Genomic DNA, 72089 nt, shown 5'->3' on the forward strand with positions numbered 1-72089 from the left:
GCCTAGTACTGTGGTTTAGTCTGATCAGGCGTATTTATGTATGAGTCACTCGCTTTGAAACATATTTCTACGTAAAATGATGATGTTTATGTATGCTCAAGTATGTATGATGCAAGTACGTTTATGAAAATTTTATAAAACGATGGCATGTCTATGTTTATGTATGTACGTTCAAGTTTAAGTATGTATGGTCTATGCATGTGGTTTTATTATGTATTACTTGGTATTCTCAGTTTATACTTGTAGTATTGATCAATGAAGGTGAGGTCGATTACGAGGAGACGAGAGGTGGGGATCCAGTGAGTTGGCTCGAACTGAGCGGAGGCTAAACCCAAGGACCGCTTACGTTTTAAAAAATTTTTATGCACGTGTCAAACACTCTAATTTTCGCGAGATTGCTTTTCAATGTTTAAACAAGTGGTTTTTCAATTTTGGTTGTAGTATTTCAAAAATTTTAGACAAGCATATTATTATTATTGAAATTTGAAAGTTTATTATTTATTTATGAAAATTTTTATTTTTTCGCGAATTTCAATTAGTTCAAAAATTACGGTACGTGACACAAAAGTTGTCAAATTGATGAGGCTATGTCATGGTAATGAATTGTATGCATTAGCATTAAATACATGTGACGAGTTAAATGATTGCATGGATATTGCATTTAGTGTATCTATTTGCATAATTACTATTTGTTGGATAATGGTGGTTTCCGAAAGAGCTTGAATGAATATAAGAATTTTTATGTTCATGATGAATATATTTTTAAGGAGAATAAATTGTTCATTTTATGTTCATTGTATGAATTACATGCTAGTGAGGCGTATTGTTGTGATCTCGTCATTGATAAAATGCGTGATTATATGTGTTGGTTGCATATGAAGAGGTATGTTAAGTGGTGTAATGAAGGGTGCATTGCATATATGGAGAGGGCACCTGAGCTTGATTTTTGTGTGTTGCATGATGTAATTCTTATTCCTATTGAGCTATGATCGTAAATTTGTATGAATATCATTTTGGTCAGAAAGGGAGGAAATTATTTTTTATGATGCTTAATGAGATTTTATTATTATCAATACAAAGAAAAGACAACCGTGAAGTTAGGATTTCTAGTGCTGATAGAGCGAGCAAATGAGAGCACCTACAAACTTGAGTTTAAAGGTAAGCATGTTGATAATATAATCTTTTTTATTACTAACTTCCTTCATTTTTGTGTAGATAGCCAAGATTTGAGGACAAATCTGTTTGAAGAAGGGGAGTATGATATGAATCTGATCAGACATAGTGTGATAATTGTCGGAAAGAGATTCAAGGAAGCATTTCATGGACTCATAAGCAATCAAGAAGAGATTGCAGAAAAGGTTCCCAGCCTCGAAGGAGTCGTGATGTATGGGAGTGACCTTGGATGCCATAGGAATGTTATTAAGTGTGGAGCAATGTAAATGGAATAGCATCACAGCGCCAAGGAAAAAGCACCGCAGCGCTAGGGAGGAGTGCCTAGCGCTTAGGCGCTACAATCTAGTGCGTAGGCGCTGAAGCTTCGGCAGAGTCAGCGCCTGTCTAGGCGCTACAGCTTTGGCTCATTTAGCGCCACTTGACCAGCGCCGCAGCCCGCCGAGATGTAGATTTTAGTCATGGAAACCCTAGATTTCGATTTTGTTGTATTTTATTATATAAGCACTTTGTATGCAACGTCCCGAAAATTTGAAGGTCCACGTAAACCACATGCATACAAGTTATTAAATTTCTTTTGTATTTTATTAAATTTTTTAATGCACTAAATGCACGTTTATTTCATGAATTTGTATTTTGATTCATGGTTTGTTAAAGTTTAATGCATTAGGCTTTTAAGTTGCATTTCGCATTCGAACGAGTAACAGAGACCGGGGATAATCAGGAAAATTATTTTTATTGAATAATTAATTTTAATTATTTAATATAAGGTTTGTTTAAGTATGATTTTTTGAAATGGGCCTTGGTTGGGTATTTTTACTCTCTGGGTTATATTTTTAACCAATACGCAAATTTTAACGATTCAGAGGACCTTGTAAGAGTTCGGGCAATATTTTTTAAAACGTACTTAAACGATATAATTTTTGGGAGTGTTAGTCGACTTGATAGGTTTATTCTAGTGTCAAATGGGCCCAAAACCATTTTAAATCCTCTAATTATTACTATTGGCCCATTAGTGCATAATTATATTAACCTAAACCCTAATTTGTGAAGCCCTAAACCTCCCCTTCAGTTGCTGCCATCCCTCCCTCACTTCAGCAACATCACATTTCGAAAATAACAGCAGCCGCTCCAAGCTCCTCCCTAGGTTTTCAAGAAAAACTCCTCCCCGTCTCTCCGGTGCACGTTCTACGCGAAGGTCTTCAAGTTTTTTTAGCACAAAAACGTTAAGGCACATCATGTAACTTTTTTTCTCATCATTTACACCATTTATATGCTTATATATATATATTTTCATGAGAACTTCTTTGAGTTATCATGTAGTGCCATTTTTGCAAAGGTTTGACATGAAATATGCATTTTCTTAAATCATATTCACGTTTCCTTTGTGTTTGATGCAAGGGCTGCCGAATCTACGTTTTTTTTAAGAGGTGTGTATGTTGAGAACTAAGGTGTCATGATGCAGGAGTCTCGGGTTGTGCATGGTTTGTGTTAGGTTCGAACGTTCTTTCTTAAGCGGCTAGGGTTTAGGTTGGTTTGGTGAAAGATTATGGCAGGCTCGACCGAGGGAGAGCTGAACCAGGCCATGGTACGGTTAGGAGGGTCCAACCGAGGCCTAGGGGAGATCAGAACATCCATAAACATATCTTGTGTATTAACTGCTTAACTGTGTTTTAAACCGACTTGAGGAGTTCAGCTGATATCAGTTCAGCTATCTCCATAGCTGAACTGATAGAATCCATAACTAATTCCCCGTATTTTAGTCGATCAGTTTACACAATTCATTAGATTTTAAAATCTTTTAGGTTTTCTTAACGAAGGATTAATTTGAGTGTTTTTCTCTTGGTTTGAAACCAAACTCGATGTAATTCAACGGTGTATATATTCTTAGAATACTTGCTATTGCAGCTCATTGAGAATATTGTGTTTGAAACTTTCAAAGTTGCTCGAACTGATCCATCAATTGGTATCAGAGCTAGATGTTCTAAGAAGGACATTTGAAAACTGACTATAATTATTTTACTTTAAAATAGTTTTAAATGCTATTTAAAAGTACTTTATATTATTTTTAAAAATATTTGAAAATGTTTATCTAACGCTCATTGCAAATAGTAGAGAAAATTAACTCTGCAACTAACATTGTAGCCACTTCTCTCAACTCAGAGATTTGGGGCTTTAATCAGCCTGCAAGGGTATGAGTCCTATCTGTTGGCTATTCAGAAAAATTGATCGGAAGACAAGGTTTCAGCTGTCAGCCTACCAGTTGAAGCTGATCAACAGACGAAGCCCAGTTATGTTGAGATGTTGGATGATTAAAGTGAAGCTTAATCATCAGCAGTATATCGCCGCTTAATTGCCATATCAGATAAAGTAGATGATCAATACGGTTCAACAACAGCTGAGTCCAGTTTGAGTCAGCCCGACCTGTTTGGCAACACAGAGATCATGTCCAAGGCAGCTAGCTGTTTGTTTGGCAAAGAGACTCAAGATCGGTGCAGCACTTCAAGAGTTCAAGGCAACCGGTTGTTAGTATATTCAGTTATGTCATGCATAAACTAATTGATAATTGATGCTATTTAAAATATGCTAGTGTAGTTTCAATTTTTCCTTATAAATGATAATGTACTTAAATGTATAATAAAAGGGAGATCTATTTGATTAAATAAATAACATGTTTATCCAATTATGTTTTTATTTGATAGAACTGATATCTCCATATTTCTTATCTAAAATGCTTGAAAGATTAAAGTTACTAAATTTTGATGTAGAAAATCTATATATATATAAAAGTAGAGTTTTTACCAAAAATAGTAATTTTCCGCAAAAATGTCAATTCTAACAAAGGAAAGATATATCATGAATATTGAAATATATGTATTGCAATAAATGATAATTTCATTTATTGTTTGCATTGATTATATAAATTCATTTAGTTCAAATTTGAATTTAATTCATTTTTATATTAATTGAAATATAATTTATGTATTATATGTCTTTTATTATTTTTTATTCAAATTGAAACTAAACTCTATTGAAAACATAAACTACATTAAAATTTTTGCATTGATTGTATCAATTAATTTAATTTGTGATATGATTTGTGTTACTATGATATATTTAATTTTTATTACAAACTGTATAAATATATTTTTTAATCATCTATATATATATGTGTGTGTGTATAAGCAGATTTTTTTCAAAAATAATAATTTCTCATCAAAATGTCATTTCTAAAAAATAAGATATATCATGGATATTGATATATATGTACAGTAATAAATGATTACTTCAATTATTGTTTGCATTGATTATATCAATTCATTTAATTAAAATTTGAATTTAATTAATTTTTAATTTGATTTATATTTTATATGTTTTTTTTTATTTTTTTTACTCAAATTGAAACTAAACTCTATTGAAAACGTAAACTATATTAAAATTTTTGCATTGATTATATCAATCAATTTAATTAAAAGCTGTATAAATAAATTTAAAATATAAATTATTGTAATGTTCAGTATCATTCATGAAGTAAATCATTCAAAAATACATTTTGCTATTTTAAGTAATTTCTACCCAAATTACTTACTAACAAAAAAATACAATATTTAATTTTTCTAAAAATAAAATTGGTTGAGTGTTAAAAGTTATCACTACAACAATGTTTTCCAATGTACATTAAATTACCATTTAATAATCATAAATTTTTTTATCCAAATGCATATTATTTCGAAATTACCTTGAAAGAATTAATGCATTGTAGTTTTCTTCCAAAACCATATGTATATTGTATATCTTGAATTGTCTTCTTAAAAATTCAAATAAGATAGCACAAAAAAGTTAAAAGAGATAGATTCAAAAGAATTTCAAATGGACATTAATTTACTCTCGATACAGAAATGTTTGACACTCAATGCATGCAATTCGATATTTCCATAATTGAAAGAGTTAATGTATGATATAATTCTGTCAAAAACATCCCATGTATAATTTTTGTCTTTTGGGATGTCTTATTTAATTTTAAATTATAAATAACGCAATTTTGCATATTATTTTAGAAAACATTTTTATTCTATTTATCTACTCTAAAATTAAATTCTGAAATGACTCATCTTTTCAGCACCATATATGATTTGAATCCTTCCAAGATGTAATGTTCGTTTAAATTTAGATTTGTTCGTTTTTATGAACTACCTACATATGGAAACAACGAGACATTAAGTTTGAAATATGTCTTTCATGATCGAGAAGTAAAAAATATTATTCTTCTATTTGTACAAAATTATAATTATTACATATTACTAATGTGATAATTTTCTTATATATTCCAAAGTTCACGGATACACAATAGTATAAAATGTCCCGTAATAGAAATGATTAAATCAATTATGAAGAAAGTACGCATCTTATTAGAAGACACCTTATAAAATTTATTGACATTGTTTTGGAATACACATAGTAAACGTTAATAAATTAAACTTTCTGATTTATACATAATTTACTTATGATCACATGTTTATTTTTCTTTTGGAATAATAGGTTGTTGTGTATATTATGAAGAGATTTTGTAGATAAAATCACAACTCATTCGGATAAAGATATTGATGAAACAATTATTGTTATTATTCAAATGTGTCAAACATGTGTCATGTCACAAAATTGTTTGTGAATGTGGATTTAGACGATATTACTGAATTGTTTTAAAAAATATTTCTCATTAATTTTATTGAATGTGATTTAAAAATATTTTAATATCACATGTTAAAAAATAATAATATACAGCTATTCGAAAATTAAAGAATTAAATATGTATCAAGGTTGGTGGTCGACATCAATACATTAAATACGATAAGCATAATGTCATTGCATTAGACTAACACAATCTAAAATTTTGATATATGCTGGTGATTATTAGCCAAAAAATCAATCGACATGTGTTGTATTTAAGAAAGTTTTTTTTAAAATTAGCGAAAAAATAGTTTTTATATTTTATTATTATATTATTATTTTTAATTTATATATCTATTTATTTTTCATTAATTTTTAATAATATCATCCCGTGCATCGCACGGGTTAAATACTAGTTATTTTTAAAAGATGAGTTTTTAATTCAGTTAGTGAAGGGGAGCTTTCTTCCCTCGAACTGAAAAATGTTTTTAACTCGTTTTTTATTCAGTTAGTGAGGGGGAGATTTCTTTCCCTTAAAATAAAAATTTTCCTTTAGTTTTAAAAGTTTCTTATTCTCAAAAAGGGGGAGAATCAGTTTTAAAATTGAAAATTTTAAAATCGCTTTAACTAAAAAAAAGGGGGAGATTGTTGGAACATTTCATGTTCGCAATCTTGATTTTGATGTTAACAAAACTTGTTGAAGGATCGTGTGCTGGGCACCTTGAGGTGCTTCAAACACAATATTCTCCAAGAGCTGCAATAGCTCATGTTCTATAAATGTAAACACTGATAAATTAGATCGAATTTTGTTTTAAAACAAGCGAAAAATACCCGAAATAATCCTTTATTACGAAAGCTAATACATTTTAAAAGCTTTTAGCTTGTGTAAACTGGTTAACTGAAATAATGAGAATCAATTATAGCTTGTATCAGTTCAGTTATAGTGAGACTTGAACTGATCAAATCAGTTAAATACACAAGATAAGTTTATGAATGTTCTTAGACTTCAACTGCTCCTACGTCACCCCTTCTACCTCCTCGGGTAGGATACACTAGAAGACTTTGATTTATACAACACTTTGTACAAACCCACTCAGCTTAGGACTTACTCTACTGCCTAACTGAAATTCTAGTCTAGACTAAAGGTATCACCTTCCAGCCAACACTTGTTTAACGTCTATGTGTCAAAGACTACATACACATTTTTTACGTCTTTGCGCAAGACTATATTTGAATGGTGGTGTGTGTGTGTGTGTGTGTGTGTGAGAACTGATCTCTGAAAACTACCCGAAAGTGTTCTCACACACTGAGAGAAATAAGCTTCTAAACTAAGCTGATATAACTTTGGAGTGTTCCCTCGACTCAGCTGATTGCTTCTTTGTAAGCTGATATGCGATATGTGTGTCCTCTCTTTTATTTATTTTTTTCGCACCACTCTATTGTTGTTGATGGTCTTGGTCTGTATTTATAGCAGCAATGCGACCGTACATCAAGACTCATCACATGTGATCGTTGTAGCCTGAAAGTGTTCATTTAAATTTGTGTCTTGACTTTTCTGACAGCCATTCTGGAAAATTTGGCTTTATACGTTGCTGCAATATCTCTTATTGTACCTTGATAGTACAGTTGCTTTTGTACCTTTGTGCATGGCTGGATTCGATTGAATAAGCTTCCCGAGTTCTGCAACTGATTGAATCCTAACTGATACACGTAACTGGTCATCTAAATTGATATCCAGTTGGGCTGGTGAATCAGTTGACTACTCAGTTGAAATGATTTCACTCTTTCAATTGAACTAGTTAGCTGAGCTCTTTATCAGTTGAGCACTTCATCAGCTGGCCAGGCTTTTGAAGGTCTTTTGCTGAACTGCCTATCAGCTGGACAATCAGTTAACTGTACTTTGAAATATCAGTTGAGATGATTCAGTTTGGGCTATCAGCTGGCACTTTCAGTTCGCATCTGTTAGCTTTAGTTTTGGCTCGTTTAACTGATTAGTTCGAAGTCTGATCAGTTCCAGCTTCTTGAACACTTAAGTAAATCATTTTAAACAAAATAACAAGTTTTGTTAACATCAAAATCAAGTTTGTGAACATGAAATGTTCCAACAATCTCCCCCTGTTTGATAATCATGAAACTTGAACAATTAGAGCGATTTAAAATTTTGAAATTTTAAAATATAAATGATCATTTTCCCATTTTGTGAGAATCAAAAAAATTTAAAACAATTAAAAGAAAAAATTTCAGTTCAAGGGATAAGAAAGCTCCCCCTCAAGAACTGAATTTTAAAACGAGTTTAAATTGAATTTTAAAACATTTTTTAGTTTGATGGATAATTTTAAAGAAAATTCTCCCTCATGAACTGAATTAAAACTCCCCCTAAAAAATATAATCATTTATGAAATTTTAACAATGACTTTTATTATTATTTAACATTCAAGCAGTTTATGCAACACATTAACTTAAAATATCAGTTCTGTTACATTCAAACCAACTGGATAAACATGATATTTATTTAATTAAATTAGAGTCCCTTGTTTTATACATTAAGAACACAATCAAATGTAAGGGAAAATTGCTACTACAATAGCACATTTTAAACAACATCAAATATCAATCAGTTTATGCATAATAGAACTTAATATACCACCAACTGGTTGCCTTAATGCTTTGAATACTCTATCGATCTTGAGTCTCTTTTTGCCAGAAGAGCAGCTAATTTGCCTTGGACTTGATCTCTTTTCTGAGACTTCAACTGCTTCTACGTCACCTCTTCTACCTCCTCGGGTAGGATACACTAGAAGACTTTGATTTATACAACTCTTGTACAAACCCACTCAGCTTAGGACTTACTCTACTGCCTAACCGAACTCCTAGTCTAGACTGAAGACAACACCTTCCAGCCAACACTTGTATAACGTCTATGAGTCAAAGACTACATACACATGTTTTACGTCTTTGCGCAAGATGATATTTGAATGGTGGTGTGTATGTGCGCGTGTGAGAACTGATCTCTGAAAACTAACCGAAAGTGTTCTCACACACTGAGGGAAATAAGCTTCTAAACTAAACTGATATAACTTTGGAGTGTTCCCTCGACTGAGCTGATTGTTTTGTAAGCTGATATGCGATATGTGTGCCCTCTCTTTTATTTATTGTTTCTGCACCACTTTATTGTTGTTGATGGTCTTAATCTGTATTTATAGCAGCAATGCGACTGTACATCAAGACTCATCACATGTGATCGTTGCAGCTTGAATGTGCTCCTTGAAATTTGTGTCGAATTTTCCGACAGCCATTCTGGAACATTTGGCTTTAAGCGTTGCTGCAACGTCTCTTATTGTACCTTGATAGTACAGTTGCTTTTATACATTTATGCACAGCTGGATTCCATTGAATAAGCTTGCCGAGTTTTGCAACTGATTGAATCCTTACTGATACACCTAACTGGTCATCTAAATTGATATCCAGTTGGGCTGGTGAAATCAGTTGACTACTCAGTTAAAATGATTTCACTCTTTCAGTTGAACTAGTTAGCTGAGCTCTTTATCAGTTGAACACTTCATCAGCTGGTCGGGCTTTTGAAGGTTTTCTGCTGAACTGCCTATCAGCTGGACAATAGTTGAACTGTACTTTGAAATATTAGTTGAGATGATTCAGTTTCTGCAATCAGCTTGCACTTTCAGTTCGCATCTTTTGCTTCAGTTATAACTGGATAAACATATAACTGATGATTTTCCCCTTTTGCGAGAATCAAAAAAATTTAAAACAATTAAAAGAAAAAAAATTTTTGTTCGAGGATAAGAAAGCTCCCCCTCAAGAACTGAATTTAAAAACGAGTTTTAAAACATTTTTCAGTTTGATGGATAGTTTTAAAGAAAACTCTCCCTCATGAACTGAATTAAAACTCCCCCTAAAAAATATAATCATTTATGCGATTTTAACAATGACTTTTAGTATTATTTAACATTCAAGCAGTTTATGCAACACATTAACTTAAAATATCAGTTCAGTTACATTCAAACCAACTGGATAAACATGATGTTTATTTAATCAAATAAGCGTCCCTTGTGTTATACATTAAGAACACAATCAAATGTAAGGGAAAATTGCTACTACAATAGTACATTTTAAACAACATCAAATATCCATCAGTTTATGCATAATAGAACATGATATACCACCAACTAGTTGCCTTAATTGTTTGAATATTGTATCGATCTTGAGTCTCTTTTTGCCAGAAGAGCAGCTAATTTGCCTTGGACTTGATCTATTTGCTGGCTAACTGGTCGAGCTGACTCAAATTGGGCTCAACTGATGCTGAACTGTATTGATCATCTACCCTGATCAGATAAGGCAATGAAGCGGCGACACTTCTGATGATTAAGCTCCACTTTAATAATCATTTTCAGCTGGTAGTTGGGTTTTGTCTGTTGATAAGCGGAACTGGTAGGCATGCAACTGAAATCTTGTCAACTGATTAGTTTAGCTGTTCTGCTGTTAGTTGAACTCAGAACCCTACAAGATGCTAAAACAGCAAAGTTACTGAGTCGAGAGAAGTGGCTACAATGTTAGTTGCAGAGTCAAGAACCTTATCTCTTCCCATGGCAAACTCATATAAAATTTTTAAGATGATTTTGAAATCCATTTTTAATAACATTTTTTAAATATTAGCTTTCCATTGTCCTTCTTAGAATAGCTAGCTGTGATACAAATTGAAGGATCTTGTGCTGACCACCTTGAGGTGCTTCAAACACAATATTGTCCAAGATCTGCAATAGCTCGTGTTCTAAGAAAGTAAACACCGATGAATTAGATCGAATTTTGTTCTAAACAAAGTGAAAAATACCCGAAATAATCCTTTATTAAGAAATCTTATACATTTTAAAAGCTTTTAGCTTGTGTAAACTGGTTAACTGAAATAAGGGGAATCAGTTGTAGCTTGTATCAGTTCAGTTATAGTTAAAATTGAACTAATATCAGCTGAACTGATCAAATCAGTTAAATACAAAAGTTAAGCAGTAAAATACACAAGATATGTTTATGTATGTTCGGAGATTTCAATTGCTCCTATGTCACCCCTTCTACCTCCTCGGGTAGGATATACTGGAATACTTTGATTTATACAAAACCTTGTACAAACCCAATCAGCTTAGGACTTACTCTACTGCCTAACTGAACTCCTAGTATAGACTGAAGATAGCACCTTCCAGCCAACACTTGTTTAACGTCTATGTGTCAAAGACTACATACACATGTTTCACATCTTTGTGAAAGACGACATTTAAGTGGTGGTGGTGTGTGTGTGAGAGAAAAATGATATCTGAAAACTACACGAAAATGTTCTTACACATGGAGGGAAATAAGCTTCTTAACTAAGCTGATATAACTTCGGAGTTTTCCCTCGACTAAGCTGATTGCTTCTTTGTAAGCTGATATGCGACATGTGTGCCCTCTCTTTTCTTTCTTATTTTTGCACCACTCTATTGTTATTGATGGTCTTGATCTGTATTCACAGCAGCAATGCGACCGTACATCAATACTCATCCCATGTGATCGTTGAAGCTTGAATGTGTTCCTTGAAATTTGTGTCTCGACTTTCCCGACATTCATTCTGGAACATTTGGCTTTAAACGCTGCTACAACGTCTCTTAATGTACCTTGATAATACAATTGATTTTGTACCATTGTGCACAACTGGATTCCATTGAATAAGCTTGCCTAGTTTCCTAAATTGTAACGTCCCGAAAATTCGAAGGTTTACGTGAACCTCATGCATGCAAGTTATTAGATTCTTTATATATTTTAGTTAAATGTTTTAATTTCATAATTTATTATGGTAGACATGTTTACACATTTAAAATGTACACTTCTACATGGATGCATAAAACTATATTTTTAAAGGTTATTCGAGATGCGATCGAGAAACGGAGACCGATGGCTGAAAAATGAAAAATGTTTTTTTTTAAATAGTTGTTTTTAATTATTTAAAATAAGGTTGATGCTTTTTATTATTTTTGAAAATAAGGAGTTTTGAGGTGATCTTATACGCCGGGACGTAAATTTTATCGTTATACGATTTTCAAAAAAAATACGAACGTTTTGACAACTCGGCTAGTAATTTCACAAAATTTCCTAAAAAAATAGTTTTTAAATGTACTAATGGGATTATTTGGCCTAACTAACAATGTTAATGGGCCTAAACTATTATTAGTGTTGATTAATTATTTAAAGTACAACCCACCCCAAATCATACCATAAAACACGCCCTTTCCCCTAAACAAATTACTAGGACTCTTTTCTCTCAACACAGTCAGATGACACACACACAAAATCAAGCAAGGAAAGCTTTGAAAATTTCAAGGAAATTCACCGAAGGTTTCTCGTCGCCGTTCTTTGCTTCGTCAACGGATTTACGTGAGTTAAACAAGCAAAGGCATGCCTTAATCTCATTTTTCTCATCTTTCACACCATATTATGTGTTTGATACATTATTGCATGAAAAACATGATATATTTATATATTTTCTTTTTTATGGCTATACATGCACAAATCTAGAGTTTTAGTCTTTTAAAACTCCTCTTAATGATGCACAAAGGGGCTTCCATGGTAGGAGAACTTGAAGAGATGTTTTTTCACATGTTTAAGGGTCCACAGATGCATGTTAAAGGGGCTGGAAAGTAGGGGTGCAAGGATGAACGAAAATAAGAGTCCTAGGGGCTAAGGAGTCTTCGGCTAGGAGTCCTTGTTGGTTATGCTTTCTAGCTACTGTTAGAGCATGACTAGGAAACCTACGAGGGCTGCATGATGTTCCTAATATGGTGGCATGAGGGTGGCTCGAAGGGCAAGGTTGATGTGCATGTCCTTGGACGGGTTTGGGGGGAAAAGGGTGCTTGCATTTGAAAGAGATTGAGAGGATGTGGGTTTAGGCTTCTCAGGCTCAGTCTAGTAGAGTCCATAGGGGTCCTGTATAGTCCTAGGGTGGTCAACGAGGGTTTGGTCGAGTTGCTTTAGGCCTAGGAGCGAAGGGATTCATGGCAAGTTAGACTACGGTTTTCGAAAATAAAGGGCAGAAATTCAGTAGGCTTGCAGCGCAATTCCGAGGGTGTTAGGTGGATTGATTTTTGTTGAATATGGTTTATTTAGGTGTTATTAAGCTTTGGTTCAAGTTTGGTAAAGTTTGGTTAAGTTTCAAGTTAATACGAGTCAAAACCGGGATGTACGTCTAAGCTTTAAAAACGTTTTGGGGAATTAGTTGAGAGGCATAATTTTACGTCTATGGAATATTTCTGAGATTGTTTCAAGGTTATATGTTAAGTTTGGAATGATTTGGGACGTCGTTTCATGGTCTAAGGATAAATATGAAAAATTTTACGTCTAAGGGTAAATAGTCATTTTACACCTGAAAAATAGTAAACGTCATGGCAGTGACCTGAATGCTATAATATATGTTAATATGATTATTTTAAATATTTATGGAATTTTATGATATAACGTTAACGCTAAAAGATATGTTGCATGCTTGGTTTAAAAGAAAAATTATTATTATATGCATGAATTTTATAAAGTGATGGAAATATAAAATGTTGAAGGAGATGAAATAATTGAGACTAATACGATGTGTGACGCCCCGAAAATTTAGAAGTCCACGCAAACCACATGCATGCAATTCTTAAATTCCTTGTGTATTTTAATTAATTGAATTTAATTACATTAATTAATTATGTTGTGCATATTTACATTTTTAAAATATATTTTTCTTCATGGTTGCGTTAAAATGTATTTTTAAAAGGATATTCGAGTTGCGATCGAGGAACGGAGACCGATGACTGAAAAATAGAAAATGTTTTTATTAAATAATTTTTTTAATTATTTAAATTACGGGTGATGCTTTTTTATTATTTTTTTGAAAATAAGGGGTTTTGAGGTGGTTTTATACGTCGGGACGTAATTTTTATCGGTGTCGGTTTTTTTTCAACAAAAATACGAACGTTTTAGCAACCCGGCTAATAAATTCACAAACTTTATTAGGCAAATTTATTTTAAATATTTTAGTTAAATACTAATGGGCTAAGTGGGCTTAATTAAATTTATTAATGGGCCTAAGCCTTGTTAGTGGAATAATTAGGTATATAATTTATTAAACAACCCTCCCCCACTCTCATGACTCACGCCCCACACCCCAATAATTGATAAACTCTCCCCCTCAAACACAAATACACGACACACACCTTCAGCAATTGAAAGAAAATTCGTTAGTTTCAAGGGAGTTTCAAGCCTTGGTCGTTCGTCGCCGTTCTTCGCAATCGTCAACGTTTATTCGTGCGTTTAAAACGCAAAGGCACGTCATATTTCTTTCCTTCAAATATCAATCACATCATAATATTTATTGGAATATGTTTTGAAAGAAAACAAGGCACACAACTTGATATTTTCGTAACTATGCATATATGTATTCTAAACTCTTGATTTTTCATCCAAAAACATGTTTGTTATGTTGTCAAAGGGGCTGCCATGATTAGGAATTGTTAGGGGATGTTTTTACACGTTTTAAAGGGTCCTAGACACACAAAATGCTGCAAACGAAATAGAACACAAGCTGGAACCACCTTACTGTCATGGTTTTTGAGGGGCACGGTTTAAGGGCTAGGGTGGCTGGCCTTGGCTGCGGCTGGGACTAGGGACTAGCTAGGGGCGTTGATGAGTAGAGGTAAGAGTCCTAGCCATGCTAGGACTCGAGGAAAGAGGCTAGGGAGGAGTCCTAGCAAGCTAGGACTCCACCCGAGAGAGAACAAGTCACGCGCAGGTTTCAGAAGCTGGTGCAAGGAGAAAGGGCTCGGCTAGGGGGCTTGGGCTGGGCTAGGTTAGGTCCTTAGGGTCCTAGTAGAGTGCTTGGGGGGCTGGTTCAAGGGGCAGCTCGGTGGTTGGGTGGCTAGCAACAGAAAACATGGGGGGGATTGCATCATAGAGTCACGTACAGGTGTGCCTTCTTCAGGTGGCTTGTGCGCTTGTCTAGGAGCTTGAGTTGGTCTGGGCATGGTCTGGGCATGGTTCAGGGAAGGTTAGGGTCAGGTGGGCTCGGTGGTGGCTCGGCTGGGAGAGTCCTAGTTGGGTTAGGAGTCCTAAACATGCAAGGAAGCACACACACTCAAACGTGCAGAAATATGGGTCGAGTTCCAGGAGCTTTTTGAGCGGGCCAGGGCTGGTTTTATGGGCTGGGCTTGGTCAGTAGGGTCCCTAGGTGGGTTTTCTAGGTTTTGGCTCAAGGTGGCTCGGGCGTGGCTCGAGTAAATTAGGAGATGGCTCGGTGTGTTCGGTTAAGGGTCAAAAACGAGATTTAAGAACTAAAAATTAAATCCATGGGTCCACGGGTGTGGCTCATGACTTGGAAGGGTAGAATAAATCATAAAAATGTTATGTTTAAATTTTGTGATCAAAATAACGAGTTTTGGATTTAATCGGGATTTAATCGCCGCACGAAACGCTAATTAACGAGTTAATTGGAAAGCCTAGTTTTAAGTTTTATAAAAATATGGAAAATTATATTTAAGCTTAAATAATTATTTTAAGTCTACTTTTTAATTTGGGAATTTTATATTAAGGTTTGGTTTAATTCGAGATTAAAACGCATTAATATGTTATATTTAAAGATTAATTTAAAAACCCTCGATTTAAGCTAAATAAAAATATGAGAAAATTCATGTAGGCTTAAATAATTATTTGGGACCTGTTAGAGTCAAAGAAATTAAGAAAAAATCGAAAACGGGAAATTAGTAAACGTCATGGCAGTGTCCCGAATACTGTTTTATATGCTAATATGATTATTTTAAATGTTTATGGATGCTTTTATGATTTCATATGCCAAAATGATATTTTAAAATGTTTATGGAATTTTATACGTTTATGGATTTTTATGTCAAAATGTTTATTTTAAATGTTTAAGATTTAATATGTTAAAATGTTAATTTTAAACGTTTATGGATTTTTATGATTTAAAATGTTAAAATATTCATTTTAAATGTCTATGGATTTTTATGATGAAACGATAACATTAAAAGACATGTTGTATGCTTGGTTTAAAATGAAAATTGTTATATGCATGATTTTTATTAAGTGATGATAACATGTTGAAGGATGTAAAAGGATTGTGACTAACACGATGATATGTTGGAGATATTGTGAGGGTTATGGTCCCAGTGGGAGCCCGACGATCGTATTTTCTCGGATACGGATATGTATATGTATATGATGATATGTTAATACGTAAGGCCAAGGCCCAGTTGACGGGTGAGAGTGTTGCTGGTGTCCCCGCCGCCCAGTACTGTGGTTACATGTAGATGGATCCATCGCCCAACACGTATATGAAAGTCACAATCAACGATCTGAATTCAACAAACACGAACACGAACATGAATATGGATACGAATATAGATACGAATATGAATATGAATATGTTTATGTTTATATGAAAATGTTTATGCGAATGTTTATGAAAATGTTTATGTTTATGCATATTCATGAAAACGATATTTTAAGTACAAGTATTTTTCACTGTTATATGTTGACTGTATTACGTATTACTTGTTACCAAGATTATGACGTGTTGAGTCTTTAGACTCGCTAGGTGTGATGGATGCAGGTGATTATGATAATAATGTTTAGGAAGATCTTGATGGTTGATCTAACTGGACTGAAGGTGCACATAACCCGAGGACCGACGCTAGTTTTCCGCATTAGTTTACGATTAATGATTTTAAGTTTTGTTAAAGATATTTTTACGACTTTTATTTATGTTATGAGTGGTTTTTGAAAGGTTATAGTATGGGCTATACTTTTCAAATGTTAGTTGATTGATTTATTTTAAAATGATGTCAAAAATATTTTATGCTTGTGTATGCAATTCGGCCGATGCTAAGTGAGGTTTAAAAAAAAAATTCTGGTACTTTTTAAGAAAACGAATAAGCAGACGTTTCACGATGATACTATGATATGTAAGGTCAAGGCTCAGTTGACGGGTGAGAGTGTCGCTGATGTACCCGCCGTCCATTACTGTGGTTACATGTAGATGGATCCATCGCCCCAATACGAATACGAAAGTCAAAATTAACGATATAAATTCAACGAAGAATGAATACATATATGTATATGATGAATATGAATATGTTGATGACGATATGAATATGAATATGCTTATGTTGATATGGAAAATGTTTATGTTTATGCATGATTATGAAAATGTTATTTTACGTAAAAGTATTTTCACTGTTGCATGTGATCTGTATAAATATTATTTGTTATCAAGAATATAGTGTGTTGAGTCTTTAGATTCACTAAGTGTGATCGATGCAGGTGAGTGTGATATTAATGTTGAAAGAGGTCTTGATGGATGTCTTTGCTGGACTGAAGGTGCACATATCCCGAGGAACAGCGCCTGTTCTTCCGCACTTATGACTAATCTTTATGATTTAGGATTTTAAGTTTAGGTTAAAGTTATTTTTACGAATTTGATTATGCTTTTGAGTGATTTTAAGAGGTTGTTAGTTTTAGCAATATTGCTAAGTAAGGAGTTGAAAACGGTTGACGATTTTATATTCTTAAATTATTTCTTTTGATTTTCAAATATAGTTGGTAGTTTTGTTTTTAAAATGGCGCAACTTATATTTTAAAGTATATATATATATGTATATTTCAATTCGGCTGAAACTATTAGGGTAAAAAAAATTATAGTACTTTTTAAGCAAAACGAGTAGTAGACGTTTTTAGTTGGTATCAGACAAATGTTCCTGTAAAGGGTTGTGCCACCATCAATGCCGGGAAGCTCAGTCATCAAGCATCAAATTTGTAAGTTTATATTCTTTATAAGATTTTTATGATGATACCAGCATGATTACATGAATTATATGTTTATATCACATTTTTAATAGCTTTATAAGAATATATGTTTTATATGCTTAAAATTGTTAAAAATGGATTAATTATATGCTGCATGATTTAAAAACATAGATTTAAATGGAATTTATGTTTAAGTTTATGTGATAAATTATTTTTATGATTTAACCTGAATTTCTGCATATTTTTTTATGCTAAAAGATTATATGCTTTAGAATTTTTACAAATGTTACTGTATGAAATAAAAAATTATTATGATTTTCATGCATGGTGGCCTTGCAGCGGATTTGGACATGTATAAGAATTGGGTTAATGGGCCTTAAGAAAGGTTGAAAATGATTTGAGCATATTGATTTTTGGGTTTTAGTATTGATGTTCTACTTCTTGGGTCATAAGTTAATCGTGAAGATTATGAATGCTTTATGGGACAAGTAGATTTTCTAAGAAAATACTGATGATTTGGTGGGTACCAGTTGAGTTAATTTTTTGGAGTTACACATAAGGAATAATGATTTCGAAGACTGCGATAATTATTAGAAGTAAGCAAATGTATAATTTGAGATGTTAGGTTTCGATTGAAAGGTAATATCATATATGTGAATTGATTTTGGGTTAATAAGCTTAAAATTATTGAAAATTATGTCATGGGAAACCTGTAGAAGGGAATAAAGAATAAAAACTTATTGGTTAATTGTAGGATTTTCGAAATTTAGGATTAATTGGATAATTTTTGTGGAAATTAGGAATTAATTTTGCAATTGTTAAGGAATTTGGGACTAGTTTAGCAATAAGTGAGAATTGAATTATTTGAATGATAGAAATTTTCGATGATTTAGGCTTGAAAGAATATTTAGAACTTTGGAATATCTTGGTTATAACGTTATAAGGAAGGTTAATCAAGTGTATTGTAGGATGAATCTATACTAGGCTTGAAAATCTAAACATTAGTAGGTGTGTGTGGGATTATAATGTGGAAATATGATAGGTTGTTGAACATTTTGGGGTATAATATAAGGAAAGTAATATACGATAAGCGTGGTCATCCATTTTGAATATTAGGAATTTTAAGAAAAGTTGAAATTCGAGGATATAGAAAAATGGAATTAGGTCAGTATGGGTCGTTGTAAGTTGAGATTCGTAAATGAAGATTTAGAAGGTAGATTAATTGGGACTGAGGAGATATAAGGACATCCTAAAACTTACTTTTTTATCAGAGTAGCGCAGTGGAAGCATAGATTGGTGGGATATTAAAATTAAGAGTATAAACTTTTGATTATTGAGGATAAGAGAATTTTGAGAATGAAATTCAATTTAAGGGGGTAGATTGTAACGTCTCAAAAATTCGAAGGTTTACGTGAACCTCATACATTCAAGTTATTAAATTCCTTATATATTTTAATTAAATGTTTTAATTTCATAACTTTTTATGGCAGACATGTTTAAACATTAAAAATGTACTCTTATACATGGATGCATAAAACTGTATTTTTAAAGGTTATTTGAGATTCGATCAAGGAACGGAGACCGATGGCTGAAAAATGGAAAATGTTTTTATAAATAATTATTTTTAATTATTTAAAATAAAGTTGTTGCTTTTTATTATTTTTGAAAATAAGGAGTTTTGAGGTGATTTTATACGTCGGGACATAAATTTTATCGGTATATGATTTTCAACAAAAATACGAACGTTTTGACAACTCGGCTAATAATTTCACAAACTTTCCTAAAAAAAATATTTTTTAAATACACTAATGGACTTATTAGACCTAAATAACCATGTTAACGGGCCTAAACTATTATTAGTGTTGATTAATTATTTAAAGTACAAACCCACCCCAAATCATACCATAACACACGCCCCTTCCCCTAAACAAATTACTAGGATTCTTTTCTCTCAACACAATCACACGTCACACACACAAAATCAAGCAAGGAAAGCGCCGAAAATTTCAAGGAAATTCACCCAAGGTTTTTCGTCGTCGTTCTTCGCTTCGTCAACGGATTTTCGTGAGTTAAACACGTAAAGTCACACCTTAATCTCTTTTTTCTCATCTTTCATACCTATATTATGTGTTTGATACATGATTGCATGAAAAACATGACACACTTTATATATTTTCGTTTTTATGGCTATACATTCACAAAATTATTGTTTTCATCTTTAAAAACTCCTCTTAATGATGCACAAAGGGGCTGCCATGGTAAGGGAACTTGAAGAGATGTTTTTTCACATGTTTAAGGGTTCTTAGATGCATGTTAAAGGGTCTTGAATGTAGGGGTGAAAGGATGAACGAAAATAAGAGTCCTAGGGACTAAGGAGTCTTCGGCTAGGAGGCTAAGGAGTCTTCGGCTAGGAGTCGTTGTTGGTTATGGTTTCTAGCTACTGTTAGAGCATGAATAGGAAAACTAAGAGGTCTGCATGTTGTTCCTAATATGGTGGCATAAGGGTGGCTCGAAGGGCAAGGTCGATGTGCATGCCCTTGGACGGGTTTGGGGGGAAACGGGTGCATGCGTTTGGACGAGATTGAGGGGCTGTGGGTTTAGGATTCTCAAGCTCGGTCTAGGAGAGTCTATAGGGGTCTAGTAGAGTCCTATGGTGGTCAACGAGGGGCTGGTCGAGTTGCTTTAGGCTTAGGAGCGAAGGGATGCATTGCAAGTTAGACTACGAATTTTGAAAATAAAGGGCATAAATTCAGTAGGCTTGCAGGGCAATTCTGAGGATGTTAGGTGGATTGATTTGGGTTGAATATGGTTTATTTTGGTGTTATTAAGCTTTGGTTCAAGTTTGGTAAAGTTTGGTTAAGTTTCGAGTCAATACGAGTCAAACCAGGATTTACGTCTAAGCTTTAAAAACGTTTTGAGAAATTAGTCGAGGCGTATACGTTTACGTCTAAAGAATATTTATGGAAGTGTTTCAAGGTTATTTGTTAAGTTTGGAATGATTTGGGACGTCGTTTCGAGGTATAAGGATAAATACGAAAAATTTTACGTCTAAGAGTAAAACAATCATTTTACACCTGAAAAATAGTAAACGTCATTGCAGTACCCTGAATTCTGTAAAATTTGTTAATATGATTATTTTAATATGTTTATATAATTTTATGATAAAACGTTAACGCTAAAAGATTTGTTGCATTCTTGGTTTTAAAAAAAATTATTATTATATGCATGAATTTTATAAAGTAATGGAAATATAAAATGTTGAAGGAGTTGAAGTAATTGTGACTAATACGATGATACAATGATATGATGATATGTAAGGCCAAGGCTCTGTTGACTGGTGAGAGTGTCGCTGATGTACCCGCCGCCTAGTACTGTGGTTACATGTAGATGGATCCATCGCCCCAATACGAACAGAAAGTCATAATTAACGATCTGAATTCAAAGAAGAATGAATACATATATGTATATGATGAATATAAATATGTTGATGATGATATGAATATGAATATGAATATTATTATGTTGATATGGAAAATTTTTATATTTATGCATGATTATGAAAATGTTATTTTACGTAAAAGTATTATCACTGTTGCATGTGATATGTATACATATTATTTGTTATCAAGAATATGGTTTATTGAGTCTTTAGACTCACTAGGTGTGATCGATGTTGGTTAGTGTGATATTCATGTTGATAGAGGTCTTGATGGATGACTTTCCTGGACTGAAGGTGCACATAACCCGAGGACCAACGCTTGTTTTTCCGCACTTATGACTTATGTTTATGATTTAGGATTTAACTTTAGTTTAAAGATATTTTTATGACTTTGATTTTGCTTTTGAGTGGTTTTTGAGAGGTTGTTAGTATTAGCAATATTGCTAAGTTAGGAGTTGAAAACGGCTGACGATTTTATGTTCTTAAACTATTTCCTTTGATTTCCAAATATAGCTGATTGTTTTATTTTTAAATAGTTCAACTTATATTTTAAAGTGTATATATATATATATATATATATATATATATATATATATATTTCAATTCGGCCGAAACTATTAGGGTAAAAAAAATTCTAGTATTTTTGAAGCAAAACGAGTAGTGGACATTTCATAACTGATACACCTAACTAGTAATCTGGACTGAAATTCAGTTGGGCTGGTGAAATCAGTTGATTATTCAGTTGAACCGATTTCATTCTTTCAATTGAATTGGTCAGCTGGGCTCATCATCAGTTGAGCACTTCATCAACTGGCTGTGCTTTTGAAGGTCTTCTGCTGAACTGCCTATCAGCTGGATAATCAGTTGAACTGTACTTTGAAATATCAGTTGAGCTGATTCAATTTGGGCAATCAGCTGGAACTTTCAGTTCGCATCTGTTAGCTTCAGTTTTGGCTTGTTTAACTGATCAGTTCATAGCCTGATCAGTTTCAGCTGTCTGCGCACTTAGGTAATCATTAGAAACAAAATAACAAGTTTTGTTAACATCAAAATCAAGATTGCGAACATGAAATGTTTCAACACTTGTTAATTTGTTACTAATTATTTATCTAAGTGCGCAGGAAGCTGAAAAACTGACCAGGCCTCGAACTGATCAGTTACTAAGGCCTAAACCGAAATTATCAAAGACGTAAACTGTAAAGCCAACTGATTGTGCGAGATTGAATCAATTCAACTGATATAACGTGAACCAGTTCAATTGATTGTCCAGCTGATAGGTGGTTCAAAAGAAGACCTTCAGAAGCCCGACCAGCTAATGAAGAGTTCAACTGATGAAGAGCCCAACTTACTAGTTCAATTGAAAGAGTGAAATCAGTTCAACTAACGAGTCAACTGATTTCACCAGATCAACTGTAAACCAGTTCAACTGACCAGTCAGAGCATCAGTTTGGAATCAATCAGTTTGCAGAACACGACAAGCTTATCAAAGGTGGAATCCAGCTGTGCACATTAAGGAAAAGCAAATGTACTATCAATAGTACAATCATGGACGTTGCAGCAAAGCTTTAAGTCAAAATATTCCAGAATGGCTGTCGGAAAAGTCGAGACACAAACTTCAAGGAACTGCAACGATCACATGTGATGAGTCTTGATGTACGGTCGCATTGCTGCTATAAGTACAAATTAAGACCATCAACACTAAGTGTGGAAAAACAAGAGAGAAAATAAAGGGCATGTTTACTGCATACTATCTTACAAAGAAGAAATAAGCCCAGTCGAGGGAACACTTCAAGTTATATCAACTTAGTGTAGAAGCTTATTTCCCTCAGTGTTTGAGAACACCTTTCGGGTTGTTTTCTGATATCAGTTCTCACACACACACACACACAACCACTCAAATATAGTCTTGCACAAAGACGTAAAACTGGTTTATGTAGTCTTTGACACACAAAAGTTAAACAAATGTTGGCTGGAAGGTGATGCCTTCAATCTAGACTTGGTGTTCAGTAAGGCAGTGGGTATGTCCTAAGCTGGGTGAGTTTGTACAAGGTGTTGTATAAATAAAATTCTTCTAGTGGATCCTACCTGAGGTGGTAGAAGGGGTTACGTAGGAGCAGTTGAAGTCTCCTAACACATATCTTGTGTATTAACTGCTTAACTATGTTTTAAACTGACTTGATCAGTTCAGCTGATATTAGTTCTGTTATGTCCATAGCTGAACTGATAGAATCCAGAACTGATTCCCCGTATTTCAGTTGATCAGTTTACACAAGTCGTTAGATTTTTAAATCGTTCAGTTTTTCTTAACGAATGAGTACTTGGAGTGTTTTTCGCTTGGTTTGAAACCAAACTCGATCTAAATCATCGGTGTATACATTCTTAGAACACGAGCTATTGCAGCTCATTGAGAATATTGTGTTTGAATCACCCTCAAAGGTGCCTGAACCGATCCATCAGAAATGCCAAGAACTTGTGTTAATTGTGGAATTTGTGAAATTTAGGAGCAATTGGATAATTCTCGAGGAAATTATGAATTTACTTTGCAATTGTTAAGAAATTTGGAGGCTAATTTAGCAATAAGTTAGAATTTAGTAGTCTAAATGATAGGATTTTTCGATTATTCAGGCTTGAAGGGATATTTAGAAGATTGAAATATCTTGGTTATAATGTTATACGGAATGTTAATCAAGGGCATTGTATGATGAATCAATATTGGGCTTGAAAATCTAAGCGTTAGTGAACTAATGTTGTGGAAAATTAAGAATTTAAATTGATAACAATGTGAGGCAAAGTTGATCAATTAGTTAAGTTATATGATTAGACATTAAGTTAACGAATTTTTGCGACTTAAGATTCGATGTAACATAAGTTTTAATCATGATCTTAAGAGTTAAAATTATACATTTGTCAGAGTTAATTTTTTTTTTAAGAAATTTGAGTATGATTAGTGGTTAGGTTACTCGAAAGACGTATGTAAGAAAGGAAATAGATACCTTGTCTTGAGAAACTTTTGGAAAGTAATTAAGAAACTTTGGAATAAGTGAATATGAGTATTGGAATTAAGTTATCTAATACAATTTGGGTTGTGTAAGCTTGAATTTCAAGTTTATGAAATAGGTGTTCATACGGAAATTTTTGGGTGAAATAAAAACAAACGGGTGTTAGTTGTGTTCAAAATAGGTTAGCAATGAACGAATATTAAGATTTTTATCGAGTAAGAAAATCTAAAACCTTGATATGGAGATTCTATAACTCTATGATTATAAGTGAAGTTGATTTATTAGTGTCAGTCCATCATTATCAAATGATAACTTATTAAGTTTTATACGCTGGTATTAATAAGGCATTAATGATACGTAAGAATCCGACATTTGTTGCAATGAGGAAGGTCCAAAGGTCTTAGGCCTCAACAATATTGTAACTGAGAAGGAAATAGTTTAAGCATATAATTGAGGCTCTAAGGGTTTCATTATATAGATAGAAGATCGATATTTTATATTTGAGTTTTATGGATTAACGTTACTCGAGTTTTAAGATTTGAAACGATTTAATATTTGGGATGTACTTGTAAATATTTATGTTACGTAAGTTTCGTGCCTTAAGATAAAAATTAGATTTAAGGATCTTAGGCTGATATTACTATGGGGTTGAGATAAGGTTAGCTTTTAAATGTTTTACCGAGGATAGAAGTAGATTAGAAAATTTAGGTGCTAAGATCTCCTAAGTCGAACTGCATGAATGCCAATATTTGGATTTGAAGATTTAGCATACCTTGAGTTCAATAAATTTAAGAAAAGAGTGCTGTTGGGATTTTAATATTGAAATATAATAGGTCGATGAACATTATGGATATTTCATAAGCAATGTAAAGTGCGATAAGTTTGGACATCTATTTCTAGTATGAGGAATTGCGAGAAAGGTCAAATTCGAAGTCATAGTAGAATAGAACTAGTCGTCATAGGCCATTTTAAGTTGGGAATTCGCAAATGAAAAATTTGGTAGGCAGTTTAATTAGGATTGAGGAGACATAAGGACAACTTAAAACTTATTTTATTAGAGTAAGCGCAGCGGAATCGTGGATTATTGAGATACTATATTAAGCGTCTATATTTTTTATTATCTAGGATAACTGAATTTTGGGGACGAAATTCAATTTAAGGCGGATATATTGTAACGTCTCAAAAATTTGAAGGTTCACGTAAACCACATGCATACAATTTATTAAAATTTTTTTGTATTTTATTAAATTTTTTTAATGCATTAAATGCATGTTTATTTCATGAATTTGTGTTTTAATTCATGATTTTTTAAAGTTTCATGCATTAGGCTTTTAAATTGCATTTCACGCTCAAACGAGTAATGGAAACCGTGGATAATCAGGAAAAATATTTTTTTTAAATAATTAATTTTAAATATTTAATATAAGGTGTATTTAAGTATGATATTTTGAAATGGGCATTGGTTGGGGTATATTTTTAGCCGATACACAAATTTTAACAATCCAGAGGATTTTTTAGGGTTCAGACAATATTTTATAAAACATACATAAAAGATATATTTTTCGGGAGTGTTAGTGGACTTGATGGATTTATTCTAGAGCTTAATGGGCCCAAAACTATTTTAACTCCTATAATTATTACTATTGGGCCATTAGTGCATAATTATATTAATCGAAACCCTACTTTGTGAAGCCCTAAACCTCCCCTTCAGCAGCAGCCATCCCTCCCTCAATTCAAGCATCATATTTCGAAAATAACAGCAGCCCCTCCAAGCTCCTCCCTAGGTTTTCAAGAAAAATTCCTCCCCGCCTCTCCGGTGCACGTTCTACGCGAAAGTCTTCAAGTTTTTTATCACAAACACATTAAGACACGCAATGTATATTTTTTTCTCATCACTTACACCATTATATGATGATATATTCATTAGAACTTCTTTGAGTTATCATGTAGTGCCATTTTTGCAAAGGTTTGACATGAAATATGCATTTTCTTGACTCATATTCACGTTTCCTTTGTGTTTGATGCAATCACTACCGAATCTAGGCTTTTTTAAGGGGCGTGTATGATGAGAACTAAGGTGATACTGGAGTCTCGGATTGTGCACGGTTTGTGTGAGGGCCGAACGTTCTTCCTTAAGCGGCTAGGTTTTTGGTTGGTTTGGTGAAAGATTGTGGTAGGCTCGACCGAAGGAGGGCCGAACCAGGCCTTGGTGCGGTCCAGGAGGTCCTACCGAGTCCTAGAGGATGTCCATACATGGCTGGTCTTGGGTATAAGGGAGAGCTATAGGCTAGGAGCCGATATGGTCGAAGGTGGCTAGATCGAGGTTTGTTTTTGGTGGATCGAGGGGTGCGCGTCCATGGGGCTGAGGGCTATGCTTAGGACAGTCCATGATGGTCCAGAGATGAGCTAGGAGTGATTGGTCTAAGGCTGGTTTGAATTGGTTAGCTCTAGGATTGAGATATTGAAGTCTTGGTGCATTAGGGTTGTGGATTATCAAAGGGACGAAAAATCAAGCAACTTGCAGGGATGTTCGAGGGGCATAAGTGGAATGGTCTAGGTGGTATAGGGGCTTGTAGTATGTGTATAAGGTGGGGTAAAAAGTTGGGAGAAATTTGGTTAAGTTTCGGGTTAAAACAGGACCCTGGTACAAGTTTTAAAACGAATAATATAAGTCTAGTAACGAGCTCAATTTTATTTCAAAGAAATGCTTATTAATATTTTTTGAGCTTTTTAAGAAGTTTGGTAGGCTATACGATGAGCTGTAAGGCCAAGGCTTAGTGGATGTGTAATATTGTCGCTGATGTCCCCGCCGCCGGGTACCACAGTTATATGTAGATGAATCAATCAAATAGAGCTGATACGATAGTCACAACTAACAAACTGAATTCGATTGAAGAAAATGAACAAGTATATGATGATATGACACAATGTTTTGACACATTATGTGACGTCTACTGATTTAAAATGTTGCAAAAAATTTTTTTTCAGCAAAGCTCACATTTTCGAAATTAATCATTTAAATATTTTGAATGTATGCAACCGTACTGAAAATATTTCATTTAAATATAATCGTAAACAATCAATCAATGAAAATGTTGTATTTTAAAATATTGCCAAACTGGCCAACAATCATGCACAAATAAAATAAAATGAGTAAAATCCAAGGAATCAACAGCATATCATAAAAACGTATAAAACTGATCATGTCTACTCAAAGCTCGTAAAATCGTGATGTGCGGAAAAGTGTGGTCCTCGGATCGTGTGCGCATATCCAGCCCTACCTACTCATAGTTCGACACCCCAGTCTCCTCATCCAAATGCTCAGCTGCATCACGCACACTTAGTGAGTCTAAAGACTCAACACACCTATATCGAATAATAGCAAATACATATATATAACACACATCAGTGAAAAATACTGTAATCAACATACATAACATGAACTTAAAAGTATAAACATAAACATGTCGTATGAAATCATAACGTGTCAAATAGCTCACGTTAACATCATATACTTATAAATTTACTTTAATTGAATTCAGTTCATTAGTTGTGACTTCCGTAACATGAACTGTGCCTAGGTCTCATCATTATCATTTACATATACATCATTAGTCAAAACAAATTCTCACCCTTCGAAGCATCGTCATTTTCATCACTTAAAAAATCATGCATATACATAAATTTTCTTAAATTGAAGCACACAACGTAATTTTCATAATTTCATAAAAATCATATTCATGAGACATAAACATTTAAAAGCATGTTAAATTTGTGCTCGGGGTGCTGCCAGGACTAAAAACTCACCCTGGGGTGCAAAATGACCATTTTGCCCTTAGAAATCCAAAATGACCGTTTCACCCCTAGACCTTTAATTTGACCCGAAGTTTACCAAACTCCTTAAAACATCGCAAATATTATTTATAAGCATTCCCTAGAAATAACTCGAGCCTGTTACAAAACTTAACTGATTTGTTTTATAACTTGGATCGGGGTCTCGGCTTTAACCCGAATCGGCCCGAAATTTAACCAAATTTTTCCCAATTCAACCAATGACTTAACTCTACTAGACCAGCCCATAAATTATTAATTCCAAGCCACCTAAGACCCTCTATCCGACCAGAGAAGTTGCTGGAATTATTTTGCGCATTACAACCTACAAGCCCTAATACACTAATCCCTTAAAACTTTCAACTCTAGGCCCTACCAACTCGAACCAGACTTGAACCAATGTTACCTAGGACCAAGATCAGGACGTGGAATCCCTCTTGGACCAGCCCTACTCATGCCTACTACCCATGCATTCAACGATACATGAATCACCCAAAAACAAGCCACAAACTCGACCCTACTCGACTCTAGCACCTCGGTAGACTCCTAGAATGAAACCATCCGAGTTTGAGCCATTCTGGACCACGTCTCATACCCCTTAGGATCAGCACCATGGCTTGGTGTCACTCCCCTACAGTCGGTTCCTTTCCTGAAGCCCGATCTAGCCATACCGAAACCACATACAAGAAATCCGATCAGCCCCTACCATGACACGATTCACACCCAAATCCAGCACCTAGACATCTTATATATCAACATGTCCAGCCCTGAACAATACGTAATACATCAGCCCCCTTGCAGCAAATCATAAAAACGTGAGATGTCAAGAAGATGCATGCGTGAACCAAGACAAACGAAGCCATAAACACTTGTCATGAAAATACCAAAAAATACCTATACATATCACACATGACAACATATAAATGACATGTAAGATGCGTAAAAGAAGGTACATGGCATGCCTTGATGATTTATGATCGAAAGCTTGAAGGATTATATGTCGAGGAGGCACCAGAGGAGCGGGGAAAGACCTTGCTTGAGAGGTAAAGGGAGGACCCAACTTTTGCAGCAATGAAGCTACTGGTTTACACGAGATAAGTTTTTGGTTGAGAGGGGTGGGCGGCCAAGCATGTAGGTTTAGGTTTAGGGTTTGAGGGTAGGGTTTTAAATAGAAAATATGTGCACTAATGGGCCTTAATTATTAATTAAAAGGGATTTGAGCCAATTTAGCATAAAAACAAACTCATCAAGCCCAAAAACATTTCCGAAAAATAATTCGTTTAGGTATGTTTTTTAAAATATTTCCAAAGTCCTCAAAACGTCCCTCGATTCGATACAATTTGCGTACCGGTTAAAAAATACGACCCGACGAATAAAAATACCCACCAAGGCCCAATTTTCGAAAAAAATCATAAAAACCCCTCCTAACAATTAACTAAAATTAAAAATGTAATAAAAATACTTTTTCTGATAATTCTTCGATCTCCGTTCCTCTATCGAACGCGAAATATCTCTAGAAACCCTAATGCGTGAACTTTTAAAAATTTTGTGAAGTAACTCCTAGCCATACAATAATTATGCAGCAAATGAATAAAAATAAATAAATGCATAAATTAAATAAAACCCAGGTTGCATGCGTACGAAAATTTAAATTTCCTGGAACTTACATGTTATGCTTTTACGATAAGTTTCCATTTACACCTTTACGATCATGAAACGTATTTTTGTTACAATACTTTTCACTATTGATTTTTATGTATATGTTATCGACCCAGTGAAGGATGTTGTACAAAAAGTATCTATATAAGCACTAACATTACAGGTGTGTTGAATATTTAGAATCACTAGGTGTGAATGATGTAGGTGAGCAAATTGATCAAGAGATTGGAGGTGCCGAAGACTGAGTAGGCGGAGTTGGATGTGTGCATGCCAACCCGAGGACCTTACTTCTTCCGCACATCACGTTTATGAGATAGGATTGGACATGAATATTTTTACTCATTCATTTTATTATTTTATTGTTTATCAGGATTTTTATTCGTTCATATTTGTTTTATTTTTAAACTGCAATATTTTCATCCGGTAGATGATTACTATTATTTTTGAAAGGTGGAATTTTCATAGTGTTGCATGCATGCATGCATAATTTATGAATTTTCGAGAGCAAGCTTGTAGCAAAGGAAAAAAAATAGTATTATTTTAAGTAGTAGACGTTTCATTGTATACATGAATTAAAAAAAATAGATTGAGTTTTAATACAATTGATTGAGTTTTTCTCTCAAATTCAAAGCTTGACTTTGTATAAACCTTTGTGTGTTTCTGATATCAAACTTATCATGGTTTAACGCTTTGTGGAGTTTGTTGATTGTTATCACTCGGGTTGTCAAAGATACGTTATTTGAAGGTTCGTTTGAGATAAATTGTTATCTTCGTGAATATTTGTTGCTAGGATTTTCGTAGTTTAGAAGTGAATATCACAAATCGTTACTTGTTTCAAAATGTTTAACGAATCGAGAGCACGACTCCGTCTTTGAGCGTTTTTTTATTTGTGATTGAAAAATCACATCAGATGGTATCCTGGTCAAAGATCTATCTTTGAGAACATTGAAGCTACATTCAATTGATCTAATAGACCTTCAATTCTTGATAAGGGATACTTGTTCTTCACCGTCACCCTGTTTAGCTCTCGATAGTCGATGCAGAGTCTCATACTTCAATCCTTCTTCTTCACAAACAATACTGGTGCACCGCATGGGGAGAAACTAGGGAGAATAAATCCCTTGTTAGCAGCTCCTAATTTATTCCTTCAGCTCCTTCATATCAACATGTGCTAACCGATATGGTGCCTTAGAGATTGGCACTGTATCTGGCAACAACTCGATGGAGAACTCCATTTCTCTCTAAGGTGCGATGCCAGCAACATCATTAGGGGATAAGTCCGCAAATTCCCTAACAACCTCTATATCTTCAATCGACTGTCTGGCAGTATCTAGCAAGGAGATGAGACTGGCAAGAAAACCCTGGTAGCCTCTTCGCACAAGCTTCCTTGCACAAAAACAAAAAATGATGCGTGGTATTTGTCTGCTCTTTAATGCCTCGAAGATAAATGATTTTCTGTTGGGTGGTCTAATAGAAACAGACCTTTGCTAGAAATAAATAGAGGCTCCATTCAGTGTTAGCCAATCTATTCTCAAGATAATATCGAATTCTGGCATCAGCAACACAATAAGATCTGCTCGAACGACATTCTTCTGCAATTTAAGCTCCACTTCCTTCACCACGCTGGTAGATTTCATCTGTTCGACTGAAGGCATTGTAACTCTGAATCCAGATTTCACGTCCTCCGGTAAGATTCCCAACCGTTTCACAAAAGATTCAGATATGAATGAATGCGTAGCTTCAAAATATAGCAAAGCATAGGTGGCAACACCAACTATAAATATCATGCATGCGTGAACAATCGTATCATATCCAATTAAGGCCAAAATTCGAAAAATTCCTATCATTTAAGACCTCCGATTGAGGTAACACCCTTCAATTTTCTGAAATTCACAATTTAAGCCCTATAGTTCCCGGACTTTTAATATTAAGCCCACAATGTCAAATATAATGCCCTTGAGTTCTTAAAGTTTCCAAATTATGTGACTGAATCCTTAAAGTTTTCTAATTAATTAGAATTCAGGTCCTAAGCTCTCGATTTCCTATAATTCAAGCCCATACTTAAATACGAAGCATGCAACATCAAGTTCAATATACATCCTCCTGTCTTCCCCGAATAGTATTGACAGCATGTTGCTCCAATTATTGAGTCATCCCCTCTAGAACCTAAGTAGCAACATATGGGGGTGGTTGAGGTATTTCCTTACGTCTCTCCTCCTCCACAATAATGGAAACAACATGTCTCAGAGGCATAACTGTGCACACCGTCCAAGTCACGTAACCAACATGATTTAAATTTGAAAACATTTAATCTCTCAATTTCTATATCATATAAAAGCATCTAAATTTTGCATGAAAAATTTAAAATGGTAAAAAACTCACATACTTGAGTCTTGACTTCTTGAGCTTCTCAGAGTGACAGTAGACACAACCCTTACAAAATCATTAGCTGTGATACTAACTGAAATATCCTTACCTCTTAATATAAATAAATAATACTAGATTTTTTTTATAAAGACTGAACCATACAAAAACATAAATCCATTTTTATGAAAAATCAAAATTTGCGACAAAAATCCATAAATCGTCACTCATAAAAGCATACGTCAATCATACAAAATACAGCGTCTGATGTTTTAAAAACGAAACATAAATATCTTTTTTAAATAATCCTGAAAATATTAATCAACACTCTGGTTATCTTTATATTGCGGAAAACGTGAGGTCTTCGGGAGTGTACTGTCATGCCCGATCCACTCAAGCGTCCGAGCCTCTCTCAACATCATCCTCACCTGTGACCATTCAAACCTAGTGAGTCTAACGATTCAGCACGTCCAAACCATACGTAACGAGTAATACATATACAAGCACATGCATCTTTACAAGAATAATTTTAATAAAATAAGCTGACATAAAAACTCGTAAACATATAAATATTTTCATAAATCTTTAAGCAAATAATATCATAAATCATTTCCCTCATCATAAATCATTTTAGTTAAGTTTGATCCTTGAAAGTTACTATCCCTTATCACTTATAATTTATCATTTATTCGATTGATCAACTTATACCCCAAGTACCTGGGGGTGGAGCGTCAGCAACTCTCGTCATTGGGCTGTGGCCAAAAAGTAAGTTCACCGCCCCTTCTTAAGATGGATCCCCCACAAATCTTTTCTATCAAAGTCAATTCACATCCTTCAAAATATTTTTTTTTCCTTTTATTTATAAAATATTATATCATCTAAAATCGTAAAATAAGCATTTTTGGGAAAATCACTCAACTGTAGCATTTATCGAAAAATATCGTAAATTCACCATAATCATTTTAAAAATCATTTAACATGTATTATGACCCCTCGGGACACTGCCAGGACGTTCGAAGTACCCGGGATTTAAAATAACAATTTTACCCCTGGACCCTGAAATTCTCATTTTTAACTTTTTCCTACGTTTCTTGACTGGAGCCTATCCCAAAAATTAGATAACCTTATTTTTGACTTCTACTAATTTTCTTAAATGTAAACTCGCATCCTTCGTTTTATTCAATTTAATCGCTAAATTGTAATTCTGATTTGTAACTCGATTTAACTCAAAAATTAACAACATTTACCAAACTCGAAGCACAACTTACTAGACCCTATTCCACCCTCATGAGCCACGGTCCACCCCACACAAGACCACGTCCAATCTCTTCCTTCAGTCCTAGCAAAACTGCACAGTTTCCCCATAATTGCGCGTCGCGGCCCCCTTTTCCCATTAGAGACCTTCGACCAGCCACTAGTTAGACCAACTCCAGCCTCTTATCTACCCTACTAGGACCCTACAAGACTGCTCATGCACCAAATCCCATGCACAACCCACCATGCGCCGTCTTTGCCCCTTTGTTTCACCAAAAGCGTGCGCACTAGGCCCCAACCAAGCCCTCAACGCTTCCCTATCGTTCTACCGTTGTTTCCAACCACACTAGGGCTCTCTAGGACTATTAATAGACCTAAAACAGGGCCTTTATCACTGTTGGACAGCCCGCACGCAGTCTCCCCATGCAAGTGCCAAAATCAAACCCTTACATGCAATAAATCTTAATCGAGGCACGACACTTTCCCCTCTCATTACAGTCCTTTTCTAACCTACATGGGACTCTGTTTAGGACTTCTGAACATCATCTCCTTTACCCTTAATGGCCGCGAGTCTCTTGAAGTCATACGCGACTCAAATGTGCATTAAAAACTTCGAAACTTTAAAATAAATTATTCAAAGCATTAATAAAACTTGATAATCATGTTTTTCATTCAAAATATCATAAACATGCATAATATGGTTTGAATGATGCAAAAAGAAAGGTTTATAACGTGTATTTGCGTTTAAAACGCTCGAAATACGAATATCGAAGCGGTGGAAGGTCGGTAACGAATGGATGACGATTTTTACATTTTTTTCTCGAAAAATACCCACTGAAAACACAGTTTGGGATGCAAGGTAGTCGGGTGATTGTTTTTGGAAGAAGAACGTGGAAGAATATCGAATAACGATGGAGAAAAAAAGTTCGAAACTTCCCCCTTCCAAGTCCCTTGAAGGTTCAGCCGTTGCTCTTCACTCTGAATTCACTTGAATTGTGTTTGTGTTTTGGTGTGTTCGTGTAGGTGTGTTTAGGGGTGTTTGTGTTTAGGGTTTAAGGTTAGTTATTTAAAAAAACCAAAAGGATTAATTACATAATTAATGAGCTTAATCAACCTTAGTTTTAAATTAATAAATTAGGCCCATTAAGATTTATAAAATTATCAAGCCTCAAATTAAAAGATTTAAAAACAAATATTTCTAAAAAAATCCTTTATGAAATTTATAAATTCCTTGCTCCCATTATTTAATTTAAATTTGACCTTGAAAATGCAAAAATTCTTAAATTATTTAGAATAAATATTTTTTTAACTAAAAATAAAAATTTAACTTTTAAATCTTTAATGCTTTAATCATATCCGGTCCTCCATCCCCGGCCAATCATCGATATTCGTCTGAAAATCTTTAAATTATGAAATCAAGCAAAAATACATAATTAATCATTTAGACACTCAAAATATATCATTCATGCATCTAAAATCATTTAATAAATTAATTTACCAATTTAAAATTTTTCATGCATGCGGTTTACGTAACCGGAATTTTGGACGTTACAGTTAAGCATTTTAATTAGCAAATTTCCTAAAATAAGATTTTTAAATACTCCCACTCAAAATATAATATTTTAATATTTAGTTTTATGACTTAATTAATTAAATTAGGTATTATTTAATTATGGGTATAATTTAAAATTTATAGTAATCTTAATTTCAAAACTTGGAGGGCTTAAGTTGTAATTTTAAATTGTAGTTTAATTAAATTAAACACCTAGTTATTATCTTATTTAAATACAAGAAAGGGTCCACCATATATCACTACACAACTCACGCACACACAACAAACACAAAACACCAAGAACACACACACCCACACCTACGTCTCAGCCGAAACCCTTCACCAAGGGGTGGAGTTTTTCAATTCTTCTTCCACCAGCAACTATAGCTGAACACTCACACTACTATACTCGATAAATATATCCAATTTGCAAGCCATAAAATGCAGCAAAGCTTCTCCGTTCGGCCTCCGTTCTACCCTGCATTCGTTTTTTAATATATCGTGCGTTTTAATGCAAAGGCATGTCTAAACCTTTCTTCTATGCATTGATCTTGTTACATATTGTATTTTGATATAAAATATGCATGAAAATACATTGGGTAGATTATATGTATGCTAGAACGTTATTAAAACCCGTTTCGATACGAAATACGCATGAACTTTTACGATTTCTTCGAGTTTTGATCGTCGCCTTCGTTGGGCAATACCTATGCCTTGTTGTTACTTATGGTTATGTTTTAGGATTCATTTAGATGTCGTTCCATGGTCCGAGAGGGGTCGAAAAGCTGCTGGAAAGTAGGAAACGAAACAGCACAGCCGCGCGCGCATATGGATAAGCTCGCGGGTTTCACGTCCGGTTGTTTTCATGGTAGGACCAGGGCTCGTGGCTAGGGTATAGGCGTGGTTTCAAGGTCCCGGGTTAGGCTTGGTATGGGTTAGTTAGGGTCTGGTTGGGTGGAAATAGATGCCAGAGTCGTGAAGATCAGTTTGCGTGCGTAGGGCTTATGCGCGATTAGGGCTCCTTGTTTTATGTTGTTTAAGGGGCCGTGGTTTGTGTATGGTTTGTAAAGGGATGGACCAGAGTCTTAATTTATGTCTAAAGTTCGAGTCTAGTGCTTGGTTTGTGCTTGGTTCGAGTTGGATTCAATAGGAAGTCATACGAGACACATAGGTGCCGTAGCATCACTTGTTGGGCAGCTTGTGTTATTATTGTTCATTGTGCATGGTACGGGGTTTGAGCATGGTTTAGGGTTAGTTTAGGGCTAGTTTAGGGCCTTGGGAAGTAGGTTAGAATGTGTTTTACATATGGGTTGAGTCCCGAGTTGAATGGTACGTCGTAAACGGTTCTATTTTATTTGGGAGTTGCATGTGTACAAATGCACCTTAGGAGCTGTTTTGGGTATAAATTTTAGTACGTTAGGGCAGCATATCCAAGGACGATCCCATGAGGTTCACGATGTTCATAAGTATGTATGATGTGCAAAATAATTATTTTTAAATTATGCAATTTGTCTTGTGGCCAAATTATGTTACGGGTATGGAAGCCTGTGAATATGTGCGGGGACCTCTCCAACCTTTTCAGAGGAATTATGTTATGTAAAGGAGCAGAAATCCAGTCGAAGGGCTGTTTGATCTCTGCTGGCCCAGTATTGTGGTTAAGTTTGATCAAACAATTTATGTTATGGGCCACTTGCATTGAACAATGTTCTACGCAAAATGATTTACTATTATGATTATTATGACGAGTATGAAAATATGATTTTAAGAAAATGTTTATTCTGAAAAGTCGTGTTATTCGTATTTATATTTATGTTATGCTATGTACGAGCTATGTTAAAATTGCATGAATTTGTTTACGTATTACTTCTTATTAACGGTTTATGCATCCAGAGTCATTAGGCTCACTAGACTTGATCGATGCAGATGATGTAGTTGAGGAGATGGGAGACGCTGACCAGTGACCAGGTTCGGGCCAATGGCAGTGCAAACTCGAGGACCTTGTAGTTCACGAGTTTTTATTATGAAAAATTTTAGACTATTTACTCTGACTTTATTACATTGGTTTTGCTGACTAGTAAGTTGAAACTTTTTATATTACGTGCGATTTTTCAAATTATTATGGATGTTTTAACTTTGGATTTTTATGGTTGGGGAATTTAAGGTGGTGCAGTTTTTATATTAAATTTATTTTTATTTTGAGTGGTGATCATTATTTTATTTAATGAGTTATATTTTTAAATATACTATTTAATATGAAAATTTTAAATTTTTTCGCAAATATTAAAGTTGTAGTATTTTAAGACACGGTTCGTCACAGTTGGTATCAGAGCACAAGGTTTCCTGGTATAGGGTTTTGCCTAACGCTGGTTGCGAGAAGATCAGGAAGTTACGCCTCAAGTCTGTAAGTTTTTTCGGTTTTAAATTAATTAAGTGTTAAGTACAAGTTTATTTAAACTACATGTTTAAGTTTTAATCATTTTAGCATGTTATATGTGAGTAGTTCGGTTATGCATGCTGGTTACGTGTTGGATTAAATTGTGGTACAATATGCCTCCTAGACTGGTGATTGACCGTGAGGGCCGTGAGGCTTGTGATGAACAGAGAGCTTCCCCTCCACGTCCACCACATGACCTTCAAGCTCAGATGCTTGTGGGTAGAGTTGCAGGATGATGATAGAGTTAGGTGTGCCACTTATTTGCTGAAGAATGATGCTCGGTTATGGTGGGAAGGAGTATCAGTGTCAGTGAACCTGCAGACTCTTCCTTGGGAAGGCTTTAAGGAGGTATTCTACTCCAAGTACTTCATTGATGAGGTATGCTCCCGATTGACTAGGGAGTTCATGACGTTGAGGCAGTGAGATGGCAATGTTTCAGAGTTCGTGAGGAAGTTTGAGCAGGGGTGTCACTTTATGTCCCTGATAGATAATGATGTCAGGGAGAAACTGGGCATTTCATTGATAGTTTACAGCCGATCTTGCGTCGTGATGTTCACATAGATGGTCCTACGACTTATGCAGTTGCGGTTTCTAGAACTTTTGCGGCTAAACAGGATCAGAAGGACATCGAGAATGAAAGGTAGGGCAAGAGGCTCTTTCAGGAGCCTCGGCGATAGTTTCAACAGCCAGCTAATAAGCCGTTTCAAGGACCTAAAAAGGGCCAGGGACATCAACAACTGAAGATGGATTCTCAGAAGCATACTGACGATCCGGTGTGCCCAAAGTGCAATCGCAAGCACGGAGAAGAGTGCTTATGGGGTTCATGCAAGTGCTTTAAGTGTGGATCCACTGACCACATGCTCTAGAATTTCACAGCGGAAGCAACTGACTAAGGGCGGAGTCTTTGTGATGCATGCTGAGGAGGTGATATGTGTTGTTTTTACGCGTTTTATTTCATTAGTCTGTGTGTGTTTGCATTGTGTGTGTGCATTTCATCTACATTTTGTTCGTTTTAAACTTAACATATGTAATGCCCGAGATTTTATTATTGTAATCTGAAATGATTTATTGATAATTGATGTGATTATAGACAGAAAGGATCAGACCGGGAAAGACAAAAGAAGACTGGAATTATGTGCGAGGACTGAACCCCTCGCGCATATGCGCGACCCAGCAGGGTGCATATGCGCGAGGTAGGCAGAGAGCCTCGCGCATATGCGCGACCAGGACCCGCGCATATGCGCGAGTATGGCAGAGAACCTCGCGCATATGCGCCAGAAGGGGACGCGCATATGCGCGAGCTGAGGAATTAAGAATATGTCGAGACAGAGTGTCTCGCGCATATGCGCAAGAGGAGGTCGCGCATATGCGCGAGACGTGCTGCACCAAGTTGAAGCCACATGTACTTTACCATGCGAATATATATACAAATGCATCCTTATCCTTCAGAATTTCAGAGAGAAGGCCGAGGAACGCTTTCGAGAATCTTCAAGCTTTCATATTTTGGAATAGGGTTTGTGCAAAATCCAACCGTCTGATTTTCAATCCAACTTCAGTATTGTGTTTCTATCGACAAAGACTTCAACTGGACGAAAGTTTTATTATGTTTTGATATGATTTGAAAATCTGATATGAGAGGAATCATGATATGACTGTTATTATCTGTTCCTGAGATTGTTGTCATTGTATAATTGAAATCAGATCGAAGAAAGAATACCGTATGAAATTGTTATCATTTTCAGAATTGATTTGATTGAGATTATAAAGATTTGATATCAGATTGAGTTTGTTATCGATTATGAGTTGTTGAGTTTGATATCTGTTGATTTGTATTGCTGAGTATATCGAGATTGTGCCTGTATGCCGTTGAAACAGAATGAGATTGAGTTCTGATTATGTCCAGTATTGATTGAGTTGTATATTGATATTGTACTGCTCAGTATTGTCATTGCCAGATTGAGTATTGACAAATTCAAATTAAAAACTTCGACTTCGTCAGATCGACAAGAGAAAGGTATAAATCAATGTTGAACCGGGAAGATACGACTCGAGTTTGATTTGACTTGAGTTTCCCAAAAACCACATACTTTATGTTATTTCATTGATGTTTGCAATTCATGAGGTTGATATGCTTAGTCTATTGATTTATAGCAAATCATGTATTGAATCATGGGCGGATGTGCCTAGTCATTGGGGGAGGTACCAAGTCTTTGGCGGATGTGCCAAGACACTAGACTTTTGGTGTATCGATGTTGCTTAGGAGTAGATCGACTTCTATTGCGGAGATTCAATACAGAATGCCAAAGTCTGAGTTAGACCGGGATCCCTAGATTAGAGATGAGTCGAGTCTGAGATGAAAAGTTCAGAGTTTATTTAAAGTTTTATATCGATTCATGTCTTTCAGATTATGATACATGTTATTGATATCTGTTTCATGCTTTTATATCTGCTTATATGATTGCATGTATACATGGTTTATACTGGGAATATAGTTCTCACCGGAGTTATCCGGCTGTTGTTGTGTTTGTATGTGTGCATGACAACAGGTGGGACAGGATCGGGGTCACGAAGAGGATGAGAGATCAAAATTAGCGTGGAGATCCGGACTTAGAAGTAGATTGGTTTCAGCACTGGATATGTAGTTGTTGAACCTTAGTTGAGATAAATGTACTTTGTACAAAACTTGTACTTTACTGTTGATATGTATATCAGATTGATTATCATATGTTCCGCACTTATGTATTTTAAAGAGAAAAAAAATTTAGACCCAGATTAATTAATTGATCCTAATGATGATTAAGAAAACGAATTAGGTTCAGGTCTCCACAACATATGCATATGATCATGGATTACTCGTACTTTTCGTATTTTTAGGTGAAATGACTGGAGAACTAAAATCGGTAGACAAAGATACAAGCCACAAGGAAAGGGATGAATTGGCATAAAAATGGCGCCCAGGCGGTAGGATCTTACTGCTCGGGCAAGAGAAAGAGAGAAGATGGCAGATGAGTTGGAGCTCGGGGGGTAGAATCTTACTGCTCGGGCGCGAGGTGTGACTTTTGAAGAGTAAAATCCGAGGACTTGGTGCTCGGGCGGAAGAATGTTACCGCTCGAGCGTGAGTACCGCACATTGGAAGAAAATTTACAAAGGACTCGGTGCTCGGGTAGTAGAATGTTACCCCCCGAGCGGGAATCAATTTGGAAAAAAATTGTGAAGATGATTTTTTACCTTCGGCGGGATGCTTACCAATTGAGGCTGCACAAAACACCCTCGGGGACTAAAAAATGAAAGAGGATTCAGCAGCCAAAAAGTGGGGAGAGGAGAAAAAGGCTTGGAGCAAAGCTTGGAGCGAAGAATTCAAGATTTCCGAGCACCGTTCTTCGTTATTTCGTCAAGTCTAATATTTCTAGCTTAAAACTTCTTGTTTAAATATTGTTTTGCTTATTTTCATCATGAATTCTAGTAGCTAATTTTCATTATTTGTTGGGATTTGAGGGGATCCTATCTTGAAACCATGTTTAGTTAATTTATATCTCGACTTTTGTTTTATTATTGATTGTGCTATTATTTTCATTGTGTTGTTGAAGCGTAGATAACTTTAATAATGATTTCATATTGCGAGTGAGTTCGAGAGAATACCACATGATAGGAACGAGTAGCATAGCCCATTGATTTACAATTTACATAGAAATATGAAGTCGGATACACATTGATAGTCAGTGTCCGGTAGGCCGAAAACTAAGGAATTTCATGGAATGACATGAAATTCACATTTTATAAATAATTAAAGAGATTTATTTACTTCAATGTGTTGAGTTAGTTTGGCATAGCTTGAGAGGAAGTGTTCAATTGGTTAGGAAATCCTGGCGAAAGTGTGGATCATTGTCGAATTGAATTAATTGAATTAGCAGGGGTAGGTGAACCGAGATTCCCAAAAAATTCATTTCTCATTGAATCTTTACTCAATCATTTTAGATTATTTAATTCAGCATTTAATCCGTGAATCATTCGTTGAATTTTTATTTAAATCATTGTAGTAGTAAACAATCATCTTAATTATCGTTGCTGAAGATTTAATAATTGGGAATAACAATTGCGAAATACAGTCTGGAGGAACGATACTTGTACTCTTGTGCACTAAATTATTATTTGACATCGTGCACTTGCGATTATTTCGGGCTTGAAAATTATTAATTTTTACCAACGATTTTACAGTGCAAGTTTTACTCGATCAAGTTTTTTGCGCCGTTGTCGGGGATTGTTAATCCACAATTTTATTCTCAGTTATTTACTTTAGCATTCTCTATTTTGTTTTATTTGAGTTGAAACCTTCAATTTCTTTGCTGATATATCTTTCAGTGCATGCCAAAGTTTCTTGAATCTGTACTTGAGCTATTTGATCCCGAGATTGAAAGAACCCTCCGCAAGCGAAGACAACAACAGAGGATTAAAGACAAGATGAACAGGAACGAGCGTGAGGAAGAGCATCATGAAGACCTGCTTGTCGAGGAGCCAAGGCGTATACCCATGCTGGAGTACGCACAACCTTCGCTTGATGACGAGCATAGTGCGACCAACCATCAGGGCAAACCAGTTTGAGATCAAGCCAGCCATTATTCAGATGATTCATAATACTGTCAAGTTTGGGGAAACTGCGCTAGATGACCAAACACTCACATCGCAGACTTTCTTGAAATTTGAGATAATTTTAAATTCAATGGAGCTTCTGATGATGCTGTTAGATTGAGTTTGTTTCCTTTCTCTTTACGTGGCAAAGCTTAAGCCTGGTTAAACTGTTTGCCTGTAGGTTCTATCACTACTTGGGAGGACAAGACAAGAACATTTCTCATCAAATACTTTCCTCCCTCTAAGACCATGAAGTTGCAGGTAGACATCACAACCTTCGCCCAATTCGAGCAAGAGTCCTTATATGAGGCATGGGAGCGCTACAAAGATTTATTGCGGAGATGCCCACATCACGAACTGCTTCTTGGGTTAGAAGTTCAACTTTTTATTATGGCTTGCTCACTGCCAATCGTACTATGATAGATGCCGCTGATTGTGGGAATTTGTTGAGAAAAACTGCCGAAGAAGGATAAGAATTGTTGGAGGAGATGACTACCAGCAGTTATCATCCTCAATTTGAGAGGAACAATCAGAGAAAGAGTGAAGAAGTTCACCATGTAACCAATTTTTCTGTTGTTACTGTGCAACTAGAAGCACTGAATAAGTAAATAAACAGCTTGAATGTGAATGGGACAGCGATGCGGCTTCAAGAGATGTTCTGTGATAAATGAGCAGGGGAACATTTTGCTAAGGATTTTCAAGACATTGGTCCTTTCTATGTGCAAGAGGAGGCACCAGTAAATCAAGTGGGGATTCAAAACCGTCTTAGGAATGATCCATATTCGAACATATACGATCCTGGATGGAGACAATAACCCAACTTCTCATGGGGTGGTCAAAACAGTCAGGGTCGCCCACAAATAGGGCAACAATATGGAAAGCAACCGATGTATAGATCTGAGCCTCAAGATGAGAAATCTAATTTAGAGCAGATGATTACTCAATTTATGTCCGCAACAAAAACTAGGCTACAGAATCAAGATGCAGCTCTTAAAGGCTTGGAAACTCATATAGGATAGCTGGTTAAGATAATTTCAAGATGATATCTGGGCACCTTGCTAAGAAACACTGATATTAATCCTTAATAGCAAGTGAATGCCATTGAGTTAAGGAGTGGGAAGACTTTAGAGTTAGAGGAGGACGCAAAAAGCCACTCACAAGAGGAATAGGTAGAAACACCGAAGGATAAGTCTTCTAACTCTACACCAGCAGTCAATACACAATCTAGAATTGTTATTCCTCCGTCTTTTCCGGCAGCATTGAAAAAAGCTAAAATTGATGCACAATTCGGTAAGTTCCTTGAAGTATTTAAGAAATTTCACATTAATATTCCTTTGGATGATGCTTTGATGTAAATGCCTAGTTATGCTAAATAACTTAAGGACATCTTAGAAAATACGAGGAAGTTGAAAGACCATATGACGGTAAACTTAACTGAAAACTGCTCTGCAATGGTGCAAAACAAGATCCCACCAAAACTCAAGGATCCAAAGAGTTTTTCTGTTCCTTGCATGATTGGTGATGTTATTTTTCATAAAGCTTTGTGTGATCTTGGTGCAAGTATTAACCTTATGCCTTTGTCTATATTTAGGAAACTTGGATTGGGAGAGCCTAAGACAATGAAAACTAGCAAACAGATCTTTCAAATATCCACGAGGAGTCATAGAGGATGTATTGGTGAAAGTGGAAAAGTTTATATTTCCTACAGATTTTGTGGTGCTTGACATGGAGGAGGATAGAGAGATGCCTTTGATTTTAGGGAGACCGTTCCTTGCAACTGGCAAGGCCGTGATTGATGTCAAAGAAAGGAAGTTGGGATTATGACTGGGAGATGAGGAAATCACTTTTAATGTCTTTAACACTCTTAAGCACACACTGTACATTAATGATTTTTTTAAAGTTGATTATTTGGATTTACTTGTGTGTAATTTTGTGCAGAATGATATGAAGGATCCATTATAAGCCACTCTAACCATTGAATTTAAGGAGGATGAAATGAATGAAGAAAAATCTGACATAGTGGCATATTTCAATGCCAACCATCCATGGAAGAAGCCAGTAAAGATGAAATTTGAAGATTCGGGGGATCGAAGAGACTTGACTTCTCAGATGTCAAGATTTGAGGAACTACCGACACTTGAGCTCAAATCACTGCCTCCACACCGAAGGTATGTGTACACTCAGGTGAACACAGGTTGCTGCAATTGGACAAATTGGATGAATTTAGAGGTCAAGCATGTGACCTGGCGCTGACCTAAAAGGAGCATACAAAGAAAGAACACGACAAACGCATTATGCCGAGGGAATTCGAAAAATGTGAACCGGTGCTATTGTACAACTCCAAGTTGCGGTTATTTCCTGGCAAGCTAAAGTCTAGGTGAATGGGCCCAAACATGATCACAGAGGTGTTACCCTCGGGAGCTATAACTTTGACAGATGGGAAAATGAGCCGTTCCCAGTCAATGCTCAACGACTGAAGCAATAATGGGTGGCACAGTGGAGCCGCAAATTAGAGTCGCGCGATTCCAAAACAAACAGAGCTTAGGTCTATACTATAAATTGAGAAATAAATTCTTTCCCTTCCTACTTGTTTTTTTTTCTTTTATTTAAGTTGAATTTTTAAAATAGAATTTTGTTTGTTTTAATTTTATTTTGAAACTTCTACTGCTTAAAATGCTATTAAAGATTTTTTTTTACAAGCTCATTCTCAAAAATTCATAAATTATGCATGCATGAAACGCTGCTGAAAATCTCACCTTTCAAAAATAATATTAATCAACTACCAGACAAAAATACTGCAGTTTGAAATAATGACAAATCGTCAAACCTAGACTTAAGTTTTAAAATAATGCAAATACGAAGCAAGTAAAAATACAGGTAAACAATAACATAATAAAATGAATGAGTAAAAATATTCATGTCCACTCCTATCTCAAATCATGATGTGCGGAAAATATATGGTCCTCGGGTTCACGTGCGCACATCTAGCCCGGCCTACTCAGTTTTCGGCACCTCAAGCCTCCTCATCAACGTGCTTACATGCATCATTCAAACCTAGTGAGTCTAAAAACTCAACACACATGTAATGTTAATAGCATACATAACATGCAACAGTGAAAAGTACCGTACTAAAAATACATTTCATAAACTTGAAAAGAAATATGAACGTAAACATTTCATATCATGGCATAGCAAATAAAAAACATCTCATCATATAATCATATACTTATTCGTTTTCCTTAATCTAATTCAGTTTGTTAGTTGAGACTTTCGTATCAACTCTATTCGATGGATCCATCTACATATAATTGTGGTACCCGGTTGAGAGGACATTAGCGACAGTATTACCCATCCACTGAGCTTTAGTCATACAGCACATCGTATACATATATCGTCAGTCACACAAACTCTCATCCTTCAAAACATCATTATTTTCATTACTTATAAAAATATGCATATATACGTAATTTCCTTAAAACCAAGCATGCAACATATTTTTCATAATTTCGTAAAAGTCATACATGTGATAATATAAACATTTAAAAGGTTAAAATAGTTGTGCTTAGGGCCCTGGCAGGATAAAACTGAACCCAGGTGCAAAATGACTATTTTGCCCACTGGAAACCCTAAATGACCATTTTACCCTGGACCACAAAATTTCGACCCGAAGCTCACGAAACTCCTTAAAACATCCCAAAACTTAATAATATGCATTTCTTAGACATAAACTTGAGCTCTTTTCCAACTTAATTGATTTGTTTTAAAACTTGGACTGGGGTCCCCGTTTTAACCCGAATCAACCCTAAACTTAACCAAAATTTCCCCAAATTTTACCATGACTTAATAACTCAATACCAAACATACAACCACCCAATTCGAGCCACTTATGACCTTAAAACCTAGCTGGAACTTGCTGTAATTTTTCTGCACCAAGGTACCCGAAAACCCTATCCTAACTCAACTTACGTCCTAGTTCGATCCTATTCCAACACCAGCCTGGACCAGCCCCACCAGCCACCCTAGGACCTCGACCAAACCCTCTTGGACCCAATCAATTACGGTCAGAAGTTCCACGAACTCAGCCGTGAACCTACACACATTACCCGAACCATAACGTGCTCAAGAACAATTCACTCGCTCGGTTTCTTCACAACCCCGTCCAGACCTGGTTCCAACACATCAAAACACTCCCAACCTGCTGTAAAACATGACTCGTACACTAAGCCTGGCAGCCACCTCAAAACCGAGGAGAAAAACGTGAACATCAACCCACGGGGTTCGGTTTTCTTCATGATCATGCATTCAAAGTCCATAAAATGTTTGCTTACAAGAGAACACGCATAAAAAATCAAAAACATGCATAATGGTGTGAAAGATGAGAAAAGAGAGGTTTTGGTCGTGCCTTTGCGTATTAACGCTCGAAAGCTCAACCACAAACACGTAGAACTCGTACTTGAGAGAAGGGGGAAAACTTTTCTTGAAAGATAGAGATAAAAGTCGAGACTTGTCGCTGAATGACTTTGAGAATGAGGCTGCTGCTATGGGGTGTGCGGCCAAGGAAATTAGGGTTCGGTTAGGCTTTGAGGGTGTAAGGTTTTAAATAGATAATACATGCATAAATGGGCCCTAGTAAAATTAAATGAATTTAAAAAGGGTTTTGAGCCCACTAAGAACTAAAATAAACCCATCAATCCCAAACACAATCATGGAAAATATTTCGATTATGTACGTTTTTTAAAACATTGCCGGAACTCTTAAAAAATCATCTGAATTGATAAAATTTATGTCACGGTAAAAATAAAACTCGGCGAGTGAAAATACCCAACCAAGGCGTAGTTTAAAATATTATACATAAAAACACCTCATATTAGATAATTAAAATTAATTATTCAATAAAAAATATTTTCCTGATTACCCTCTCGGTCTCTGTTACTCGTTCTAGCGCGAAATGCATCTGAACACCCTAATGCGTGAAACTTAACAAAAATCATGAAATAAACTCAAACCATGCACTTAATTGTTTTCAATTTAACTGTTAAAAAATGTCGGATGTCACCGACGCGTCGGTCTCGGGGCGTGACAATTTATATGTACATGCTATTAAAGTTATAGGTATTTTGAATCTTTAGACTCATTAGGTGTGAATGATGCAGGTGACCATGTTGATGAGGAGGCTAGAGGTGCCGAAGTCTGAGTAGAAGGGTTGGATATGCCCACGTGAACCGGAGAACCATATATTTTCCGCACATCACGATTTGAGATAGGAATGGACATGAATATTTTTTTACGCTTTTGTTCATTATGTTGATTTTATGAGGGTTTTTGCACATTGCATATTTGCATTATTTAAAACGTAAGTCCAGATTTGGCGACATGTCTTTTATTTAACCTAGAATATTTTTATCGGTTAACTGATTGCTATTTTTTAAAATGTGAAATTTTCAATGGTATTGCATGCATGCATAGGATGTTATTTTTCGAAAATGAGTTTACAAAAAAAAAAAATTCCTAGTAGTACGTTTAATTAGTAGACATTTCACTAGGGGCAGAGCTCCTAGATTATCAACATTGAATGTGCAGTCCACTTTGATAGACCATATTCGTAGTAGAAAATCATCTGATAGGCAATTTCAAAAATGGCGATCAAAATACGAGTCTAAGGGCCATAAGATTTATACAGTGAGCGATTGCATTGTAAGGTATAGAGGGAGGATTTGGGCACATAGAGATTATTCGAATTGAGGAGATATCTTGTCAGAAGCGCACAAAGCACCATATTCCATTAATCCAAGAAGATCAAAGATGTATAAAGATTTTCTGATGTTATATTTTTGGCCAGGAATGAAACTAGACATTTGACACTTTGTATTTGAATGTCTAACTTCACAGCAGGTGAAAGCAGAGAGAGCATCAGAGACCAGCAGGAATGCTCAAGTCTCTTCCTATTCCCAAGTGGAAATGAGAGAACATTACCATGTATTTCGTAGTCGATTTGCCGAGTTCAATTAGAGGATCTAACATCATTTGTGTAATTGTTGATCGTCTTACAAAATCGACGCACTTCTTTCCGATAAAGACGACCTTTCCGATGATGCAGTATGCGGGGATTTCTGGGAGATAGTCAAATTAAACGGTATCCCAGTTACCATCTTATCTGAAAGAGACCAAAGGTTCACATCGTCTTTTTGGAAGAGTTTGCATTCTGTAATAGGGACGAAGTTGCTATTCAGCACAACATTCCTTTTTAAGACAGATGGTCAGTCCGAGAAGGTGATACAGATTTTAGAAGACCTACTGCGTGCATGTGTGATCGATTTTCATGGGAATTGGGAATCGAAGTTACCTCTAGTGGAGTTCACCTCTAACAAAAGTTTTCAGTCATCGATAGGTATGGCTCTCTATGAGGCATTAAATGGAATGAAGTGCAAATCGCCTATTCACTGGGATGAAGTCGGAGAGAGATCATAATTTGGTCCAGAGTCGTCAAAAGAGATAGCTCACAAGAGAATGAGGGACCTTGAATTTACCATGGGAGATCATGTTTTTGTAAAGATACACACTTATGAAGGGTCTTATGAAATTTGGGAAGAAAGGCACATTAATTTCGAGATTCATAGGACCATTCGAGATCCTCGAGAAAGTGCGAACATTAGCTTATCGCGTAGCCCTGCCGCCGAATCTGACAGGAGCACACAATGTGTTCCACATTTCTATACTAAGGAAGTACATGGCGAATCCTTCAAATATACTAAGCTTTGAGCCGTTACAGCTATCACTGAACCTGTCATAAGAGGAAAGGCCTATTTTCAGATTTTAGACCGACTAGAGAGGAGACTACGAAACAAAGTTACAAGTTGGTCAAAGTCAATTGGCTGAAACATTCCGTTGAGGAAGATACTTGGAAGACCAAAGCCGATACCAGGATTCGCTACCCAGAACTGTTTGTTAAGCCTTATGAAATGTCTACTACTCGTTTTTTTATAAAATATACTAGAATTTTTTTCTATATACCATTCAGCCAAAATATATCGAATAAACCAATATATTGCACCATTTAAAATAAACCAACCAACCTTACTATTTAAAAATCCAAAAGAACGCAGTGCAAAACGTAAACTCATAAAACGTAAAACAAGACCTAAAACTAGTATTTTAAAAAATGCATAAACTTTAAAATCCTCTCAAAAATCATTCAAAAGTATTAAAGTCATAAAATCTTTAAAATCATACTAATGAGGAAAACTAGCAAAGGTCCTCGGGTTAGGTACACCATCAGTTCGGCTAGTTCAACCATCAAGTCCTCCATCATCATCAAAAGTATTCTCACCTGCATCATTCACTCCTAGTGAGTCTAATGATTCAGCAAGCCTTAACCCTTATAACGAGTAATACAAATACATCCACAAGCAACAGTTAAAATACTTTTTAATAAAATAGATTTTCATGAACATGCATAACTTTAAACCTTTTTGCTTTCACCATATCCTTTTTACTTTCATCATATGCGTATACGTTTTCGTTTTATCGAATTCAGATCATTAATTGTAACTTTCGTTTTGCTTTTGCTTCAGCTTTTGGTCGATGGATCCATCTACGTATAACCATGGTACCAAGCGGCAAGGACATCAGCGACACCCTCACATTTCAACTGATCATTGGCCTTACATATCATCATATCCTTTCGTATTAGTCACAATCAAGTCACCTCCTTCAACCTTTCATAATATTCATCACTTATAAAAATTCATGAATATATATCAATTTTTCTTTAACCAAGCATCCAACACATCTTTTAATATTATTGTTTTTCATCATAAAATCCCATAATACTTTAAAATATACATTTTAATATTCATTACAGCATTCAAGGCACTGCCAGGACGTTTAACATTTTTCAGCTGTAAAATTACCGTTTTCCCCTGAAATCCTTGCTTTCCCAAATTACCCTTGGACCTTAAAACGACGACACGAATCCATCCAAACTTAACATAACACCTTAACATACACCCATAAATATTTCTTAGACGTAAACTTAAGCTCCTCAGCTAATTTCTCAAATTCGTTTTAAAACTTAAATCTTTTAACCCGAATTAACTCGAAACTTAACCAAACTTCACCTAACTTGAACCATAACTTATTAACACCTAACCATACCCTATACAACAAAAATAAAGATGTTTAGAACCCTCGAACAAACCTAGAACTCTGCTGGAGATTCCTGCACTAATTCGAACCAAGCCCTAAGACAACCAAGCCATAAATTCCTTCGACCTAAACCATAACCGAGCGGACCAGACCCTGGCCAACCCACCTAAGACCTATATCAAACTCCTTAGGACCTCCACAGACTATCTTATAAGAACCATGCATGTTGGTCCCCTCCTTACGCTCGCCCCACGATCGCGCGGCCAAGGGGTTTGGGTTTGACCTTTGACCATGGACCAGGTGCGAATCCTCCCTTCTATGACAACATCATGCGCCTCCTGGATCATCCGGATGAAGCCCAAGCCTTCCACACAGCCTACACCCTTCACGACCCAAAACCGAATCCCTAGCTATCCATAATCCCAATTTTTGTTCAGCATAATTTCCCTTCTTTTCCAGCCCTTAACCATGCCTCTATGGACCCTTAAGCATGCTGAAAAATGTCCCTTCCCATAGCCTTATCATGGAATCCCATTTGTACAACAAAATCATGAATTTAAAGGCATGAAAATTCAAGTTTAAACATGTATATGTCATAGAAGGAAAATAATTGGAAGGGTATTATATTTTCATGCAAACATTTATAAACTCACACAATATGGTATGAACGATGAGTGAAGGAAGATTAAGACGAGCCTTTGCGTATTTCACGCACGAAAAACAATCATTGATGCGAGGGACATTGACAGAGAGGGATGAGAACATGCTGTGTTTTAAATCCTCAAAACTGGCGTGGAAGCCTTTTAAAATTAATGTGTGTGTGCGTGTGATAGATGCTAGGGAGAGACCTAGTGTTTCTAGGGGTGAGGCGTGTGTTTGTGTTTGTAGATAAGGGTGTAAAACACAATCCTTGGTATTAAATAATAAGGTGGAAAGCTTGGCCGAAAAACCATAGTATAATATTCAAATTATATAGTAGGAAAATTATTTTGTTTAGGATGTTTTCGAAAATATTAGACGAATCCCCAAAAAGTCCTTATTTTCTTCAAAAATCGATTACCGGTTTAAAATATGTCTCGGCGCGTAAAAACACCTCAAAATATACTATTTTCAAAAATAACATATTAAATATACGATATATTAAATAATTAAAAATAATCATTTAATAAAAGTATTTTTCCTTTATGATCCCCGGTCTCCGTTCCTCGATCGCGTCTTGAATAACCCTTAAAAACACAGTTTTATGCATTCTAATAGAAACCATATTTAAACACGCCTACCACATTTAATTCACTCAATTAAAACAATTAAATTAGGCATTTCCATTTTTTCCTAGATTTGCATGCAGTTAGATTACATTATCGCATTTTGGACCTTACATTTCCTCCTTCCCTTAAATGAAAATTTTCCCTTGAAATTAAAACTTAAATAACTTCAGGTAGCGACTTCTCTTGTCTATTTCGATCTCCCAAGTAACTTCCTCCTCCGAATGGTTTAGCCACTTGACTTTGACCATTTGAATAACTTTATTACGTGGCCTTCTTTCTTGCCTATCCAGGATTTGTATAGGTGTTTCCACGTATGACATATTTGGAGTCAACTGAAGAGGCTCATGATTCAGTATATGTGATGGATTAGACATGTACTTTCGCAGCATTGAGATATAGAACACATTATGCACTTGATCTAGAATCGGTGGCAACCCACTCTATAGGCCAATATTCCAATCTTCTCCAAAATCTCAAACGGTCCTATGAACCTCAGTCTGAGTTTGCAGTTCTTGCCAAATCTCATAACACCCTTCGTAGGTTCTACTTTCCCGAATATGTGGTCACCCACTGTAAACTATATCTCTCTTCATCCCTTATCAGCGTAGATTTTCTGGCGGTTTTGAACAGTCTTCATCCTATCTCGGATTTTAACTACTAGCTCTACTGTATCCTTGATCAAGTCTGGACCAATTTCTCCTCTTTCACCAACCTCGTCCCAATATATCAGTGATCTACCCTTCCTTCCATAAATTGCCTCGTAAGGAGCCATTCCCGTAGATGATTGGTAACTATTTTTATAGGTGAACTCCACTAGAGGTAACTTTAGTTCCCAACTTCCTTTGAAATTGATCACACAAGCTCGGAGTAGATCTTCCAAAATTTGAATAACCCTTTCAGACTGACCATCGGTTTGAGGATGAAACTCTGTACTGAACAACAAATTTGTCCCCATCGCTGAATGCAGACTCTTCCAAAAGGATGATGTGATCCTCGGGTCTCGGTCAGAAACAATAGAAGCTGAAATTCCATGCAGTCGGACTATCTCTCGAATATATAGCTCTGCATATTATGTCATGATGAATGTCATATTAATAGGTAGAAAGTGCGCTGCTTTCGTAAGACGGTCAACTATCACCCAAATGGCATTGAATCCCATGTTAGTCCTTGTCAATTCCACTACAAAGTCCATTAGTATATTTTCCCATTTCCACTCAGAAATAGGAAGTGGCTTAAGCTTCCCTGCTGGCCTTTGATGTTTTGCCTTAACTTGCTGGCATGTCAAACACTTGGACACAAAACACAAGATGTCTCATTTTATGTCTGGCCACAAATTCAGCGTCTGCAAATCCTTATACGTCTTTGTACTTTCAGGATGAATGGAGTATGGGGTATTGTGAGCTTCCTTCTTAACAACATCTCTCAGCGAATCGCCACTAGGAACCCAAAGTCGATCTCGATATCGAACTATTCCATCCTCCTCAGAATACAGCTTCCGGCCTTTAGATTCATCTCTCAGTCTCCATTTTTGCAATTTCTCATCAGAAGACTGACCTTCTCGAATTCTATCCCTCAAAGTCGACTATATTGGCATATGAGCAAGATTAGGAGCCTTGCCCCTAGCTTACACTGCAAGCTCGAATCGCTGAATCTCAGATTGCAATGGTCTTTGAAGTGATAATTGAGTAATGACTGTTTTGTTTTAACTCAAAGCATCCGCAACTACAATATCTTTTCTCGGATGGTAGCTAATATCACAGTCATAATCCTTTACCAACTCTAACCATCTTTGTTACCTTATTTTCAACTCTTTTTTGGTGAAGAAGTACTTCAAGCTTTTATGATCAATGATAATCTTGCACTTCTCCACATATAAGTAATGTCTCCATATCTTCAATGCAAATACTACCACTGCAAGCTCGAGGTCATGAGTTGGGTAATTCTTCTCATCAAATTTTAATTGTCTATACGTGTAAGCTATCACTCGATCATTCTGCATCAGGACTGCGCCGAAACCAAGATTCGAAGCGTCCGTATAGAGAACACACTCTCCTTGCCCTGATGGCATCAATAAAACTGGCGCTGAAGTCAAATCTTGCTTTAGCTTCTCGAAACTCTCTTTGCATTCCGATCCCCAAATAAACTTGACATTCTTCTCCGTCAAGGCGGTCAAGGGTACCGCAGTAGAAGAGGAACATTGAATAAACTTTCGGTAGTAGCCAGCATGTGAGGGCCCGTATTCGTATTCAAAATTTTTCGGAATTATTAAAAATTTTCTCTTTAAATAAATAAACTTGCAACGTATAAAATCTTTCGTAAAATAACCCAACGGTTTAACATAAACATAGCAGCGGAAACTGAATAATGTTTTAAACAATAACTTAAAATGAATAAAAGTTATAACAAGAGTTTGAACATAAAACTGAATAACTAAACGTGAGGTCCTCGGGTTCGTACTACCGTCGATCCGAGCTAACTCACTGGTCCCCGCCCTCTGCCTCTGCATCGTCAGTACCTACATTAATCAAGTCTAGTGAGTCTAAAGATCCAGCATGCATATATCGTGAATAACAAATAAATACGTAATAAGATCGAATGCAACGTAAAAATATAGTAAACTGAATCGTAACGTGATAACATAAATATGAGTAATTATAGATACGTGCATATCATAAAAATCGTACGTAAAAGCTTTGCTCAATACGAGCCATATCATATCATACCGTAATTTTCTGTAGAAATAATGTGTCAAAGCAAGTGGCCCATAACATAATCACCTGATTAGACTAAACCACAGTATACTGGGCGGTAGAGATCACCACAGCCCTTGGACTGGATGTCTGTTCCCGTACATCATCCTAAACCAGTCGTAAGTTACCGGGTGGAGAGATCCCCGGTCACGCATCCCGGTTTCCAAACCCATACTACTTGGAGAGGTCCCCGACTACGTGCGTCGGCTTCCAAACCCATAACCTAAATGGCCACAAGACAGATCGCATATCTTAAAATAGAAGCATTTTCATATTTTGCACGAAAATATACTTACAACCCTTATGCTTGGCTTAGTTTGACCGTTTCCCAGGCTCGCTGTGACGTAAATTATCGTGGGAGTCATGGAACCCTAATTTGACCTAAAATGCACCCGAATGAAGTACGGTGACTTAGGGACTTCCGAACGACTTGATACTCGAACCGTACTTAACCAACTTAATAAGTTATCGAATGTAATGCACAACAATGAAATATCATGTTCGAACCACAATCAGTGAAATTGATGAGATACGGTCATGCATGCACCAAAACCGAGCCAAACTAGACCATGAACTCTAATTTCAACCATGTCTCCGAACCAACCCGAACCAACGTTGAACCAACATATAGCCATGATCAAAATATGCTTAAACTTACTGTAATTACACAAAAATTTACTGGAAATATGAATTAAGGTGCAAAGGACCAAAATCGTGAGGCGCTCTTACGAGAGTCACTTTGGCACTTCGCACCGTAATTTCTCGTATGACTTCTAAACTTAACCAAATCACAAACGGCTAAAAACACGACCTCCATAACACATTTGGGCATGTATTAGTCCAGGGCTAATGGCTATAGGCCAACCAAGAACAAGACTTAAGAGCCGAAGCTCACTGCTACCGAGAACACATACTGGAGCAGCTTGTCACTTGCTGTCAAAATGGCTATTAAAACCTGACCATGGCTCGAACCAGTGGTCTCAACACCTTCTTTACATGTTGAGGCATTGGTTAGTCCATGGCTAAGGGCCCTAGGCCAACCAAGAACCAACCAACCACCTTAGAACAAAACAAGAACCACCCGAGAGCTTACTGTCATGGGACCGTGACCTTCCTAGTTTGATTGCTGTCAAATAATGGATCCAATGGCTATGAGGCTAACCATGGTCCATGCTAGACATGTTAAGGTGTTGTATGAGTCATGGCTAAGGGCCCTTGGCTAGGGGTGGGTACGGTACGGTATATAGTACCGAACTACGATACCGTATACCGTACAGCAAATATCGGTATGGAATTTTTCATACCGATACCGATACCGGAAATTCGGTATACTGCACATTCAGTATACCAAATTTTTGATATGAAAAAGTTCATACCGGATATCGTACCGACACCGAAAATTTTGTCAGTCAACCGGAAAAATGTCGGTATACCGAAAATATTTTCGGTATACCAACATTTTTTCGGTATATCGAACTTAAATTTTAAAAAAATAATAATAATAAATTATTTTCGGTATTTCGGTATATACCGAAATACCGAAAAAAAATAATTCGTACCGATACCGATACCGAAAATTTCGGTACGGTATTTCGGTATATCGATTTTTTGGTAATTTCGGTATTTCGGTATTTTCCCACCCCTAACCTTGGCCAACCATGAGCCATACAAACCCATAGACCAACAACAAACCACCCACGCAACTGCTACTGTCAAACGCGACCAACCTGAGTTGTTTCTGTCCAAACGATTTGCGACATGGCTCAAGCCACTTAGGGCCGACTTGACCACGTCCTAGGCTTGCTAGAGAAGGGTCCTACCCATGGCTACAGGCCCTAGGCCAGCCATGGCTCGAACACTATTCTACATAACCCATTGACAGCAAAAGAACCCCAAATGTGACACTTGTTTCTTACCTACTGTTTTGAGCACATAACTTATGGTTTTGTGGCTTGAACCCTTGATCAAACTTGACCCTAACACACCCTAGGACAAGACCATAAGCAGCCTTGGGAGCCTAAGAACCGAGCCAACCTGCAAATCAACAAAACAAGCAAGGAATGTGACCTGCACAGGATGGCCGAGAATGGCCTATGGTTCTCAAAAATATTTTCTTGTGGTTTCTTGCTATAAAATCGAAACCATGCACATATATCATACTAAAAATATGTAATACACTTGATTGATAAAAAAGGGAGAAAATACACATGCCTTAAGTTGTTTTTACAATAAACAACACGATACGTCAGACCGGGTGACACGGCAACGGAAATGAAGAAACCTTGTTATTGTTGCTGTCTTGGCCGAGAATGGGAGCTGCTAAACCTCTGATATTTTCGTGCTAGGTGGAGTGGAGAAGGTGGTCAAGGCTGGTGGTTAATAAAGTGGTGTATGGGTGAGTAAATGATGTCAAGTTGGGGGGGGGGGGGGGTAGGGGGGGGGACATGCATGTTGAGTGGGTGTCATTTGTGTTGTTGGGGGAGTTAAATGGTTTGGGATTGTGTGGAGTAGAAATGACCGAGAGTTGGTTGCCCAATTAGTGTATGATTTTGTTCAAGTTTTGCTAAGTAGAATCCTAGGCTAGATAAGCTTGATTATAAGGCTAATTAAGCATAAACTTGATAAATTAAGAAGCCTACAATTAAATTGGTGATTAATTAATTAAAGTAGACTTAAATCCACTTGATTTCATTAAATTAAATTATTTTTGAGCTCGGAATAAATTTAGGAATATTTTTGGATCATAAAATTCATCTCCGATTTCCTATCTTCGGTCCAGTCTCGCGTATATATCTTAAAAAACTAAAATTTGAAATACGCGATTGAAAATCCTTAAAAATAACGTAAATGATTTAAATGCAATTAAATCAACAAATTCTTAAAATAATAATCATTTAAAATTAAATAATAGAAATTATGCACATATCTACGAATATTGATTTTTCGGGTACTACACAGCTAGACCCAAGAAGCTATGGACCTCAGTTACACTCTTCGGTACTGGCTATTCTTTCACTGCCTCGGCCTTGATTGAATCGACCTCAACTCCATCTCTAGAAATAATGTGGCCTAAGAACGTCACTCTCTCGAACCAAAACTTGCACTTGCTGAATTTGGCGAATAACTTTCTATATGGCAATATTTGCAGTGTCGTTCTTAAGTGCTGACTATGATCCTCATTGTTCCTCGAGTAAATCAAATATCATCTATGAAGACTATGATAAACTCATTTAGATACGGCTGAAATACGCGATCATGAGATCCATGAAGATCGTTGGCGCATCAGTCAACCTGAATGGCATCACCATAAACTCGTAGTGTCCATATCGAGTTCTAAAAGTCATCTTATGAACATCGGATTCCTTCACCTTTAGCTGATGATATCTTGAACGAAGATCTATTTTCGGGAAAATCGATGCTCCTTGCAATTGATCAAATAAATTCTCGATTCTAGACAAGAGATACTTATTCTTGATGGTGAATTTGTTTAGATCTCTATAATCAATGCATAGTCGCATACTACCATCCTTTTTCTTCAAAAATAATACCGGTGCGCCTCACGAAAAACAACTCGGGCGAATAGATCCTTTGTCTAGCATCTTGAATTTGATCCTTCAACTCTTTCATTTCGATGGGTGCTAGATGATAGGGTGCCTTATAAATTGGCACTGCTCCCGGCATCAACTCAATAGAAATTTCATCTCTCGGTCTAGTGAAATTCCAAAAAACGTCCTCAGGAAAGACGCTCTGAAAACCTCAAAATCCTCTAGCTTCTAACTGACAGGAACATGTGCTGAAGTAATACATGCTAGAAAAGCTTGCAGCCTCGTCTCATAAGTTTCCTCGCACACATGCAGGAGATAATGTGCGACATTATCTTATTCCTTGTTGTCTCAAAGACAAAAGATTTCCCGTTGAGCGGTCGAATAGTCACTGACCTCTGTCGAAAATATATCGAAACTCCATTCAAAGATAGCCAATCCATGCGAGGAATGATGTCGAATTCATGCATCGAGAGTACGATAAGATCAGCCCGAACCACATTCTTTTGCAAATGAAGCTCTAAATTTTTCACAATACTTGATGTAACCATTTGATCACTAGAAGGAATAGAAACTTTAAAGCCCAATTTCAAATCCTCGGGTATAATCTTTAGTCTCTTGACGAATGTCTCGGATATAACACCTATTTAATTGAAAGATAAAAGTTTATAAACATTAGTTTTCAAAAATAATACTTTTGATCTTTTAAAAGTCCCTCGTTTGTCCAAAACTGGCTTCTCGAATGAAATCGAGCTCGTCTCGTAAAATAATTTGAACTCAATCATTTATAGAAAAATTTAGTCATATTTAATTATATTAATAAGCCATGAAAATATTTATTTTATCTTGGTCGTTCACGGTCTCCTTTCCCCAGCCTTTTATCGAATATTCTGGTAAAATCTACAGTTCTCATGAAACCATGCTATTTAATCATTTAATCATGCAATCAGACTTTTAATCATATAGCAAGCATCATGTAAGTATCTAAAAGCAATTAAACAAAATAATTAAGCAATTTAATTCATTTGCATGCATGTGGTTTTACGTAAGTTGGCTTTTGAACGTTACATGAAGAAAGTTGGAGAAGAGGAGGCAGCTGTCAAGTCAAAGTAAGTTTCCAAATCTAACGCTGCTGCTCCTCAGAAGCTTAAGAGGAAACTGGTCATCCAGGCCAGTGATTTGGAGAAGACACCTTCTCCCTAGGTAATCAAGAAGCCTAAGTCTAAGAAGACTAAGCCTACTGCAGCTCCAGGAGCTCTTCCTGAGCTTCGACTATTGTCAACTGGAGCTGAGGCATCGATTTCAGCAGTTCCAATCCAATCATTCCAACCAGTTCAGAGTTCAGATTCAAGAAGAAATAATACTATCATTAGAAGATAGTGACTGAATCTGGAGAGACTCCCAAACTGACTGGAATCCCAGCACCTCTCACCGTAGTTGTTTTCCCGACCATTCTTTCACAGGCACGGCCGAAAGAAGTGCTTATCAGAGAAGTGGTGGATCCAACTGGATCAAGACTGGATCTACCGTACGTCCTGACTAATCCGAAGGGAAAGACCAAGATGTTTGAAGAGCTGAGTCCAATCATGAAACGTCCACTACTTTTAGACCTTAAAATCTTGCTAATTTTTTTCCCTTTTATACTCATAAATTCGAATCATTCATTTAAAATCACTCAACATTAAAAAGTTTCTAATGCATAAAAATCCATTTGTCAACCACCAAAATCATACGTCAACCTTTAAAATACTCAAAAATTTAAACTTCAAAATAAAGCATGAAAATAATTAAATACTTTTAACAAAATCTTTAAAACTTTGACTATCAAGCTAATGCGGAAAATAATGTCCCTCGGGAGTGTACTGCCGACTCGATCCACTCAAGCGTCAGCGCCTCCCTCAATATCATCAACACCTACAACATTCAAAACTAGTGAGTCTAATGACTCAGCACGTTCTAAACATGAGTAACAAATAATACATATACAAGCACATACATTAAAAATCTTACTTTTATTCAAAATAAGCTAGCTTAAAATTGTAAACATAATTTAATCATAAATCGTCAAATCATAAATCTTTCTATCATTTATCGTTTTGGGTGAAGTTTGATTCTAGAAGGTGACTAGCTGTATCATGTAGTCGACTGATCGGTCTTAGCTCACTATTGTGCATGGGGTCGGGCACGAGGCACCGATGTAAAATGAAAATATAAATCATTTGGCCCACTCTGGAACCTTCTCCCGTAAACGGGCTCCCTCTGGGCCTCTTCGCTCATGATATTCCCAATAATCACATATAATATCCTTTTTGTCACAGTAAATTTACATCCTTCAAAATATTTTTTTTATTTTTAATCATAAAATGTTGTATCCTTTCCACTTTCGAAAAATATCATTTTAACAGTAAAAATTGCACAGTTTGATCATAAATCATAAATTCCCATATTTTCATTATGAAAGTTTAAAATAAAATTTAACATTCATTATGATTCTTCGGGACACTATCAACCCATTTTTTACTACCAGGTATAAAATGACCTTTTTGCCCTTGGACTCACAATTTCCCGATTTCGACTTTTTATCACTTTTGTTGACTCGAGACTATCTCGAATAATTATATAAGCTTAAATTTGAATTCTGATATTTTTCTTAGACGTAAACCCGAGCCTTTCGATTTATTAACTTAATTACTAAACCGTGAAGCGTTTTAATCTCGAATAAATTCCAAACTTAATATTTTATTCTCAAATTTTAAACTTAAGTTTTTAATCCCTAAAATACCCTCTTGAGCCATGAGTCGACCCCCGTGAACCATGGTTTTAGCCACTTTCCTTCCTAGCCCCAAAATCGAGCCATAACTTTCCTAGAAACCATCGGCCTCACTCAAACCACAAGCCATCATCGATCCACCATTGACCAGACCTGCTCTGACCCTTCTAAAACCTCCCGGACTCACATGACCCACGCACCTAGCTTCTAGTTCCAGCAGCCAGCCGCGTGGCTTCCCTCCTAACATCAAAGTCGTGGCCCATGCTACCCAAGCCACCTCGGAGTGCTGCACTGGACCCTGCCTAGACACCGAGCCCTCTTCCCTAGACCCTATTGGACAAACCTTGACCCCTAAACCAGCCGCAAACCTCCCTCCCCTGGACCTAGCCGCGCGCGTGCATGGAGAGAGTCCCAGTCCTAGCCGTGACGCGCAGCCCCTCGCTCGAACCCCCCATGGCCGAGCCTTGTATCCGAAGGAAACCCTAGGTTAGTCCCTCCTTTTTCCGAGCTTGATTCCAGCCTATGTCCCCACTTAAACGACTTTATTTCCATCCCTTAGACACCTTTTATTGTCAACATGTCTCTTAGAATCCATAGTGTTCAAAAACGAATCGTAAAATCATCAAACATTTTAAAATAATCATCAAAACGTTAAGTGATTCGTATTCAAATATTTTTCATGCTAAAATACATAAAACATGAATATTATGATTTGAATGGTGCATCAAAAGAGTTTAGAAGCGTGCCTTTGCATTTTTGAATGCTCGAATATGCGATCGTTGACGTAGGTTGTAAAGGGAAACAAACGGGCGAAGAAAACTCGTTGATTTTTCCTCTCCAAATTTTCGAAAATATAGTGTGTTGTGTGTATGATTTCGGCTGAATGGTGTTCAAGGATTCCTAGAATTTCTTTTTAATTCTTTTCGAAAGTTGTTAGTATAATGGGTTAGGGTTTTGGGCTTTTTAGTTTAGGGGTAATTGGGCCCTACAATCATAGATAAATTAGACCCAATAAAACCTATTTAATTGTAAAATAAAATTTTATGAAATTTTGTTTTTAAAATAATTCTTTTGGGTTCTTAAAGTCATTCGTTTGACAAAAACCGGCTTCCTGGATAAAATCGAGCACGTCTCGTAAAATTATTTGGGCTCCAGAATTTTTGAAAATTTTAATCATTTTTAATCAAATTAACAAGCCTAAAAATATTTGAAAATATTTTATCTTGGTCGTTCTTAGTCTCCTTTCCCCAGTTTATTATCAAATATTCGGATAAAATCTTCAATTTTAATGAAATCATGCAATTAGACATTCAATCATATAATATACATCAAGTAAGCATTTTAAATTAATTAAATATAACAATTAAGCAATTTAAATCATTTTCATGCATGTGGTTTACGTGGATTGGCTTTTTGGACGTTACAAATCCTCCCCCCTTTAATAAAATTTGTCCTCGAAATTAAGACTTACGGAATAGTTCGGGGTAGCCACTCCTCATCTCTGATTCAGTCTCTCAAGTGGCTTGTTCCTCCAAGTGATTTAGCCACGAGACTTTGACCATTTTTATTACCTTGTCCCACAACCTTCTCTCTTGATTGTCCAAGATTAGAGTAGGCCTCTCATCATAAGACAGATTTGGTGTAAGTTGCAGTGGCTCAAAGTTCATAACATGTGAAGGGTTCGACATGTACTTGCGGAACATCAATATGTGGAAGACAATGTGGACTCCTGCAAGATTAGGTGGCAACGCTACTCGATACGCTAATGCTCCCACTCTTTCGAGTATCTCAAATGGTCCAATGAATTCTGGACTAAGTTTGCTATTTTGCCAAAACTCATAACATCCTTCATAAGTGCTATCTATATGAACAGGTGATCACCTATTGCAAACTCCTGATCTCGTCTTCTTTTTTCCGCGTAGCTCTTCTGTCGACTTTGAGCAGTTCTTATTCAGTCTCGGATCTCGGCGACCATTTCTGCGATGGGTTGAACTATCTCGGGTCCTATCGTATCCATTTCTCCTACCTCGTCGCCCTTTCTCCTACCTCATCGCAATGAATAGGCGACCTACATTTCCTTCCTTAGAGTGCCTCGTAGGGACACATTCCTATGGATAACTGGTAACTTTTATTTTAAGTGAACTCCATTAGAGGTAGCTTTGATTCCCAACTTCCTTGGAAATGAATCGCACATGCTCGGAGTAGATCCTCTAAAATCTGTATGACTCTTTGGACTGACCATCAGTCTGAGGATGAAATGCGGTGTTGAATAGTAGTTTAGTCCCCAACGCTGCATGTAGACTCTTCCAAAATGATGAAGTGAATCGTATGTCTCTGTCCAACACTATAGATACTGGAATCCCATGCAGTCTAACTATATCTCAAATATATCCTCTGCATAATGTGTCATAGAGAAAGTCGTCTTAACAGGTAATAATTGTGCTGATTTACTAAGACGGTCCACTATTACCCCAATGGCATTGAGTTCTTTCACCGTCTTTGGAAATCCTACCACGAAATCCATAGTAATGTTCTCCCACTTCCACTCAGGAATGGGAAGTGGTCGAAGAAATTTCGCTGATCTTTGATGCTCTTCCATTACTTGTTGACATGTTAATCATTCAGATACAAAGCGCATAATATCTCGTTTCATTCCCAGCCACCAATATAAAAGTTGCAATTCCTTGTACATCTTGGTATTTCCGAGATGAATAGAATAAGGGGTACTGTGAGCTTCAGTCATAATGTCAACTCCAAGTGAATCACCACTAGGAACCCACAGTCGACCTTGATACTTAACAATGCCATCCTCGACTGAATATAACATGTTGCATAAGAACTACTCCAATTCCTAGTTTTGAAGCATCGGTGTACAACACATATTTCCCCTTATTTTGTCGGCATTGAGATAACAGGTACGGTGATGAGTGCTTACTTCAATTGATAAAAGCTATTTTGAGACTCCGGTCCCCATACAAAATTTCGCATTTTTCTTTGTCAATTATGTCAAGGGTACTGCAATGGAAGAAAAACCATTGATGAACTTACGATAGTAGCCATCCAAACCCAAGAAACTGTGTATTTCTGTCACACTTTTAATCACTGGCCACTGCTTTACTGACTCGACCTTAGATGGGTCGATCTCTACTCCTTCTTTTGACACGATGTGGCCTAAGAATGCCACCCTCTCTAGATAAAACTCGCACTTGCTGACTATTATATGTAATTTCGGATCTCGTAACAGTTGCAAAGTTGTTTTCAAGTGCTGCTCATGCTTCTCTCAGCTCTTGGAATAGATCAAAATGTAATCGATGAAAAAAATAATAAACTGATCGAGGTACTACTGAAATACACGATTGATGAGATCCATGAAGATCACTGGAACATTAGTCAATCCAAAAGCATCACTAAAAACTCATAATGCCCATAACGTGTTCCGAGCGTCGTCTTGTGCACATCCGTCTCTTTTACTCTCAACTGGTGATATCCATACCATAAATCTATCTTTGAAAATACCGAAACTCCTTGCAATTGCTCAAACAAATCTTCGATTCGGGGTAATGGATACTTATGCTTCACTTTCACTCTATTCAGCATAGTCTCATGCTCCCATCCTTTTTCTTCACAAATATAACTAGCGCGCCCCAAGGAGAGAAACTAGGGCGAATAAATCCCTTGTCTAGCATATCTTGAATTTTATATTTTAATTCTTTCATTTCAGCAGGTGCTAGGCGATACACAGTGCCTTAGAGATTGACACAGTACCAGGAATCAATTCAATAGCAAATACCACATCTCGCTCAGGTGGGATAACAGAAACATCATCAGGGAACACTGTCCGTAAAGTCCTTGACAACCTCTACATCCTCGATCAATCGACTGTCAGTAGTGGGTACATATATAATACTAGCAAGAAAACTTTGACAGCCTCTTCAGATAAGCTTCTTTGCACAAATTCATGAAATGATATACGGCATTTTATTGTTTTGTGCAGCCTCAATGATGAATGATTTCTCATTGGGCTTTCTAATAGATACTGGATTCAGCATGAGCCATTCCATGCCCAAATTAATATAGAACTCGGGCATTGGTAATACAATAAGATCCGCCCGTATAACATTCTTTTGCAATTTGAGTTCCAATTCCTTAACCATGGTTGTAGAGACCATATGTTCGCCAGAAGACACTGTAACTCTGAATCCCGACTCTACGTCCACTGGTAAGATTCCCAATTGTTTCACGAAGGATTCAGATATGAAAGAATGCGTAGCTCTAGAATCTAGCAAAGCGTAAGTAGCTACGCCCGCTAACAAAATTCGTTATGATAATATTTGCATTATACTCGATTAAGGCCATAAAATTTAGAAATTTCATATCATCTAGCCCTTTCAAGTTTCCCATATTAGTATTTCAACGCCTTAAATTTAAAAAATTTCCAAGTGACCCCTTAAATTTCGAAAACTTGCAATTTAGTCCTGGGAAATTTCAAATTTTACCATTTTAACCCCTTAAAGATTTTTTAAATATACTAAGTTTTCCTCAATGATTTTCGAGAATTGCTATTTAATCCATTAAATTTTCAATCTTCTAAAATTTGATCCACATAGCTAATCCTTGAAAAAATTCTATGCCAGATACCTTTGAATTTGAAACATGCAATTCTAAATAATCAAGTTCAATGCATCTCGATTTAATTCTAGCATCAATGCTTTACTCAAGCTTGAAAACAATGTAAAACTCTTAAATAGTCGGATTAGATGTAATAAGCATAGTATCTGGCTCCGCTTGCTCAGCATGCATCACGTAAACCCTTCCAGTCGTGGGTTGTTTAAGATTTGGGCAATCACCAGCCTTATGCCCCATTCCTCCGCACTTGAAGCACTTGTAGGTGTCCTACATGCACTTTCCGTAGTGATGGCGATCGCACTCCTTGCAAAGTGGCTTCTCAGCGGTCTTCGGGACGTTTTCTTTAGGTGGCTATCCTGGTGGTTTGTACTGTCATGGCCTCTTCGGTGTTCCCATAAACGGCTTCATGTTCTGCTGACTTGATTGCTGGGCACGGTTCCTCTTGCGCTGCATCTCCCAGTCAATATCCTTCGGAGATTGCTCGGCTCAAAAAAGCTTTAGAAACGGTAGTAGTATAGTAAATAAGATCAGTCGTCATCACATCTCGACGGATCGGCGGTCTCAATCCATCAAAGAAATGTCGTCACTTCTCCGCAAAATCATTGGCAATAAAGGGCACAAAATGACAGCCCCTATCAAATTTATGCACAAACTCAGCAACAATAAAGTCCCCCTAGCAGAGATGAATAAACTCTCTCTTCAACCTCAAACGAACGTCGGTACTGAAATATTTATCATAGAATATCCTCTTGAAATCCTCCCAAGATAGAGTCGCTAGATTCACCCCTCGCTCCGCTTCCTCCCACCATAAGGAAGCCTCGTCTTTCAATAGATAGATGGTAAACAAACTCAGTAAGCGTCCGCCATATCCATATAATTAAAGATCACCTTAAAAGATCTAATCCATCCCTCACCCACAAATGGATCAATAGTGCCCGAAAAATTTGCGGTATCCATCCTCCTAAATCGCTCATAGACAGCTTCCGTTTGGACCCTTGCACCATTTCCCACGTGCTGCTCTAGTAAACGAGCCATACCGGCTAGTACACAGGCACTAGAATCCTGATTATGTGGAGGCTGTAGAATCTCCTCCTCCTGTCTAACCTTATTATCACTACGAAGAACCCCTCTAGGAGGCATCTCTGTACAAATCGTCCATACCACGTAACCAACATGCATTTAACATTTAAATTGAAACATGCATCTAACCTCTATATCATGTATCATAAAAACATTTAAAGTACAACATTTAAAATCTAAAGCAGTAAAACTCACAGAATTGATGCGTGACTTTTTTGAGCTTCTGAGAGTGGCAGTAACACAACCTTTTAGGGATCCTTCGCTCTGATACCAACTGAAACGTCTACTACTTTTAAACCTTAAAATCCAACTAAACTTTTTTTTCTTTTATACTCATAAATTTGAATCATTCATTTAAAATCACTCAACATTAAAAAGTTTCTAATGCATAAAAATCCATAAATCGTTAACCACCAAAATCATAAGTCAATTTTTAAAATACTCCAAAATTTAAACTTCAAAATAAAGCATGAAAATCTCTAAATACTTTTAATAAAATCTTTAAAACTTTGACTATCAAGCTAATGCGGAAAATAATGTCCCTCGGGAATGTACTTCCGTACTCGATCCACTCAAGCGTCAGCGTCTCCCCCAATCTCATCCTCAGCTGCAACATTCAAAACTAGTGAGTTTAATGACTCAGCATGTTCTAAACACGAGTAACAAATAATACAGATACAATCACATGCATTAAAAATCAAAATTTTATTCAAAATAAGGGAGCATAATTTAATCATAAATCGTCAAATCATAAAGCTTTCCATCATATATCGTTTTGGGTGAAGTTTGATCCTCGAAGGTGACTAGCTGTGTCATGCGGTCGACTAATCAGTCTTAGATCACCATTGCACATGGGGACAAGCACTAGGCACCGACGTAAAATGGAATACGATCGTTTGGCTCTCTCCGGAGCCTTCTCCCGTAAACGGGCTCCCTCTGGGACCTTCTCTCTCACGATATTCTCAATAATCATGTATCATATCATTTTTGTCACATTCAATTTACATCCTATAAAATATTTTTTATTTTCTTTTTAATCATAAAATGTCGTGTCCTTTCCACATTCGAAAAGTAGCATTTTAACATTAAAAATTGCACAGCTTTATCATAAATCCTAAAATCCCATTTTTCATCATAAACATTTTAAAATATCATTTAGCATGTATTATGATTCTTCGGGACACTTCCAACTCATTTTGTACTATCCAGGTATATAATTATCATTTTGCCCTTAGACTCACAATTTCCCGATTTTGACTATTTCTCACTTTTGTTGACTCGAGACTATCCCGAATAATTATATAAGCTTAAATTTGACTTCTGATATTTTTCGTAGACGTAAACGCGAGCTTTTCGATTTATTGACTTAATTACTAAACCGTAAAGCGTTTTAATCCTGAATAAATTCCAAACTTAATATTTTCTTCTCAAATTTTTAAATTAATCTTTTCGTCCCTAAAATACCCTCGTGATCCATGAGTCGACCCCTGTGAACCATGTTTCAAGCCACTTTCCTTCTGATATGAATCCACATACGTAAGAATATCAAACACGATTAATTTAGAATCGCGCCCTCAATTCAATAACGAACAAGGAATTGTTGTTGTTTTCCCGACCTTTTGAATCAAGTATTACGTGATATTCACCTCTAAACTATGAACGGTTTAGCAATAAATAATCACAAGAAAAATAATCGACACTCGAACGAACCTTCAAAGAACTCGTCTTTGACAATCCGCGTAAGAACGATCGACAAACGCCACAAAGTTAAAACCTTGATAAGTTTGATTTTGAAACAAAGCTAAAAGCTTTTGGTTGTTTGAGAGAACTCAAGAACAAACTCAATTCAATATTCAATAATGTCAAAAATATCTTCAAAATTCGTCCAAATATTGATTACAAATTCAAAAGATATCAAAAGCTGAGCTACCAAATTATCTAGTGCTAAAATAAGGAAATAAATTTTTTTCCCGCAACTGTGTCCGCCCAGGCGGTAACTTGTGTCCGCCCGGGTGCGAGACTCTCGCATATTTTATTTTTGGGGCCGAAGGTGCCGTGCTCGGGCGGTAATTTGTGTCCGCCCGGGCGCGAGACTCTCGCAGATTTTACATTTGCTACGCAGATGTGACGTTCGGACGGTAGTTTGTACACGCCCGGGCGTGATGCTCTCGGGATTCTTCAACATTTAGTGCTTGAATAATGCTCCTATGATTCCCAAACTCACTCCCATGCATCAAGAACCATTCGACACTTTGCTCCTCGCTCGTAAGCGCTTCTCGACTGCTCGTGATTCCCTGTAGTGCCTCCTTAAATTTTTTTAGTCGTCCTCTTGTGATTGGTCCCTCCAGCAACTCTAAAGGCTCTCATGCTTTCCTTGGGACTTGACCAACCGTGTTTGCATCACCTTCCTAGCCCCAAAACCGAGCCCTAACTTTCCTAGAACCCCTCGGCCTCACCCAAACCACTAGTCACAAGCAAACCTCATGGACTCGCCCAGACCCACGCACCTAGCCCCTAGTTCCAGCAGCCAACCTTGTGTGTTCCCTCCTATTATCAAAGTCGCGGCCCATGCTACCCAAGCCACCGAGGACCGCTGATGCACCGGACCCTGCCCTGACACTAAGCCCTCTTCCCTAGACTCTACTGGACCAGCCTAGACCCATAGACCAGCCACGAGCCTGCCCTCTCCTAGACCAAGCCGCGCGTGTGCATGGGGAGAGTCCTAGGCTTTGCGGACTCTCCTCTCTCCTGTGGCAGCCTGGTCCAGCCCTCCATGAACCCTTCCACGACTGCACCAAACCATGATGTGCTAGCCCCGACCAGCCCTAGCCCTTATGCACAGCCCCTCGCTTTAACACCCACATGGTCGAGCCTTGTATCAAAAGGAAACCCTGGGTTCCTCCCTCCTATTCCAAGCTCGATTCCAGCCTACATCCCCCCTTAAACGACTCTATTTACATCCCTTAAATGCCTTTTATTGTCAACATGTCTCTTATAATCCATAGTGTTCACAAATAAATCGTAAAATCATCAAACTTTTAAAAATAATCATCAAAACATTAAGCTATTCGTATTCAAATATTTTTCATACAAAAATACGTAAAACATGCATATTATTATTTGCGAATGGTACATCAAAAGAGTTTATAAGCGTGCCTTTGTGTCTTAGAACGCTCGAATATGTGATCGTTGATGTGGGTTGCGGAATAGACGAATGGGCGAAGAAAACTCCTTGATTTTTTCTCTCCAAATTTTTGAAAATATTGTGTGTTGTGTGTGATTTTGGCTGAATGGTGTTCAAGGAGTCCTAGAATTTCTTTTTAATTTTTTTCGAAAGTTGTAAGTATAATCGGTTAAGGTTTTGGGCTTTTTAGTTTATGGGTAATTGGGCCCTACAATCATAGGTAAATTAGGCCCAATTATAACTATTAATATGTAAAATAAAAGTTTATAAAAATTTGTTTTTAAAAATAATTCTTTTGGGTCCTTAAATTTCTTCGTGACCAAAACCGGCTTCTCGGATAAAATCGAGCATGTCTCGTAAAATAATTTGGGCTCCAGCATTTTAGAAAATTTTAATCATTTGTTATCATATTAACAAGCCTAAAAATATATATTGAAAATATTTTATCTTGGTTGTCCCGAGTCTCCTTTCCTCAGCCTATTATCGAATATTCGGATAAAATCTTCAATTTTAATGAAATCATGCAATTAGACCTTCAATCATATAATATATTTCAATTAAAAATTTAAAATTAATTAAATAAAATAATTAAGCTATTTAAATCAATTTCATACATGTGGTTTACGTAGGTTGTCTTTTTAGACGTTACAAATCAACTCCATTTAGATTTTATAATGGATGAAATCAATGAGCATGCTGAGCTGATGGAACACTATGACAAATGGGTACAGTTTAGGACTGTCAACCTCGCCAAGAAGCTGAAGAAGAAGGCAGTGCTTCAAAAGTTCATTGCATTGGAATCAACTGTTCTTAAAGCAGTTAAAGCCACTACAGTAGCCCAATCTATGGAGAGAAGAGCCTACTTCTTCGATCTGATGAGAATCAAGCGGCTAACTGAAGTAACTGCTGAACTGAAGATGAACTATGATCCAGCTGGTCCAACTGCTTATGCCGACAGGGCAGTCTTCACACAACTGAACTGAGATCTCATCATTCTTCAACTACAAGTGAAAATTTTGGAGATGGGATAGAAACTGCATATTCAAGTAGAGACAAGCAGTCCAACACCAGTTGTAGAGTTCAAACATGCCGAAGCTTCTCAGACCTCAACTGGACCAGTTCCAACTCAAAAATTTGTGGAACTAACATCTACGGAGATTCCAAAGACAGTTAATCAACCAATTTCTTAAGAATATCAACCTTCCACCTCCACCGCACTAATAGTTCTACCAGTTTTGATCAGGCAACTCAACTGACCACATAAACAGATGAAGAATTATTGCTCGCTAACGTGGATGAGCTACTGCACTCAGCTGCTGAAGACATTCAGCAAGAGTTCAGGGAAGGTAAAGTTTCTGAAGACTTCGGTCCTGTATAGATTTTTCAAATTAAAAAGCCAGCTGGTGCATTTAAAAAATAACATAAGAAGTTCAGTTTGTAAATGAGACGATCATAGCTTTTTTGACTTTAAAATCCTACTACTTTTTTAAACACTATTTCGAAAATTTACCCTTTAACCGTAGATTATCATTTCCATAAATAAGAATAATTTAACATATAAAATCTCAAGTGCATAAAATCACTAAATCGTCAATTAACAAAATTCAACTCCAACCTTTAACATAATCATCCTACTTCAAAATAAAGCATAAAAAATATCTAATAATTCATTAACAAAAATCCTTTAAATCTTTTAACTATCAAGCTAATGCGAAAAAATAAATGTCCCTCGAGAGCGTACTGTCTGCCTTGGTCCACTCAAGCGTCAGTGCCTCCCTTACTAACATCATTATTTGCAGCTTTCAAACCTAGTGAGTCTAATTACTCAACACGTTCTAATCATGAGTAACAAATAGTACATATACAAGGACATGCATTAAAATCATATTTTTATTTAAAATACTTTTAAGCATCAATAAATCATAAATCGTAAGATCATAATATTGTAAAACCTTCAATCCTTTATCATTTTGGTTGAAGTTTGATCATCGAAAGTGACTAACTTTTTATCCTCGGGTCGGCTGATCGGTCTTACCTCACCATTGCGCATGGGAACAGGCACTAGGGACCGACGTAAAAATGTAAACACGATCGTTGGGCTCCCTCTAAGGCCTTGTCCTGTAAAAGGGCTCCCTCTGTGGCCTTCTCCCTCACGATATTTCCAAAAATCATATATTCTCTTTGTCAGAGTCAATTCACATCTTTCAAAATATTTTTCCTTCTCCTTTTAAATCATAAAATATCATGAGTTTCCAAAAATAACATTTTAATAGTAAAAATTGCATACCTTTATTATAAATCATAAAATAACATATTTTCATCAAAATCATAATAATATATCATTTAACATGCGTTATGACCCTTCGGGACACTGCCAACTCTTTTCGTACTACTTGTGTAAAATGACCGTTTTGCCCCTGGAAGTAAAATAACTCGATTTTGACTTTTTCTTACTTTCATTGACTCTAGACCATCCCAAATAATTATTTAAATTTAATTTTTGATATTTTTATTTAGCTTAAATTCGAGGCTTTCGATTTAATTTCCTTTTAACTGATTCGTGAAGCGTTTAATTCTCGAATTAATTCAAAATTTAATATTTTCTTCCTAAATTTTATAAATAAACTTTTTACACCTAAAATAATCTCGTGAGCCACGAACCACCCCCGTGGACCCCCAGTTTGAGGCCCCCTTCCAATCCAACCCATATTTCGAACCCTAGGCTACCCCATCAAGCCACCTTCGTTTTTTCTTGAACCATGGCCGAGCCACCTCGAGTCTTCCCTTCACCAGACCTCCAAGGATCCTACTAACCATGCCTAGCCCATTCCACAGCTTCCTGCACCAGACAAGAGTCGCGGCCGAGAATTGGAAATAGGACTTTTTTTTCAACTAGGA

At 36.3% G+C, this 72089-nt stretch overlaps 1 non-coding gene across 1 annotated transcript; it reads right to left on the reverse strand.

Moving 5' to 3' along the window:
- Positions 1-42079: 42079 nt before the first annotated feature.
- LOC142541217 (small nucleolar RNA R71) lies at positions 42080-42185 on the reverse strand. Its single transcript, XR_012819283.1, has one exon. It is a non-coding gene; the product is annotated as a small nucleolar RNA R71 (small nucleolar RNA).
- Between the last annotated feature and the right edge of the window lie 29904 nt (positions 42186-72089).

Source organism: Primulina tabacum, chromosome 3 (genome assembly GCF_025594145.1).
Source record: "Primulina tabacum isolate GXHZ01 chromosome 3, ASM2559414v2, whole genome shotgun sequence".
Lineage (NCBI taxonomy): Eukaryota > Viridiplantae > Streptophyta > Magnoliopsida > Lamiales > Gesneriaceae > Primulina > Primulina tabacum.